The sequence below is a fragment of the Somniosus microcephalus genome, chromosome 4 (genome assembly GCF_052327205.1).
Source record: "Somniosus microcephalus isolate GS21.2 chromosome 4, FLI_Smic_1.0, whole genome shotgun sequence".
NCBI lineage: Eukaryota > Metazoa > Chordata > Chondrichthyes > Squaliformes > Somniosidae > Somniosus > Somniosus microcephalus.
The window spans coordinates 150,812,161-150,884,249 of NC_140990.1; positions in this window are offsets into that span (position 1 = coordinate 150,812,161).

Consider the following 72,089-nt stretch of genomic DNA (forward strand, 5'->3'; position numbering starts at 1 on the left):
GTGTATCGACGCAGTTGTCCGGGCATGCCTGAACGGGTTGGAATGAGCGCCGAACAGCGGGTTCATTGGCTCCGTTGCTTGGTTGCTAACAGCTTGCCACAGATACAGGCCTTAGCCAGGTCCTGGTTTGACCCCCAAGGTCCCGGTGTCACGGAGGAAACGGTGCTCCGCTAGCTCACTGTGGCATACAAGAATTGTAGAGGTCAGGAGGCACCTCCCTCTAAGGGAAAGGTGCATGAGGCAAAACCCGCAGCCCCAAGTAAGAAGGAGTGGCGTCAGGAAGGGAATCGCCCTGCCCAAGCCAAGCTCAACTGCTACGGGTGTGGGAAGGATGGACATTGGCGCAAGGACTGTAAAAATCCGTGGAAGGTGTTAGATCCGTGATTCTTTAAATAGGATGTTTCCCCAAGAACTACACGGAGGCTGTAACTTAACAATCAACAGGTGTTTACTAGAGTGGAGTAGTCTCACGACTGAAGTACAGAAGCCTGCTCTGGCTTTATATACAGGTGTGGTCACTGCCGGTACTACAGTATACAGGAGCTGTAAAACAGTTCTCTCTTAAAGGTATATACACAACAATTCCTCCCCTTTTAGATTAACAGTACCATAACATTCAGTTAACAATTAGCATTTTTAACATGCAACATTAACTGAAAATAGTCCATTTATAAATTCAGTCTTTGGGGTGGCTTCCTGATCCTTTTGGGATAGCGCCTTCCCTGAGGTTCTTGTTCTTGGTGCGGAGGCGATTCTGGCCCCCTTTCGTCGGTTAGTTCATCAGTTTCCACTGCTACTGTTTCTGAGGTATGTCGGGTTCATCCCCAGGTACGCGAGACATGGGGTTGACTCGTTCCTGTGACGCTAAGATCTGGTCGACGTGGCGTCTCACAATGTTCTCCCCGACATCCACTGTGTACATTAATGGCCCTTACCGTGTGCATATCGTTCCGGGTTGCCATTTCTCTGTTCGGTAGTCACGGGCCAAGACTGGTTGTCCTACATTGAAGATCCTTGTCGGCTTCTCATTGATGTGCTGGAATTGTTTATCCTCAACATTTCTTCGCACATTTGGTCTGAGCAAATCCAGACGAGATCTCAACCTTCGGTTAAAGAACATCATGACCGGGGTCTGGTTGGTAACTGAATGTGTCGGATTTTTGTAGGCTAACAGGAAATTGTCCACCTTATGCTGTAGTGGAATTTCATCATCGCACATGGCCTTTATCGCCTTTTTATAAGGTTTGTACGAACCTCTCAGCCAATCCATTTGTGGCTGGATGATACGGGGTGGATGTGTAATCACAGAATCACAGAATCACAGAAACCCACAGTGCAGATAGAGGCCATTTCGGCCCATCGAGCCTGCACCGACACATATCCCACCCCATCCCCGTAACCCCACGTATTTAATCCCCCTAACACTAAGGGTCAATTTATCATAGCCAATCAATCTAACCTGCACATCTTTGGACTGTGGGAGGAAACCGGAGCACCCGGAGTAAACCCACGCAAACACAGGGAGAATGTGCAAACTCCACACAGACAGTCGCCCGAGGCCGGATTCGAACCCGGGTCCCTGGCGTGCTTTACCCCATTCCTTCTCCTAAATTTCCGAAACTCTTCGGACACAAACTGTGGTCCATTATCAGAGCAAATCTGCTCTGGCAAGCCGTTCCTGGCAAATATGGTCCGTAGGACTGCAATCGTTTTCTCTGTAGTGGTTGAGGACATTTTTATCACCTCAGGCCATTTCGAGTGCGCATCCACTGCTATTAAGAACATTGAGTCCATGAATGGACCAGCAAAATCAAAATGCACCCGTTGCCATGGAGAGGAGGGCCACTCCCATGGGTGTAGAGGGGCATGTGGTGGTGCATTTTGGACCTTCTGGCATCCTGAGCAGCTCTTGGTTAGGTCCTCGATTTGTTGATCAATCCCCGGCCACCACACATAAGCCCTAGCAAGGCTTTTCATTTTTACCCCTCCCAGATGACCTTCGCGAAGCTCATTGAGCACTCTCTCCCGTAACTTGGGTAGAATTACCACTCGGGATCCACACATCACTGTCCCTGGCATACTGACAGCTGTTCTCTTCTGGATGAGAATGCTGGCAACAGTGAGTCGCCATGTGTTGGCCATCCCCTCACCGTCAAATCATATACCCGAGACAGTGTCGGATCATTGCGGGTCTCCTTCTCTATATCCGCGTTAGTTACTGGCAATCGTTCAATTATTGACGAATAAAATATCTCGATAGGGTCCACTGCTGGTGCTTCCTCCACAGTAGGCAGTGGCAAGCGTGATAGCCCATCAGCGTTTCCATGCTGTTTCGTGCCTTTATATTCTATTTCATATTGGTTCACCCCTAGAAAAAGGGACCATCTTTGTAACCATTGTGCAGTCATCACCGGAACGCCCTTCTTTGGATTAAAGATGGAGACAAGTGGTTGGTGGTCAGTCAGTAAGGTGAACTTCTGCCCATGCAGATAGTGGTTGAATTTTTTATACTCCCCATACTGGGCTGAGGGCCTCCCTGTCGATCTGGGCGTAGTTGCGCTCGGCTGAGGTTAGTGACCGAGACACAAAGGCTACTGGCCTCTCCAACCCGTCTGGGAATTTGTGCGACAGCACCGCTCCAATAACATATGGTGATGCATCACATGCCAACCGAATTGGTAGTGCTGGGTTGAAATGGGCCAACACCTCTTTTGATGTGATCAATTCTTTGCACTTCAGGAAAGCTCATTTACATTCGTCATTCCACTTCCATGGTACCCCCGTTTGCAGTAGGTTATTCAGTGGGTGTACTACTGTAGACAAATTTGGTAAGAACTTATGGTAGTAGTTTACCAGCCCGAGGAACGTCCTCAGTTGTGACACATTTTCCAGTGCTGGAGCCTTGACTACTGCCTCAATATTTTCAGGAGACTTGTGTAACCCTTCTTCATCAATAATGTGGCCACAATACGAGATCTGCTTCTGGAAAAACTCGCACTTGTGGCGATTAGCTCGTAGCCCATATTCCTTTAATCTAGTGAGCACCTTCTCCAGGTTGGCAAGGTGATCACTGTCATTTTCGCCCGTGACCAGGATGTCGTCCAAATAACACTGGGTCCCTGGAATCCCTTGCAGGACTTGATCCATTGCCCTTTGCCAAATAGCCGGAGCCGATGCTACCCCGAACACCAGTCGGTTGTATTGATAGAGACCTTTATGAGTGTTGATCATGAGGTATTGTTTCGAGGCTTCTTCTACCTCCATTTGCAAGTACGCCTGGGCCAGATCAATTTTGGTGAAGCGTTTACCTCCAGATAGCGAGGCGAAAATATCCTCAATCCGTGGATGCGGATATTGTACCGTGTGAAGGACTGGGTTCACTGTCACCTTAAAATCCCCACAGATGCGGACCTTCTTTGGTTCCCCAGGCGTATTACTCAACGACCTCTTCATTACAGGGATGATGGGTGTAGCCCACTCGCTCCAGTCTACTTTGGACAGTACTCCTGAATGTTCCAACCCTTCCAGCTCTGCTTCAACGGCTGGTCGGATCGCATAAGGCACCGGTCAACCTTAAAAAACTCTGGACTTGCATTTTCCTCTATTTTAATCGTTGCTGTTATGCCTTTTATTGTTCCGAGTCCCTCCTGGAACACTTCTTGTGCATCAGTTAGCAGTTTTGACAGTCATCCAGGTGTGGCGTCGTCATCCGTTTTGGCCTCAACCTTCAGTGCCTGTATGGCATGCCAATCTAATTGTATCTTCCGGATCCGTTCACGTCCTAGTAGTGGTGGTCCTCCATCTGGCAATACATATAGGTCCATTTTAGGTATTTCCTGGCCTTTGTATATCACTTTCACCCTTATTTTTCCTTTGAGGTAGACTTTTTGCCCCGTGTACGTCTTCAAGACAATCTCTGTAGCTTTCAAGGGTATATGTGGCAATAGCCGCTTGTAGTCCCTTTGGTTTATGACTGTGAGGGCTGATCCAGTGTCCAATTCCATTTTCACTTGGACTCCGTCTATCTTGAGTGTGACCCAGATAGTCTGGTAATCCTCCATTTTGGTTACCTTATGTAGTTTCAGACAACCCAGCTCCTTGCTTCCGGAGTCTGTATCATTTCCCTGTTCATCTGAACTACTGTCCATCACCTTATGTACCTTTTTGTACTTCTCCTGTGGAGATTTCTTGCTGTTGGTTTTCTTCCCTGACCTGCAGACTCTTGCTATGTGTCCTGTTTTTCCACACTGTCTGCACACTTGGTCCTTGAACCAACAATCCTTCTGATCGTGTGTTGTTCTGCCGCAGCGATAACACTTCCCTGCTCCATATGACATTTCATTGGTGCCGTATTCTTGTGGTCTCCGTTGTATCTCTGCAGCGCCCCATGCGGCTGCTTCGTGTGATACTGCCATGCTGAAAGCCTTGTCCAGCGTAAGATCCTTTTCTGATAAAAGCCGTTTCTGGGTTCCTTCACTTTGAAGCTCACACACAAACTTGTCCCTTAACGTATCTGATAGTCCCACTCCAAACTGGCAGTGTTTCGATAACTTGCGCAGTTCCGTTAAGTACTCAGCATTGCTTTCGTCTTTATGCTGGTTCCTTTTGTGGAACTTAAATCTTTCTGCTATCAGCAGCGGTGTGGAGCTTAAGTGGTCCTGTAGGATTTCTACTATACTTTCGAAATTCTTCTCCACAGGCTTCTCTGGGGTTATCAGGTTTCGCAGTAAGCCTTTGCACCCATGGAATTTAACAAAACCAGTGCTTTCCTAGCACCTGGCATTTCATTCGCCCTGCAGTACACCTCAATGCGTTCCACATATGTCGCCCAATCTTCGACTTCATTGTCAAACGCCATGATACTGCCATTCTTCGCCATCCCTGGGTGTAATTTAACTGTCTAAATGGCGTCTCCCGCGCTCTCCCTTCTCCGCTGGAAAAAAATGGCGTCTCCCGCGCTTTCCTTCCTTCCCGCGCTCGACCTTCTTCTCCGCTGCGGCTTCAAAAAAAAATGGCGTCTCCCTCGCTCTCCATTCTTCTCCGCGGCTCAATGGCGTCTCCCGCGCTCTCCCTTCTTCTCCCCGCGGATGCGGTTCAGCCCTTGAGCCCTGGCTGTGCTCTGCGCGTTCTCCTGTGTGCCTTTCCCGTTGCCGTCGCTCGGTCCTGAACCCGGCTGCTGCTTTACCCTCTCTCTCTGTTTTGTTTTTCCTCGACACCGCTCGGTTTTCAACCTCCGGCTGCGCCCTGTGCGCTTCACCCTCTCTCTTACCCCGTCAACTCTGCTCGGCTTTTCTACACCGTCAGTTGGCTCCCGCTGCCGCTGTCCGGGAAGGCTGTGCGCTGCACCTGTTGCCAGTCTGTTGCTGGATCGTCGTGGCTCTCAACAGCCACTCCTGCGATGTTCACTTGCTGCCTGATGAATGGGTGGTTGCTTGTGGTCGACGCCCGTGCTCTGGCATCGACTTTCTTCCACCGTCCTCCCGGAGCGACTCCTTGACGGGAAATGCAGAGTTGCAGGCAGATTCGAATCACCCTCGTCGCCACTGTTAGATCCGTGATTCTTTAAATTGGATGTTTCCCCAAGAAATACATGGAGGCTGTAACTTAACGATCAACAGGTGTTTACTAGAGTAGAGTAGTCTCACGACTGAAGTACAGAAGCCTGCTCCGGCTTTATACATAGATACATAGAAGATAGGAGCAGGAGTAGGCCATTCGGCCCTTCGTGCCTGCTCCGCCATTTAATGAGATCATGGATGATCCTTTAATTCAGTATCCCGTCCCCGCCTTCTCTCCGTAACCCTTAACCCCTTTTGCCCGTAGAAATATATCTAATTCCCTCTTAAATATATTTAATGAGCTGGCGTACACTGCCCTCTGTGGCAATGAGTTCCACAGGTTCACCACTCTCTGAGTGAAGAAATTCCCCCTCATCTCTGTCCTAAATGGTTTAGCCCTTATCCTTAAATTATGTCCTCTAGTTCTGTTCTCACCCGCCAAGGGAAACATTCCTTCTGCATCCAGTCTGTCTAGACCTGTCAGAATTTTATACACTTCTATGAGGTCCCCTCTCAATCTTCTAAACTCCAGTGTGTACATCCCTAAACTACATAGTCTCTCCTCATAGGTCATTCCCGCCATTCCTGGTATCAGCCTGGTGAATCGCCGCTGCACCCCCTCCATGGCAAGAACATCCTTCCTCAGATGAGGCGACCAAAACTGTACACAGTACTCGAGGTGTGGTCTCACCAGTGCCCTGTACAGCTGCAGCAAGGTATCCCTGTTCCTGTATTCTAACCCTTTTGCTATGAAGGCCAGCATACCGTTTGCCTTCTTGACCGCCTGTTGCACCTGCATGCTCGCCTTCAGTGACTGGTGTACAAGAACACCCAGGTCTCTCTGTACTTCCCCCTCTCCCAATCTATTGCCATTTAAATAATAATTTGCCCTCCCGTTCCTGCACCCAAGGTGGATAACTTCGCACTTGTCCACATTATAGTGCATCTGCCATTTATCCGCCCAATCGCCCAGTCTGTCCAAATCGCTCTGGAGCTTCCTGGTCTCTTCCTCTGAGCCCACCCCACCTCCTAGTTTAGTGTCGTCTGCAAATTTGGAAATGCTGCATCCGACTCCCTGATCCAGGTCATTAATGTAAATTGTGAACAGCTGGGGGCCCAGGACAGATCCCTGTGGTACCCCACTTGTTACTGCCTGCCATTCAGAAAATGAGCCGTTTATTCCAACTCTCTGTTTTCTATCTGACAGCCAGTTCCCTATCCACGCCAAAACTTTCCCCTTTATCCCATGAGCCTCAATTTTCCATGCTAATCTTTTATGTGGGACCTTATCGAAGGCCTTTTGGAAGTCCAGGTACACCACATCTACTGGCTCTCCCCCATCTATTCTACCAGTTACTCCCTCAAAAAATTCCAATAGATTAGTCAAGCACGATTTACCCTTTGTAAATCCATGTTGACTCTGTCCTATCCTGTCCCCATTTGCTAAGTGCTCCGCTATTTCATCCTTAATGATGGACTCCAGCATTTTGCCCACAACTGATGTAAGGCTTACAGGTCTGTAATTACCTGCTTTTTCCCTACCCCCCTTTTTGAATAGTGGGGTAACGTTAGCTACCCTCCAATCCATCGGCACTGTTCCCGAGTCTAATGAATTCTGAAAAATCATCCTTAGTGCATCCGCTATCTCTAGGGCCACCTCCTTCAGTACCCTAGGATGCATGTTATCAGGCCCTGGGGATTTGTCCACCTTCAATCCCTTTAGCTTCCTTAACACCATATCCTTAGAGATATTGATTTGCGTCAGTTCCTCCTTTGCCAATGTCCCTATTTTTCCCGATATCCCAGGGAGGTTTTTTGTGTCTTCCTTCGTAAAGACTGACCCAAAGTATGCATTTAGTTGATCTGCCATTTCCTTATTTCCCATTATATATTCCCCCGTATCTGACTGCAATGGACCAACTTTGGTTTTCACCAGTCTTTTCCTTTTGATATATTTATAAAAGCTTTTGGAGTTAGTTTTTATATTTTCCGCCAGCTTGTTTTCGTAAGCTATTTTGCCCCTCTTGATCATGCCCTTTGCCCTCCTTTGCTCTATCTTAAACTGTTCCCAATCTTCCGCTCTGGCGCTTTTTTTGGCTATTTTATACGCCCTATCTTTGGATTTTATGCTGTCTCTAATTTCCCCTGTTATCCACGGTTGAGTCACCTTTTTAGATTTCCTTTTATGCCAGATTGGTATAAACAATTTTTGCAATTTTGTCATTCTATCTTTAAATGTTTGCCATTGTTTATCTACCTCCAGTCCTCTCAGGAACGTTGTCCAATCAGACCTACTCAGTTCCCGTCTCATGGCATCATAATTCCCCTTGTTTAAATTCAGGACCTTAGTCTCTGAGTCAATTTCTTCGCTCTCCATTTCGAGTGAGAAATCGATCATGTTATGATCGCTCTGACCCAAGGGTCCCCGTACAACAAGATTACTGATTAGTCCCTTCTCATTGCACAGTACCCAGTCCAATATAGCCTGTTCCCGAGTTGGTTCCTCGAAATATTGATCCAGATAACCATCCCTTAAACACTCAAGGAATTCCTCCTCCTCATTATTTTTACTGATTAGGCTAGTCCAATCTATATGTAAGTTAAAGTCACCTATGATGACAGCTGTGCTCTTATTGCACGCTTCTCTAATTTCCCTCGTGATGCCCTCCCTAACCTCTATTTTACTATTTGGAGGCCTATATACCACTCCTATTAATGTTTTTCGCCCCTCGCTATTTCTTAGCTCCACCCATATAGATTCTGTATTAACTGAGTTAATATCCTTCCTTTCAATTGCATTTATCCCCTCTTTTACTAGCAATGCTACCCCTCCTCCCTTTCTTTTTTGTCGATCCTTCCTAAATACTGAATACCCCTGTATGTTAAGCTCCCAGCCCTGCTCACCCTGCAACCATGTTTCCGTAATCCCAATTAGATCATAATTATTAACCTCTATTTCCACAGCTAATTCATCTACCTTGTTCCTGATGCTTCTCGCATTAAGGTATAAAACCCTCAGGCTTTTTTTATGCTCACATTTTTTATGAATTAGTTTGGCCCTTTGTTTTTTGTTCCTCACCCTTTTACCATTTATTTCTGTCTGCCTTTCACTTTCCTCTATTTCACTACATAGGTTTCTAGCCCCCTGCCATACTAGTTTAAATGCTCCCGAACTGCTTTATCAAAAATTACCCCGAGAACATCAGTTCCATCTCTGCACAGGTGTGGTCACTGCCGGTACTACAGTATACAGGAGCTGTAAAACAGTTCTCTCTTAAAGGTACATACACAACAGAAGGATAATAAGGGAAAATCTCCCGCAGCCCAAGCCCAAGCCCAGACCACCGCCCCAGCACCAGCCCAAACGCAAGCCTCAGCTCCTGTCCCAGCTAAGGGAGCCGGTGCGGCTATGGATCCCGCTGCGATAGAATCAATTTTAGAGACAATGCGGTCCCTTATGATTGTGCAGGGGAAGATAGCCGTCACCACTGGTCTTGTCGTTCCCGAAACCCCGACCCCTGTGCCCAAATGACTAGAGCCGGCGCAGCCCGTTTACTTGTGTGCGCTGCAATATGATGTATGGAGGCGACCCCTCGTGGAGATGGAGGTGGAAGAGGTTAAAGGGATCTATTTGCTGGATACGGGGGCATCATGCACCGTGATCCACACAGATGACCCTGCCACCTCACCTCTGTCCACCGGGGTTCCAAATATTTTGTCGGGCTTCACAGGCAAGGAACAGGCTGGCGCATTTTCCATTCCCCTCTCCGTTCATTTAGGACCACTCCGCACCAAGTGGACGTGTATACTGATGAAGTGGGAGGTGGAGGGTGGAAAGGGGATCCTCGGGTCTGAATTCTTGGCAGGACAAGGGATTCTCGTGGACCTAAGATATCATTGTCTTTGGGGAGCGGGTAAGGGTAAACAGGGCGACGTAGTCGTCATCCCAGGGAAAGGAGAAAGAGGGACCCTGTGCACCGTGAAGCCAAAAGAGGGCTACGACCTCGAGCTCATGGTCGCAGGCGTCCCACAAGATCTGCAGGCATTCGTGTCAGACCACCTGACTACGTTTGCCACTCACAAACACGATTGCGGGAGGGTCACCGGGTTTGAGGCCAGAGTAGACGGAGAACTCATAGCCCGACCCCAAAAACAGTACAACTTCCCCCGGGAAGCGGAGCCCGACATGGAGACAGTAATGTCTTCATTGGTGCAGCAGGGCGTGTTGAGACCGATAGTCACCCATGTAAACACAGGAACAGGAGGAGTCCGTTCTGCTCTCAAGCCTGTTACGCAGGAACAGGAGGAGGCCACTCTGCTCTTGAGCCTGTTACACAGGAACAGGAGGAGGCCGTTCAGCCCCTTGAGCCTGTTACACAGGAACAGGTGGAGGTCATTCAGCCCCCCGAGCCAGTTACACAGGAACAGGAAGAGGCCATTCAGCCCCCCGAGCCTGTTACATAAGGAACAGGTGGAGGCCTTTAGCCCGTCAAGTCTGTTACATAGGAACAGGAGGAGGCTGTTCTGCAGTTGAACCTGTTACATAAGGAACAGGTGGAGTCCGTTCAGCCCCTCGATCCTGTTACACAGGAACAGAAGGAGGCCATTAAGCCCCGCGAGCCTGTTACACAGGAACTGGAGTTGGCCCATTCAGCCCCTCGAGCCTGTTACACAGGAAAAGGAGGAGGCTGTTCAGCCCCTTGAGCCTGTGCACAGGACCAGGAGGAGGCCATTCTGTACTCGAGCCTGTTACACAGGAACAGGTGGAGGCCATTCAGCCCCCCGAGCCTGTTACATAGGAACAGTAGGAGGCCATTCTGCACTTGAGCCTGTTACATTAGGAACAGGATGAGGCCATTCAGCCCCTCGAGCCTGTTACTCAGGAACAAGAGGAGGTCATTCAGCCCCTCGAGTCTGTTACATTAGGAACAGGAGGAGGCCATTCAGCCCCCCGAGCCTGTTACATTAGGAACAGGAGAAGAACATTCTGCTCTTGAGCCTGTTACACAGGTCCAGGAGGAGGCCATTCCGCCCCTCGAGCCTGCTACACAGGAACAGGAGGAGGCAGATCTGCTCTCGAGCCTGTTACACAGGAACAGGAGGAGGTCATTCAGCCCCTCGAGCCTGTTACTCAGGAACAGGAGGCCATTCAACCCCTCGAGACTGTTACACAGGAACAGGAGGAGGCTATTCATCCCCTCGAGCCTGTTACAGTAGGAACAGGAGGAGGCCATTCAGACACTTGAGCCTGTTACACAGGAACAGGAGAAGGCTGCAATGCTCTCGAGCCTGTTACATAGGAACAGGACAAAGCCATTCAGCCCCTCCAGCCTGTTGCACAGGAAAAGGAGGAGGCCATTCAGACCCTCGTGCCTGTTACATAGGAACTTGTGGAGGCCATTCAGCCCCTTGGGCTTGTTATATTAGAAACAGAAGGAGGCGATTGAGCCCCCTCGAGCCTGTTACATTAGGAATAGGAAGAGGCCATTCTGCTCTTGAACCTGTTACACAGGAACAGGTTGAGGCTATTTGTAAAGTCTGTGGGTTGTGCAGTTAATAAATACACAGACTTCAGAAATAACAACAAACAGGTCTTTACTATTCGAAGGTCCGGGCGAATCTGCCCCAGTTATCCTGTCACAACACTTATATACTGGTGTGGTCACTGTCGGTATTACAGTATACAGAAGCCAAACAAGTAGTGCCACACTTAAAGTAGTTCCCTTAAAGGTGAACGGTTACATACAATAATTTCCTTAAGGGTAGACGGGTACATACACTACAATCCTCCCTTTTTAACTTTCAACATACTGAGTCCATAGTGGACATACATTATCACATATATATATACAGATTTATTTAAGACAGTTCATAGATTCAGTCTTTCGGGAGGTTTCCGGATTCTGTCCGGGTAATGCCGCAGTGGTGTCGTCATTCCAAGCGGGCTAGTAGGTGTTTCTGGTAAAGTTGAATCGGCTCGAAGCACAGTGTCAGGTTCCTCTGACTCCAGAACTACCAGATCGGACGTAGGTGTTCTGGGTAACTCAGTCTCAACCTTATCCGGGTAAGGTGGTGAAGTCTGGAGCCCATTTGTGGCGGACCCTATGATCTGGTCAACATGGCGCCTTATTATATTGTCTCCAATGTCCACAGTGTACATCAACGGGCCTAGCCTTTTTCCAATCGTTCCAGGCTGCCATTTCTCAGTACGATAGTCCCGGGCCAAAACTCGTTGACCGGTCTGGAAGGATCTAGTGGCCCTTTCGTTCATGCCCTGGAATTGCCGGTTCTCTACGTCCCTTCTGATGTTTGGTTTGAGTAAATCCAGCCGACATCGTAGGCGTCTATTACAAAACATCATCGCGGGAGTTTGATTTGTGACCGCATGGGTTGCATTTCGGTATGCCAACAAAAAACTATCCACCTTATGCTGCAAACTTATGTCTTCATTACTCATGGCCTTTACGGCCTTCTTGAAGGTCTGGACAAACCTTTCAGCCAATCCATTGGAGGCGGAAGTATGGGGCTGACGTGTAATGTTTAACCCCATTGCTCTTTAAGAATTTCTTAAATTCCTCAGATACAAATTGCGGTCCATTGTCAGAACAGATCTGTTCTGGCAGGCCATTCCGAGCAAACATAGTCCTTAACACCGTGATGGTTTTTTCCGTCGTGGTGGTGGTCATCTTAATTACTTCTGGCCACTTGGAGTGGGCATCTACCGCTATTAGGAACATCGAGTCCATAAATGGACCAGCAAAGTCGATGTGTACTCTTTGCCAGGGAGATGAGGGCCACTCCCATGGGTGCAGAGGAGCCTGTGGTGGCGCATTCTGAACCCTCTGACATCCTAGGCAGTTCTTCGTGATCTCCTCTATGTCTCTATCAATGCCTGGCCACCACACAAACGCTCTTGCTAGATTTTTCATCTTTACTCCCCCCAGATGTCCTTCGTGCAGCTCCTTTAGCACCTTCTTTTGGAGTTTGGGTGGAATCACCACTCTAGATCCACACATCAGGGTTCCTCGACACACTGACAGTTGTTCTTTCCTCTGTGCAAATGCTTGCAGTGTTGGTTCGCTCTGTGCTGGCCATCCCTCCACCGTTACATCATAGACTCGTGAAAGAGTCGGGTCATTCCTTGTCTCATTCTCAATCATTGAGTTTGTTATCGGTAGACACTCCACTATGGATGAGTGGAACAACTCTACTGGGTCCACTATACTCGCTTCTTCTACCATCGGCAATGGCAAGCGTGACAACCCATCAGCATTTCCATGCTGTTTAGACCTTTTGTACTCAATTTCGTATTGGTGTGCCCCAAGTAACACGGACCACCTTTGTAACCTTTGTGCTGTCATGGTGGAAACGGCCTTATTTGGGTTGAATATGGACACCAACGGCTGGTGGTCTGTCAGCAATGTGAACTTTTTACATTGTAGGTAATGGTTGAATTTCTTCACGCCCCACACAAGACTGAGGGCCTCCCTATCTATTTGGGCGTAATTTCGCTCCGCGGGTGTCAATGATCGGGACGCGAAAGCCACTGGCCTTTCCGAGCCATTTGGTAGCCTATGCGAGAGTACTGCCCCAATTCCGTACGGGGAAGCATCGCAAGCTAGACGAAGGGGTAATGCTGGGTTGAAATGAGCCAACACTTCTTCAGAGGTAATCAACTCCTTGCTTCTGCGAAAAGCCTTTTTGCATTCCTCACTCCACTTCCATGGTGTTTCTTTCCGCAACAGGTCATTCAGCGGATGCAGTACCATGGATAAATTTGGCAGAAACTTGTGATAGTAATTAATCAACCCCAAGAATGATCTTAACTGTGATACGTTTCCTGGGGCGGGGGCCTTCACAACCGCTTCTATCTTTTCGGGTGACTTATGCAGTCCCTCTCAGTCAATGACATGACCACAGTATGAGATCCGTTTTTGGAAGAACTCACACTTCTTGCGATTAACCCGAAGGCCATACTCCTTCAACCTGGTGAGTACCAGTTTCAAATTCGTGAGGTGTTCTTCCTCATCTTTTCCCGTGATTAAAATGTCATCTAAGTAGCACTGCGTGCTTGGAATTCCTTGTAACACCTGTTCCATGGCCCTCTGCCAAATTGCTGGTGCCGAAACTACCCCAAAGACCAGTCTATTGTAGTGATACAAGCCTCTGTGAGTGTTGATGGTGAGGTACTGGCGTGACTCTTCCTCGACCTCCATCTGTAGATATGCTTGAGCCAGATCTATTTTCGTGAAATGTTTCCCTCCAGCCAACGAAGCAAAGATATCTTCAATCCGCGGAAGCGGGTATTGTACCGTGTGAAGCACCGGATTCACAGTAATCTTGAAATCTCCGCAGATACGGACCTTCCCCGGTCCCCCAGGCTTATTACTCGGTGAGGACTTCATGACGGGAACAATGGGCGTGGCCCACTCACTCCAGTCCACTTTTGACAGAACCCCTGATCGTTCAAGTTCGTCCAGTTCTGCCTCCACAGCTGGTCGTATTGCATAAGGAACTGATCTGGCCTTAAAAAACTTTGGGCTTGCATTTTCTGCAATCTTAACCTTTGCTTTAATACCTCGCAGCGTTCCCAGTCCTTGCTGGAATACCTCCTTAGCTTCGTCCAATATTCTGGACAACCGTTCAGGTTTGACATCCTCTTTTTCGGAATCTACCGTCATGGTGTTTAGGGACTGCCAGTCCAATTTTATTTTTCGGATCCACTCCCGTCCCAGGAGTGGTGGTCCTCCCTCAGGCAATACATACAGGTCCAACCGGTGATGATCTTTATCCTTGTATCTCACCTTGACTTCTATCATTCCGATGGGGAATACTTTGTGCCCCGTGTATGTCTGTAGTACTAGTTCCGTATCCCGTAGTGGAATATGCTTGAAAAATTTCTTATAGTCATGCTTATTCATGACCGTCAACGCCGATCCGGTGTCCACTTCCATTTTTACTTGGACCTTTGCAATCTGTAGCGTTATCCAGATAGTTTGTCGGTCAGCTTCATTGCTCACGTTGTGGATTCTCAGACTGTCCAGTCCTTTGCATTTGGAGTGTGAGTCCGACTTCTGTTCCTTCAGACTCTTCCTAGTCGCTGTTAAGTATGTGTATTGTATTGAACAATTAACACAAAGACTTAAACGTATAACTCAAACAGGCCTTTACTGGTTGGAGGTAGGGACTGCACATAGGTCTTTACTTCATGCCCACAGGCGGGAACTGAGGGGAATCAGTACCCACGGTACTATTTATACCCCTATGGCCAGGAGTGGTACTGCGTATCACTACGCCCAACAAGTAGTGCAGTCCTGTCCATAGGTTTAAAGTAGCACACATATTACATACACAACATTCCTCCCTTCCTAGCTTTACAGTCATCTCCCCATTTAACATAACGTAATAACATATATACATATATAACTTCAGGTTTACATAACAGAATAACATAGATACATAGATAACTTCATGTCAAAAACAGATCACAGATTCAGTCTCTGCGGAAAACAGTTCACAGATTCAATCTCTGTGGTGTAGTCGGTTCACGTTGCTAGAGTGACTCATTCAATAGTCCTTCCATGGATTTAACAGTTTGAACTTCCGAACTGAATTGGCTCCGTTCGGAGGGACCACGTGTGTGATCTGGTAGAGGTGATAATGGTTCAGATGGGTCATCTTCTGTTTTTCCTTTTCCTTTTCTGCTTCTTGGAGACTCTCTGGGCTCCATTGTCAGCTGCCACAGCTGCCAGCTGCATGCGCAGTTCCTCCTTCTCTTCCTCCTGTTTCCGTCGTAGAGCCAGCTTCTCCCGATGTTCCGTAGATTTTTGGTGCTCCTCCATGATTTCTGCACTTTGGGAGTCGAAGTTACAAGCTGGGCAGGACAGGACATCGTAATATTCGGTGTCGTCCTGAGCTAGACCAGTGAGAGGGTCGTCTATTTCCTCCATACCTAGCTGGACGTTAGCCAGCTCTTGTTCCAAATCCAGACATCTTTCCTGAAGAGACTTCTTCATGTGTACCTCTGCATCCAGCTTTTTCTGGGCTTTCAGCAAGTCGTTTACTAGTGACCTCATTTGTGATTTTAATACTTCAACTTCCTTTGGAGATTGATTGATCGGACTATGCAATCCCTCTACCGGAGCAGCTGTTTCAGCGGTCTGTTGTTCTACGTTGACGTGAGTCAGCGTACTTTTGGCATCCAAGGGCTGCTCTGTTGCAGTCATCTCAGTCTGTGTTGCCACCTCAGCTCTTCCAATAACCTTTGAGAGCTCCGAACCCCTTTCGTTTGAATATTGAAGTTCATGTTCAAGTTTTTCCCATTTCAGAGTCCTGTCCTTCAGCATATGCAGGAGTTGGCTGACCGTTAACTCCTCTGACATCAGACGTTTTGTGTGCTCCTGCTCCATTTTCTCCATCAGCTGCTTCTGTTGTCTTTCCAGATTCTCCAACTCTATATCAAAGAACTCTTTCGTTGCATTCAACTCTTGCTCAAAACGGCGAAGCATTTGTTCTAATTGCTGTTGTAGTTTGAAATGGAGTTGAGTTCGAGCCCGGTGTCCCTCAGAAATGGGCACATCAGTAGATTTGCCAGACTCAGAATCCACAGTTAAACTATGTTGTTGTTGCTCAGTGGAATTCTGTGCTGAAACTTTGTCTTTTGCACCTGAGTTGGGCTTACCATCATCCGTTCCAGAGTCTGGGCCGACTATCTTCACCGAGTTCTCACTCGTTATTGTTTGTAGGAAATGCCAGTCCATATTCATTTTCCTAATCCACTCCCGTCCTAGTAGTGGAGGACCTCCTTCAGATATCACATATAAGTCCATTATTTGACTGTCTTCGCCCTTGTGGGCCACTGCAACCTCTATTTTCCCGATGGGGTACACTCTTTGCCCCGTGTATGTTTTCAATATAATCCCCGTATCCTGTAGGGGAATATGTTGGAATAACTTTCCGTAATCTTTCTTATTTATGACCGTCAATGCCGATCCAGTGTCCAATTCCAGTTTTACTTGGACTCCTTCTATCTGAAGAGTGACCCAAATTGTCTGGAGGTCTGCACCCTTACCAGCGTTGAGTACTCTTAAGCTAGCCAGTTCATTACAGCTTAAGCTAGCCAGTTCATTACTGCTAGCGTCTGAATCGGACTCCTGTTCGGTCACCTTGTGTACCTTTGCGTATTTTCCTTGCGGTGACTTCTTGTTGCTGGTCTTCTTCCCTGACCTGCATACTCTAGCTATATGTCCAAGCCTACCACAAGTTCTACATTCTTGGTTTTTAAACCAACACTGGTTCTGATCATGCGTTGTCTTTCCACAATGATAACATTTGCCAGAACTCACACCCAATTTGTGTGCACTGAGCTCCGGTGACCGTAGCTGCATTACTGCCGTGCCTCTCGCTGCGGCTTCGTGTGCTGCTGCCATAGTGACCGCCTTCTCAAGCGTCAGCTCATTCTCCTCGAGCAGTCGCTTTTGTGTATCCTGTTTAAATAAACCACACACAAATTTGTCTCGTAGTGCATCTGTCAATCCCGTTCCAAACTGGCAATATTTCGCTAATTTACGCAATTCCAGCAAATATTCAGCATTGCTTTCATGCTGTAGCTGCCTTCTGTCGTAAAATTTAAATCGTTCCGCTAGCATCAGCGGCGTGGGGTTTAGATGATCTTTCAGGACAGTAACAATCTCATCGAACGTCTTATCCGCCGGTTCATCTGGTGATAACAGGTGTTTCAATTGCCCGTACGTCTTCGCACCCATTAAATTTAATAATGTTAGAGCTTTATCTTGGTCACGAATTTTATTGGCCTTACAATAATTTTTTACTCTTTCAACATATATGGCCCAATCTTCGAGGTCACTATCAAAGGTGCTAATATTCCCGTGTTTAGGCATTGTAGATTTGCAATTTCTCAGATTTTATTTTCTTTACTTGTTATCAAAGATGGCGGCTTCCCGCTCTTGCCGTCGTCCTCCGCCCACAAAATGGCGGTTTTCCCGCGCTTGGCGGTCTTCACCCGTCCCCCGACGCCGTCTCCCTTCAGCCCTCGAGTGCGGCCCTTATCTTCGCCGCGATCGATAGCCCGCGCTGTGCACCGCGACTCTCGCACCTTGAGCTTCTGCAGCCGCCGCGCCTTTCAGTCCAAGTGCGGCTCTTATCTTTGGTCCCGATCGCTGGCCCGGCTGCGCCCCTCACTTCAAAGCGGCCCGGCCCTTATCTGCCGATCGCTATCGCCCTACCTCTCTCTCTTCCCCAGTCCTGTCTTTACTCCGGTTCACAAGCTGATGGAGGCTTCAGGGTCCTAATGCCTGTCTATTCCAGTCGCTGGAAGCTGTCAGGATTTCTGCTGCCCTTCAGTTTTGAGTGGGGTGTTGAGGATTGAAACCTCTCTTCAACGTCCTGTCTTTGGACGAAGCCGCCTGGAATAACTGCCGCAGGGTAAGAGCCTGACTCGTCGCCAGTGTTAAGTATGTGTATTGTATTGAACAATTAACACAAAGACTTAAACGTATAACTCAAACAGGCCTTTACTGGTTGGAGGTAGGGACTGCACATAGGTCTTTACTTCATGCCCACAGGCGGGAACTGAGGGGAATCAGTACCCACAGTACTATTTATACCCCTATGGCCAGGAGTGGTACTGCGTATCACTACGCCCAACAAGTAGTGCAGTCCTGTCCATAGGTTTAAAGAAGCACACATATTACATACACAACAGTCGCCTCTTGTACCTTTCTGTACCATTTTTGTGAGGACTCGTTATTGTTGTACGTCGTTCCTGACCGGCACACTTTAGCTATGTGCCCGATCTTGCCACATTTCCGGCATTCTTGGTTTTTACCCCAGCAACGCTTCTGGTCGTGTGTTGTCTTCCCACAACGATAGCATTTCGTAGTCCTCGAGGTGATGTGGTCCACCCCTAGTGCCACCGCCTTCCGCTGCATTACCGCCGTTCCTTTTGCTGCGGCTTCGTATGATGCGGCTATAAGGACAGCCCTGTCAAGTGTGAGGTTGTTCTCTTCCAGTAGTCGCTTTTGCGTCCCTTCTTTGGACAATCCACATACGAACTTGTCTCGCAGTGCCTCTGTCAGATTCCCTCCAAACTGGCAGTGTTTTGCTAGCCTCCGCAGTTCGACCAAGTATTCCGCGTTGCTTTCGTCTTTCTTCTGCGTTCTCGCATAGAATCTGAATCGTTCAGCCAGCTTCAACGGTGTGGGGTTCAAGTGATCCTTCAGCACCGCTACTATATCCTCGAAAGTCTGATCCGTCGGTTTAGCTGGAGAGAGAAGATGTTTCAACAACCCGAATGTTTTCGCACCCATCATGTTAAGTAAGGTTACAGCTTTTTCCTCCTTAGCTATTTTGTTAGCCTTACAATGTATCTCAATACGTTCCACGTACGTGGGCCAGTCTTCTATTTCGGAGTTAAAATCGTTGCTGTCCCCATGCTTAGGCATCTTCCTTTCTTTGGGTACAACACAAATATTTCTTTAAATTCTTATGTATTTTTTTTTCTAAGATGGCGGCTTTTCCCGCAAATTTGGCGGTTTCCCGCTCTTCCTTTCTCTCCCCGCCCACTTCAATGGCGGTTTCCCGCTTCTGTCGGCTCCTCCGCCTAATGGCGGCTTCCCGCGTTTCTTCCTGGTGGAAGGGGTACGCTTTCCCCGCAGCGGACAGGTTCAGCCGCTGGGCTGGCTCTCGCACAGCTCCCCCTACTCGGCTCTGTCTTCTCCTCCCGCCCGCATGGCTCTACCGGCGCTGGGTACACCCCGTTAACGGAGGACAGTTCAGCCGCTGGACTGGCTCTCGCGCAGTCTCTCACCCCGTTTTCGGCTGTGTCTCTCTCCCACTCCCGCACGTTCGGTTTTGCCGGCTCTGAGTACCCCGTTGGTGGAGAACAGCTCAGCCGCTGGACTGGCTCCTCGCAGTCTCTCTCTCCGCACCCGGCTCTCACCCGCACAGTTCCCGTTTGCCTCCCCAGCCCTCTCGCTGACCGGTGTTTCCCTCCCCGGCTGCGGCTGGGTTTCTCTTCCCGCGCCTACTCACAGGCTCAGCGCTTCGTGGCTGCGGTCGCTGCCCGGATTTTTCCCGCCGATCGCGGTCCGGCTGTCACCCGACGCCGTTGGACCCGACTTTTGACCGGCTCAGCTCCCCCTCGACCGAGGTCGAGTGCTCTGCCCTTATCCTCCGGATATTCTCTACACCTTCCCCTACTCAGTCTCTTCGGCCGCCTTGTTCCCTGCTGATCGGCTCACTCTGTACCGTGGTAGAAGGGTAGTCAGTGCCTGTTGCAGACGGAAGCTTTTGTTGCTAAAGTCTTCCACCTTTCTCCTGCTGCAGCCTCGTGTTTTCTTCCAGCAGCACGACGAGGGCGGTTGCCTCTCTTCGACGCTCTTCTTGCTTTGGTAATCTTGCCGCAGGGTACGATCGGACTCGTCGCCACTGTAAAGTCTGTGGGTTGTGCAGTTAATAAATACACAGACTTCAGAAATAACAACAAACAGGTCTTTACTATTCGAAGGTCCGGGCGAATCTGCCCCAGTTATCCTGTCACAACACTTATATACTGGTGTGGTCACTGTCGGTATTACAGTATACAGAAGCCAAACAAGTAGTGCCACACTTAAAGTAGTTCCCTTAAAGGTGAACGGTTACATACAATAATTTCCTTAAGGGTAGACGGGTACATATACTACACTATTCAGCCTCTCGAGCCTGTTACAAAGGAAGAGAAGGAGGCCATTCAGCCCCCTGAGCCTGTTACACAGGAACTGTAGTAGGCCCATTCAGTCCCTCGAGCCTGTCACACAGGAACAGGAGGAGGCTGTTCAGCACCTCGAGCCTGTTACACAGGAACAGGTGAAAGTCGTTCAGCCCCTCGAGCCTCTTACACAGGAACAGTAGGACAATATTCAGACTCTTGAGCCTGTTACACAGGAACAGGAGGAGATCATTCTGCTCTTGAGCCTGTTACACAGGTCCAGGAGGAGGCCATTCAGCCCCTCGAGCCTGTTACACAGGAACAGGAGGAGTCCATTATGCTCTCGGGCCTGTTACACAGGAACAGGAGGAGGCCATTCAGCCCCTCGATCCTGTTACACAGGAACAGGAGGAGGCCATTCAGCCCCTCGAGCCTGTTGCACAGGAACAGGAGGAGGCCATTCTGCTCTCGAGCCTGTTACACAGGATCAGGAGGAGGCTGTTCAGCCCCTCGAGCCTATTACTCAGGAACAGAAGGAGGTCATTCAGCCTACTGAGCCTGTTACATTAGGAACAGGAGGAGGCTGTTCAGCCCCTCGAGCCTGTTACATAGGAACAGGAGGAGGCCATTCAGCCCCTCGATCCTGTTACATAGAAACAGGACGAAGCCATTCAAACCCTCGAGCCTGTTACACAGAATAGGAGGAGGTCTTTCAGCCCCTCGAGCCTGTTACACAGGAACAGGAGGCGGCCATTCAGCCCCTCGAGCCTGTTACACAGGAACAGGTGGAGGCCATTCAGCCCCCCGAGCCTGTTACATAAGGAACAGGAGGAGGCCTTTAGCCCGTCGAGCCTGTTACATAGGAACAGGAGGAGGCCGTTCTGCACTTGAGCCTGTTACATTAGGAACTGGAGTAGGCCCATTCAGCCCCTCGAGCCTGTTACACAGGAAAAGGAGGAGGCTGTTCAGCCCCTCGAGCCTGTTGCACAGGAACAGGAGGAGGCCATTCTGCTCTCGAGCCTGTTACACGGGAACAGGAGGAGGCCGTTCAGCCCCTCAAGCCTGTTACACAGGAACAGGTGGAGGCCATTCAACCCCCCGAGCCTGTTACACAGGAACAGGAAGAGGCCATTCAGCCCCCCGAGCCTGTTACATAAGGAACAGGAGGAGGCCTTTAGCCCTTCGAGCCTGTTACATAGGAACAGGAGGTGTGTGTTAAATCTGTGAGTTGTTCAAGTAATTAATACTCAGACTTAATCAGTAACAATAAAACAGGTCTTTACTGGTTGGAGGTAGGGACTATACGTAGGTCTTTACTTCATGCCCACAGGCGGGAACTGAGGGGAGATCAGTACCCACAGTACTATTTATACCCCTATGGCCAGGAGTGGTACTGCGTATCACTACGCCCAACAAGTAGTGCAGTCCTGTCCATAGGTTCAAAGTAGCACACATATTACATACACAACAGTGTAACATTTGCATATTGATTTATCATTGGCCCGCAGGTATCTTTAAGGAATACCTATTATATTCATGTCGTGTATTGATTGCGAGTTTGACATCAGTCATATGGTAATGTAATGTGCGAGTTTAACACCAGTTAATACGGTAATGTAATGTGTATTGCATTATGGGAATTACCCGGGAAAGCTGCAGTCAGCCATTTCACAAATAAAGTAAAGGTCACAGTTAGAAGCCTGTCTGCCTAACTCTGAGTTAATTCGACGTATCTACATGCTTGATTGAACGCATTAAAGCATAGATACAACATTGGCGATGAGGATAATGAATGGAATCATTTTAAATAGTTGGTTGCCCAAGTTTTAGTTAGCTGGGATGGAGAAGACCGGCATTCAAAATTTTCAATGTTTCGCCGAGCCAGCCACGTTGGGTCCAAGATGGATGAGGTGGTTAACGTCTTTTGAGCTTTGTGCCGACGGCAAAGGACTCATTATTGATGATACCTCTACAGGTGGCACAAAGCAGAGGAGAAGAGCTCTACTTCTACACCTAGCAGGACCAGATGTCCAGGATATCTTTTTGACTCTACCGGACACAGGAGAGCCAGCAGACTACATGGCGGCGGTTAGTGCTTTGAATCACTACTTCATGCCCCAGGTCAACGCAGTACTTGCTAGACAGACTTTTCATAAGTTGTCCCAGAAGACAGGTGAGACTGTGCAACAATTTGCTACTCGCTTGCGGCAGGCTGCTAAAGACTGTGCTTTTGGGGGGGATGCAGATAATCAAATAAGAGACGCTATCCTGAGTAGGTGCACGTCAGCCTATGTGCGGAGGAAATTGCTAGAGGAAGGGCATGGTCTAACGCTCGCCCGCAAGTTACAATTGGCCTCACAATGTGAAAACGTCGAGGAGCAGATGTCAGCCATGTCATGTACAGAGAAGGCGGAGACAGATACTGTTCGTCGTGTTACACAGAAAAGAGGGTATTATGCGAAAAGCTCGACAGAGAAACCAAAGGGAAATGGCGATAGGAACGAAAGGAAATGTTACAGATGTGGACACACAGACCACATGGGCAGAGATCCGAAATGCCCAGCACGCAGACAAACGTGTCATAAGTGCAAGGGAAAGGATCATTTCTCCAAAGTATGCTGCACAAAGGGTACAAAGAAACACAGTGTGAACAATGTAGAGGAACAAAATGTCTTTTCATTTGCTGTTACTGGAAATAACGTGACAGAGAGACTTAACTTTTGTGTGGGGGGAGTAAACCTGAGAATGTTAATTGATTCAGGTGCAACTAGTAATGCGATAGATGAGAATACATGGGAAGGATTAAAGTCAGAACACATTAAGTGTCAGTCACATGTCCCTAAGACAGAGATAAAGTTATTCTCTTATGCTTCTAGCCGACCACTGCCAGTTAAAGGTATGTTCACATGTGGGATTACAATAGGTAAGAGAACTGAGCAGGCGGAGTCCATTGTGGGTAAAGGCCATGGAGAACCATTGCTAGGAAGGGAGACAGCCATGAAACTGGGAGTTTTAAAAATAGGCACAGATGTCTCAGCTGTGGTAGATGTAAGACAGCTACTAGAACAGCGGTATCCAAAGGTGTTCTAGGGAGTAGGAAGGCTGAACACAAAACAGATCAGTTTGTATATCGACCCACAAGTGAAGCCTGTGGCCCAGCCACTCAGGCGTATACCATTTATCTTAAGGGGGGCAGTAGAGGCCAAAATAAAACAATTGAGGGACATGGACATTATTGAACCTGTAACTGGTCCCACCCCATGGGTAAATCCTGTGGTTATTGTACCAAAAGCGGATAAGGATGTAAGGTTATGCCTAGACATGAGACGAGCAAACCAGGTAATTGTGAGGGAACGACATCCAATCCCCACCGTTGATGAGATACTCCAAGGTATGAACGGCTTGATGGTGTTTAGTAAGCTAGACCTGAAATGGGGTTATCACCAGCTAGAACTGACCCCTGAGTCACGAGAAATCACAACGTTTGCAGTACATAACGGAGTATACGGGTACAAGAGGCTGATATTCGGTGTATCTTCAGCTAGTGAGCAATATCAGCACGAGATAGCTAATGCCTTTGCTGGAATAGAGGGTGTTGAAAACATCTCAGATGACATAATCGTACATGCATACGACCAGGAAACGCACGACAGACGCCTGCATGCTGTCATGACCAGACTAATGGAAAGTGGACTGACACTAAACTCAGAGAAGTGCCAATTCAACATGGACCGATTGATTTTCATGGGAATCCTGTTGTCTGAAAAGGGCATCGGACCAACAGCAGAGAGAGTGCAAGCGATGGCAGAAGCTCGGGAACCAGAGAATGCTACAGAGGTGAGGAGTTTCTTGGGACTCGTTGGGTACAGTAGCAGATTCATCCCGCAGTTTGCAATGCTATCAGAGCCACTGCGACGCCTGACGAGAAAAGACACACCATTTAAATTTGGATCACAACAGAGGCAGTCATTCAGTGCACTCAAGGAAGAGTTGGCCAGAGCCGGCACTTTAGCATATTTTGATAAGGACGCACCAACCAAGGTGATAGCAGATGCCAGTCCTGTAGGTTTAGGCGCAGTACTAGTTCAGAATCAACAGGGACAAGAGGTGCTAATATGCTATGTAAGTCATAGTTTAACAGACTGTGAGAGGAAATACTCTCAAACAGGGAGAGAGGCCTTAGCTCTTGTATGGGCTTGTGAGAGGCTGCATCCATATGTGTATGGCCGAAAATTTAACTTGGTAACTGACCATAAGCCATTACAAGTGATATACAGCCCACACTCTAAACCCTGTGCCCGTATAAAGAGATGGGTACTTAGATTACAGCCGTACGATTTTAAGGTGATACACATTCCAGGCAAGCAAAACATTGCAGACCCACTGTCACGATTGCTGGGGTAGACAGCTAAACAGGAGAGACATTCTCATGGCTCAGATGAATATGTGAGACTTGTAGCTATGAGTGCGACACCAAAAGCACTTCCTCCACACTAGAGAGGTGGAGGAAGCCTCTGCTACCGACCCAGAGTTGATTGAGGTACGGAAGGCAATCACAAACGGACATTTTGAGAACTGTAAAGCTTATGCAGCAATTGCAAATGAGCTGTGCGTAGTGGGGTACCTAGTTCTTCGGGGAACACGCATCGTGCTACCCACAGTGTTACACGCACGAGCCCTGGTGTTAGCACATGAAGGACACTTGGGAATAGTTGGAACAAAGCAACATCTCAGAACCAAGGTTTGGTGGCCTGGCATGGGCAAGGCAGCTGAAAAACACTGTAAAGCGTGCCACGGCTGTCAGATAGTAGCCAGACCCGACCCACCTGAACCGTTGAGACCAACACCATTACCGGAGGGCCCCTGGCAGGATGTAGCTATAGACTTACTGGGACCCTTGCCATCCAACCACTCCATTCTTGTGGTAGTTGATTATTATAGTCGCTACTATGAATATGACATCATGACCTCCACAACAACAGAGAAGGTTATTGATAGTTTAGAGTCAATCTTCAGCCGTCATGGTTTGCCAATCACCTGCAAATCTGATAATGGTCCCCAATTCATATCTGAATTATTCAAAGAATACTGTGCAAACAACGGGATCAAACACCTGAAAACGACAACAAAATGGGCTCAGGCTAACGGAGAAGTCGAGCGCCAGAATGCATCGCTGATGAAGAGAATCAGAATTGCTCAGTCAGAAGGACTAGATTGGAAACGTGAACTCAGAAAATATGTGACTGTGTACAGGAGCATTGACCATGCCATGACAGGAAAGAGCCCAGCAGAGCTGCTCTTTAAACGGAAAATGAGAGGAAAGCTGCCAGACATCACAGAGTCGTGCGCAGACATGGAAGTACGTGACCGGGACGCAGAACAAAAAGGCAAGTCCAAACTGTATGCAGAGGTGGAAGTTGGCGAAACGGTGCTGGTACGGCAGGACAAAGTGGACAGGTTCACCACTCCTTTTAATGCCACACCCCACAAAGTTTTGAGTAAAACAGGGAGTCAAGTAGTAGTAGAATCGCCAGACGGAGCACGCTACTCGAGAAACACTACGTTTGTGAAGAAATACAGAACCAATGGACCAAAGGAGACACTGCATGAGCAGGAGGAAACACAAGGGACTGAGGGATGTATAGTAGACCCTGACACACATACCACTGTGACACAGGCAATACCCACTGACACCAACATGTCAGACATACCCAATACAGCCAGACCTCAAAGGGTTAAAAGAAAACCCCAAAGACTGTCTGATTATGTCACAACATAAACTGTGCGAGAACTGCATGGGTGATGTTAAATGTTTAAACCTGGGAATCATTTAGTTGTGTGGTAAGACACAAGTTTGTAAAAAGTTTATAAACCAAATAAGTTATGCAGTGTTATTGTAAGCAACTGTTTGTAAACTGCAAGTTTGTTTCCAAGGAAAAGGGGGATGTCGTGTATTGATTGCGAGTTTGACACCAGTCAATACGGTAATGTAATGTGCATTGCATTATAGGAATAACCCGGGAAAACGGCAGTCGGCCATTTTACGCAATAAAGTGAACGTCGCAGTTATAAGCCTGTCTGCCTGACTCTGATTTAATTCGACGTATCTACATGCTTGATTGAACGCATTAAAGCATAGATACAACACATAGGGACAGGACGAAGCCATTCAGTCCCTCGAGCCTGTTACACAGGAACAGGAAGAGGCCATTCAGAAGCTTGAGCATGTTACATAGGAACATGAGGAGGCCATTCAGCCCCTCGAGCTTGTTACATTAGGAACGAGAGTCGCGGAGCGAGAGTCAGCGGGAATCGCGGGCTGAGCGGTGAGCGGTGAGTATAAAAGGCTCCAAGAGACCAGGTAGGCCTCAATGCGGAGCGAGAGTCGGCGGGAATCGCGGGCTGAGCGGTGAGTATAAAAGGCTCCAAGAGACCAGGTAGGCGTACTAATCTCCAATCTCGGAACTCAGAGGGAAGGAGAGAAGTAAAAAGAAATCGAAGTGCGACGTCACCAGAAAGCAAAAGGTAAGTGATTGGGTGGCAAGTATTTCTCTCTTTTTAAAATTAAACTCCGTGGTTTATAGTTTGTTTGTAAACCAGAGCCCTTAAATTATATCATTTAGCTGTAAGATAACTTCAATTCTGCGGTTTATATTTTCTGGGGTCTCTCTGATGTAGCGGGAACTTCTGCCATACAAGCGCCCTAGAGTATATCTTTAATTGGTGGTATTGAATTAATTTAAATTAATTAAAGGGTAAGTCATGTCGGGCTGGTGGCAGGTAGTACACTGATCCTTCCTGGGCTGCGGCGGTCTAGAGCTCGAGCGGGTGGCTTTGCAACGGGGCCGAGCAGCGTTGTCGGGAAGAGGAGAGAGAGAGAGGGTGGAGCACACAGGGCGCGGCCGGTGCTACGAAGCTGGGCAGTGTACAGACCCGAGAAGAGGGAGGCAAGAGTCCCACAGGGTTGTTCCGACGACGGGGAAATAATAAAAATTAAACGCGCAGAAAGCCGCGAGGAGCTGCAGTTTGCCACGGGAACCGCGGAGAGCGGCGTTAGCAGCAGCGCAGGAGGAAGTGCGCGAAGACCATAGGGCATTGCCATCAAGGCATAAAACGCCAGCAACAGCGCTAGCAACAGCGGAGAAGACAGAAAGCGTGGGAGGCGCCATCTTAATCCAGCGGGGAAGAAGGCAAAGCGCGGGAGGCGCCATTTTGTCAAATCGGGGAAGAAGGCAAAGCGCGGGAGGCGCCATCTTAGATTTCCAATATGCCGAAGACTGGCAATATCACTGCCTTCGATAATGCAATAGAAGACTGGACCACGTATGTGGAAAGAGTCGAGGTATATTGCGAGGCAAACGAAGTAGCCGATGAGAAAAAGCCATCGGTACTGCTAAACTTAATGGGCGCAAGAACGTACGGCCTATTGTGGGACCTGATTACTCCAGCCAAACCGAAGGCGAAGAGTTTTAACAAAATTGTTGCTATCCTAAAGGAACACCTAAATCCTACACCGCTGCTGATAGCAGAAAGATTTAAATTCCACAGGAGAAATCAGCATAAAGATGAGAGCAATGCTGATTACCTTACGGAACTACGCAAGCTATCAAAGCACTGCCAGTTTGGAGCAGGTCTGACAGATACCTTACGGGACAAATTTGTCTGTGGACTCCTGAGTGAAGGAACCCAGAAGAGGTTACTCTCAGAGAAAGAGCTGACGCTAGATAAGGCTTTCAGCGTGGCAGTATCGTATGAAGCAGCAGCAAGGGGAGCTGCGGAAATACAGCAAAAGCCACAGGAATACGGCACCCACGAAATGACAGGGGGATTTGCAAAATGTTATCGCTGCGGCAGAACAACCCATGACCAGAAGGACTGCTGGTCCAAGGACAAAATATGCAGGCAATGTGGAAAGATGGGACACATTGCACGAGTTTGCAGGTATGGGAAGAAGACCAACGACAACAAAAAGGCTACTAAGGAACCGTACAGGAAAGTACAAAAGATGACGGACAGTAGTTCCAAAGACCAGATGAGCGATAGTGAATCCGGGAACAAGAGACTAAACTGTATCAAACTTCACAACGTAATGGCAAAAGAGGATCACCGAACCATTTGGGTCACCCTCACGATAGCAGGGTCCCAAGTCAAAATGGAATTGGATAGAGGATCAGCTCTAACCGTCATGAATCGACGAGACTACGAGTGGCTATTCTCACACATACCCTTGAAAGAGACATCCATTGTCTTGAAGATGTAGACGGGGCAAAAAGTATACCCCAGAGGAAAAATAAGGGTGCCTGTCGATACAACGGCAAGAAAAGACAGAAATTGTATCTGTACATACTGCAAGATGGTGGACCACCGTTATTGGGACGTGAATGGATCAGAAAGATAAGTTTAGACTGGCACTCCATTCAGGCACTGACGGTGGCTGGTAAAAAGGATGACGACGTCACTCCTGGAGGATTGTCAACAATCTTAGCTAACGCCAAAGAGGTATTTCAACAAGAACTGGGAACTCTTAAAGGCGTAACCGCCTCGATAAAAATAGAAGAGAATGCAATTCCCAAGTTTTTCAAAGCAAGACCGGTACCATATGCAATTCGCCCAGCCGTCGAGGCAGAGCTGGAGAATCTGGAGAATGCAGGCATGTTATCTAAGGTAGACTGGAGCGAGTGGGCGACACCCATCGTTCCTGTCATGAAGAAAACGTTAAACAATAAGTCTGAGGAGCCAAGGAAGGTTTGCATCTGTGGGGACTTCAAGGTGACGGTGAACCCAGCCCTTCACACAGTACAATATCCTCTTCCAAGGATAGAAGATATCTTTGCCTCACTATCTGGAGGGAAGCGTTTAACAAAAATTGACCTAGCACAAGCATATTTGCAGATGGAGGTTGAAGAATCCACTAGGAAGTATCTCACGATAAACACTCACAAAGGTCTTTACCAGTATAATCGACTGGTATTCGGAGTAGCATCAGCTCCGGCGATATGGCAAAGAGCGATGGAACAAGTCCTGCAAGGAATTCTGGGGACTCAGTGTTACTTGGACGACATCCTAGTGACAGGTGACGATGACAGTGAACACCTTGCCAACCTAGAGCAGGTGCTCACTAGACTACGTGAACATGGGCTACGGGCCAATCGCCCCAAGTGCGAGTTTTTTAAGAAACAGATATCGTATTGTGGCCACGTGATTGATGAAGAGTGGTTACATAAGTCCCCTGACAAAATTGAAGCGGTAGTTAAGGCTCCAGCGCCTGAAAATGTGTCGCAACTGAGGTCATTCCTCGGATTGGTGAATTACTACCATAAGTTTTTGCCGAATTTGTCCACAATTCTGCACCCACTGAACGCCCTACTATGAATGGGAGTAGCATGGAAATGGAGCGATGAATGTAAGCGGGCCTTTCAGAAGATTAAGGACCTAATCACTTCAAGAGAAGTATTGGCTCACTACAACCCATCACTACCGATAAGACTGGCGTGTGATGCGTCTCCCTACGGCATTGGGGCGGTACTGTCACATAAATTCCTTTGTGGCGACACGCCACCACTGGACATAATCCGCTCACGGCGGCACGGACAGTCTAAGCAGAAGCCCCCAGCTGGGGGCCCTTTCCTCCAGCAACTTGTTTCCCGCAGGGACAGGCTGCCGGGAGCACTTCCTGTCTGGGAAGTATTTAAGTGGATGCGTGGGCTTTTCTAGTTCCTGTTTGCCATGTGGTCAGAATAAAGCAGTTGTGTTTTCAATAGCTCTGGTCTCGACTCCCACGTTTGCCGCGGTATCTCAACACTGGTGACCCCGACGCTCAGGACGAATCCTAAGCTAGCATGGCGGATACAAACGCAGTCACGGTTAAATTACCAGACTTTTGGGAGAACCTCGCCGAAGCCTGGTTCGTTCAAGCTGAGTCCAGATTCCGGCTGAAAGGCATTACAGTCGACGCCACGAAGTACGACTACCTCGTCGCCTCGCTCACCTACGCTACAGTCCCCAAGGTTTGGGCAGCGCTGCAGGATCCACCAACGGATGGCAAGTACGAACATCTGAAGGCTGCGCTACTTAAAAAATTTCAAACGTCCTCTTACCAGCGCCACTGCCAACTCCTGGACCTCCCCGGCCTTGGTGACGCTTCACCATCAGACCTGCTCTCCCACATGCTGTCCCTCTCAGACGACAAAAATCCCGGCGCCCTTTTTCGCACGCTTTTCATTCGGCAGCTCCCCGCCAGCATCCGCCCGCTCATTGTGGAGTCTGGCTCCACGGACCTGAATGATATAGTCAAAAAGGCCGACCGGCTGCTCTCTGTACAGGCTGCTCGCGACAATGTCCAAAAAATAACTGTCTCTCACCCCCTGGAGACAATGTCCAAAACATAACTGTCTCTCACACCCTGGAGACAATGTCCAAAATATAACAGTCTCTCACACCCTGGAGACAATGTCAAAAACATAACTGTCTCTCACACCCTGCAGACAATGTCCAAAACATAACTGTCTCTCAGACCCTGGAGACAATGTCCAAAACATAACTGTCTCTCACACCCTGGATACAATGTCCAAAACAACTGTCTCTCACACCCTGGAGACAATGTCCAAAACAACTGTCTCTCACACCCTGGAGACAATGTCCAAAACAACTGTCTCTCACACCCTGGAGAAAATGTCCAGAACAACTGTCTCTCACACCCTGGAGGCAATGTCCAAAACATAACTGTCTCTCACATCCTGTCGACAATGTCCAAAACATAACTGTCTCTAACACCCTGGAGACAATGTCCAAAACATAACTGTCTCTCACACCCTGGAGACAATGTCCAAAACATAACTGTCTCTCACACCCTGGAGACAATGCCCAAAACATAACTCTCTCTCACACCCTGGAGTCAATGTCCAAAGCAAATGTCTCTCACACCCTGGAGACAATGACCAAAACAACTGTCTCCCACACCCTGGAGATAATGTCCAAAACATAACTGTCTCTCACTCCCTGGAGACAATGTCCAAAACAACTGTCTCTCACACCCTGGAGACAATGTCCAAAACATAACTGGCTCTCACACTTTGGAGACCATGTCCAAAACATAGCTGTCTCTCACACCCTGGAGACAATGTCCAAAACACAAATGTCTCTCACACCCTGGAGACAATGTCCAAAACATAACTGTCTCTCACACCCTGGAGAAAATGTCCAAAACAACTGTCTCTCACACCCTGGAGACAATGTCCAAAACATAACTGTCTCTCACACCCTGGAGACAATGTCCAAAACATAACTGTCTCTCACACCCTGGAGACAATGTCCAAAACATAACTGTCTCTCACACCCTGGAGACAATGTCCAAAATATAACAGTCTCTCACACCCTGGAAACAATGTCAAAAACATAACTGTCTCTCACACCCTGGAGACAATGTCCAAAACATAACTGTCTCTAAGACCCTGGAGACAATGTCCAAAACATAACTGTCTCTCACACCCTGGATACAATGTCCAAAACATAACGGTCTCTCACACCCTGTCGACAAATTCCAAAACATAACTGTCTCTAACACCCTGGAGACAATGTCCAAAACATAACTGTCTCTCACACCCTGGAGACAATGTCCAAAACATAACTGTCTCTCAGACCCTGGAGACAATGTCCAAAACATAACTTTCTCTCACACCCTGGAGTCAATGTCCAAAGCAAATGTCTCTCACACCCTGGAGACAATGTCCAAAACAACTGTCTCTCACACCCTGGAGACAATCTCCAAAACATAACTGTCTCTCACACCCTGGAGACAATGTCCAAAACATAACTGTCTCTCACACCCTGGAGACAATGTCCAAAACATAACTGTCTCTCACACCCTGGAGACAATGTCGAAAACATAACTGTCTCTCACACCCTGGAGACAATGTCCAAAACATAACTGTCTCTAACACCCTGGAGACAATGTCCAAACCATAACTGTCTCTCACCCCCTGGAGACAATGTCCAAAACATAACTGTCTCTCACACCCTGGAGACAATGTCCAAAACATAACTGTCTCTCACACCCTGGAGACAATGTCCAAAACAACTGTCTCTCACACTCTGGAGACAATGTCCAAAACATAACTGTCTCTCACACCCTGGAGACAATGTCCAAAACATAACTGTCTCTCACACCCTGGAGACAATGTCCAAAATATAACTGTCTCTCACACCCTGGAGACAATGTCCAAAATATAACAGTCTCTCACACCCTGGAAACAATGTCCAAAACAACTGTCTCTCACACCCTGGAGACAATGTCCAAAACATAACTGTCTCTCACACCCTGGAGACAATGTCCAAAACATAACTGTCTCTCACACCCTGGAGACAATTTCCAAAACATAACTGTCTCTCACACCCTGGAGACAATGTCCAAAATATAACTGTCTCTCACACACTGGAGACAATGTCCAAAACATAGCTGTCTCTCACACCCTGGAGACAATGTCCAAAACATAACTGTATCTCAGACCGTGGGGACAATGTCCAAAACATAACTGTCTCTCACACCCTGGAGACAATGTCCAAAACAACTGTCTCTCACACCCTGGAGACAATGTCCAGAACAACTGTCTCTCACACCCTGGAGACAATGTCCAGAACAACTGTCTCTCACACCCTGGAGACAATGTCCAAAACATAACTGTCTCTCACACCCTGTCGACAATGTCCAAAACATAACTGTGTCTAACACCCTGGAGACAATGTCCAAAACATAACTGTCTCTCACACCCTGGAGTCAATGTCCAAAACATTACTGTCTCTCACACCCTGGATACAATATCCAAAGCAAATGTCTCTCACACCCTGGAGACAATGTCCAAAATATAATTGTCTCTCACACCCTGGAGACAATGTCCAAAACAACTGTCTCTCACACCCTGGAGACAATGTCCAAAACATAACTGTCTCTCAGACCCTGGAAACAATGTCCAAAACATAACTGTCTCTCACACCCTGGATAAAATGTCCAAAACAACTGTCTCTCACACCCTGGAGACAATATCCAAAACAACTGTCTCTCACCCCCTGGAGACAATGTCCAAAACATAACTGTCTCTCACACCCTGGAGACAATGTCCAAAACAACTGTCTCTCACACCCTGGAGACAATGTCCAAAACATAACTGGCTCTCACACCCTGGAGGCAATGTCCAAAACATAGCTGTCTCTCACACCCTGGAGACAATGTCCAAAACACAAATGTCTCTCACACCCTGGAGACAATGTCAAAACATAACTGTCTCTCACACCCTGGAGACAATGTCCAAAACAACTGTCTCTCACACCCTGGAGACAATGTCCAAAACATAACTGTCTCTCACACCCTGGAGACAATGTCCAAAACATAACTGTCTCTCACAACCTGGAGACAATGTCCAAAACGTAACTGTCTCTAACACCCTGGAGACAATGTCCGAACCATAACTGTCTCTCACCCCCTGGAGACAATGTCCAAAACATAACTGTCTCTCACACCCTGGAGACAATGTACAAAACATAACTGTCTCTCACACCCTGGAGACAATGTCCAAAACAACTGTCTCTCACACCCTGGAGACAATGTCCAAAACATAACTGGCTCTCACACCCTGGAGACAATGTCCAAAACATAGCTGTCTCTCACACCCTGGAGACAATGTCCAAAACACAAATGTCTCTCACACCCTGGAGACAATGTCAAAACATAACTGTCTCTCACACCCTGGAGACAATGTTCAAAACAATTGTCTCTCACACCCTGGAGACAATGTCCGAAACATAACTGTCTCTCACACCCTGGAGACAATGTCCAAAACATAACTGTCTCTCACACCCTGGAGACAATGTCCAAAATATAACAGTCTCTCACACCCTGGAGACAATGACAAAAACATAACTGTCTCTCACACCCTGGAGACAATGTCCAAAACATAACTGTCTCTCAGACCCTGGAAACAATGTCCAAAACATAACTGTCTCTCACACCCTGGATAAAATGTCCAAAACAACTGTCTCTCACACCCTGGAGACAATATCCAAAACAACTGTCTCTCACACCCTGGAGACAATGTCCAAAACAACTGTCTCTCACACCCTGGAGACAATGTCCAGAACAACTGTCTCTCACACCCTGGAGGCAATGTCGAAAACATAACTCTCTCTCACACCCTGTCGACAATGTCCAAAACATAACTGTCTCTAACACCCTGGAGACTATGTCCAAAACATAACTGTCTCTCACACCCTGGAGACAATGACCAAAACATGACTGTCTCTCACACCCTGGAGACAATGTCCAAAACATAACTGTCTCTCACACCCTGGAGACAATGTCCAAAACATAACTGTCTCTCACACCCTGGAGACAATGTCCAAAACATAACTGTCACTCACACCCTGGAGACAATGTCCAAAACATAACTGTCTCTAACACCCTGGAGACAATGTCCAAACCATAACTGTCTCTCACCCCCTGGAGACAATGTCCAAAACATAACTGTCTCTCACACCCTGGAGACAATGTCCAAAACACAACTGTCTCTCACACCCTGGAGACAATGTCCAAAACAACTGTCTCTCACACCCTGGAGACAATTTCCAAAACATAACTGGCTCTCACACCCTGGAGACAATGTCCAAAACAAATCTGTCTCTCACACCCTGGAGACAATGTCCAAAACACAAATGTCTCTCACACCCTGGATACAATGTCAAAACATAACTGTCTCTCACACCCTGGAGACAATGTCCAAAACAACTGTCTCTCACACCCTGGAGACAATGTCCGAAACATAACTGTCTCTCACACCCTGGAGACAATGTCCAAAAAATAACTGTCTCTCACCCCCTGGAGACAATGTCCAAAACATAACTGTCTCTCACACCCTGGAGACAATGTCCAAAATATAACAGTCTCTCACACCCTGGAGACAATGTCAAAAACATAACTGTCTCTCACACCCTGCAGACAATGCCCAAAACATAACTGTCTCTCAGACCCCGGAGACAATGTCCAAAACATAACTGTCTCTCACACCCTGGATACAATGTCCAAAACAACTGTCTCTCACACCCTGGAGACAATGTCCAAAACAACTGTCTCTCACACCCTGGAGACAATGTCCAAAACAACTGTCTCTCACACCCTGGAGACAATGTCCAGAACAACTGTCTCTCACAACCTGGAGGCAATGTCCAAAACATAACTGTCTCTCACATCCTGTCGACAATGTCTTAAACATAACTGTCTCTAACACCCTGGAGACAATGTCCAAAACATAACTGTCTCTCACACCCTGGAGACAATGTCCAAAACATAACTGTCTCTCACTCCCTGGAGACAATGCCCAAAACATAACTCTCTCTCACACCCTGGAGTCAATGTCCAAAGCAAATGTCTCTCACACCCTGGAGACAATGACCAAAACAAGTGTCTCCCACACCCTGGAGATAATGTCCAAAATATAACTGTCTCTCACTCCCTGGAGACAATGTCCAAAACAACTGTCTCTCACACCCTGGAGACAATGTCCAAAACATAACTGGCTCTCACACTTTGGAGACAATGTCCAAAACATAACTGTCTCTAACACCCTGGAGACAATGTCCAAAACATAACTGTCTCTCACACCCTGGAGACAATGTCCAAAACACAAATGTCTCTCACACCCTGGAGACAATGTCCAAAACATAACTGTCTCTCACACCTTGGAGACAATGTCCAAAACAACTGTCTCTCACACCCTGGAGACAATGTCCAAAACATAACTGTCTCTCACACCCTGGAGACAATGTCCAAAACATAACTGTCCCTCACACCCTGGAGACAATGTCCAAAACATAACTGTCTCTCACACCCTGGAGAGAATGTCCAAAATATAACAGTCTCTCACACCCTGGAAACAATGTCAAAAACATAACTGTCTCTCACACCCTGGAGACAATGTCCAAAACATAACTGTCTCTCAGACCCTGGAGACAATGTCCAAAACATAACTGTCTCTCACACCCTGGATACAATGTCCAAAACATAACGGTCTCTCACACCCTGTCGACAAAGTCCAAAACATAACTGTCTCTAACACCCTGGAGACAATGTCCAAAACATAACTGTCTCTCACACCCTGGAGACAATGTCCAAAACATAACTGTCTCTCACACCTTGGAGACAATGTCCAAAACATAACTTTCTCTCACACCCTGGAGTCAATGTCCAAAGCAAATGTCTCTCACACCCTGGAGACAATGTCCAAAACAACTGTCTCTCACACCCTGGAGACAATCACCAAAACATAACTGTCTCTCACACCCTGGAGACAATGTCCAAAACATAACTGTCTCTCACACCCTGGAGACAATGTCCAAAACATAACTGTCTCTCACACCCTGGAGACAATGTCGAAAACATAACTGTCTCTCACACCCTGGAGACAATGTCCAAAACATAACTGTCTCTAACATCCTGGAGACAATGTCCAAACCATAACTGTCTCTCACCCCCTGGAGACAATGTCCAAAACATAACTGTCTCTCACACCCTGGAGACAATGTCCAAAACATAACTGTCTCTCACACCCTGGAGACAATGTCCAAAACAACTGTCTCTCACACCCTGGAGACAATGTCCAAAACATAACTGTCTCTCACACCCTGGAGACAATGTCCAAAACATAACTGTCTCTCACACCCTGGAGACAATGTCCAAAACATAACTGTCTCTCACACCCTGGAGACAATGTCCAAAATATAACAGTCTCTCACACCCTGGAAACAATGTCAAAAACATAACTGTCTCTCACACCCTGGAGACAATGTCCAAAACATAACTGTCTCTCAGACCCTGGAGACAATATCCAAAACATAACAGTCTCTCACACCCTGGATACAATGTCCAAATCATAACGGTCTCTCACACCCTGTCGACAATGTCCAAAACATAACTGTCTCTAACACCCTGGAGACAATGTCCAAAGCATAACTGTCTCTCACACCCTGGAGACAATGTCCAAAACATAACTGTCTCTCACACCCTGGAGACAATGTCCAAAACATAACTTTCTCTCACACCCTGGAGTCAATGTCCAAAGCAAATGTCTCTCACACCCTGGAGACAATGTCCAAAACAACTGTCTCTCACACCCTGGAGACAATCACCAAAACATAACAGTCTCTCACACCCTGGAGACAATGTCCAAAACATAACTGTCTCTCACACCCTGGAGACAATGTCCAAAACATCACTGTCTCTCACACCCTGGAGACAATGTCCAAAACATAACTGGCTCTCACACCCTGGAGACAATGTCCAAAACATAGCTGTCTCTCACACCCTGGAGACAATGTCCAAAACACAAATGTCTCTCAAACCCTGGAGACAATTTCAAAACATAACTGTCTCTAACACCCTGGAGACAATGTCCAAAACAACTGTCTCTCACACCCTGGAGACAATGTCCAAAACATAACTGTCTCTCACACCCTGGAGACAATGTCCAAACATAACTGTCTCTCACAACCTGGAGACAATGTCCAAAACATAACTGTCTCTAACACCCTGGAGACAATGTCCAAACCATAACTGTCTCTCACCCCCTGGAGACAATGTCCAAAACATAACTGTCTCTTACACCCTGGAGACAATGTCCAAAACATAACTGTCTCTCAAACCCTGGAGACAATGTCGAAAACAACTGTCCCTCACATCCTGGAGACAATGTCCAAAACATAACTGGCTCTCACACCCTGGAGACAATGTCCAAAACTTAGCTGTCTCTCACACCCTGGAGACAATGTCCAAAACACAAATGTCTCTCACACCCTGGAGACAATGTCAAAACATAACTGTCTCTCACACCCTGGAGACAATGTCCAAAACAACTGTCTCTCACACCCTGGAGACAATGTCCGAAACATAACTGTCTCTCACACCCTGGAGACAATGTCCAAAAAATAACTGTCTCTCACACCCTGGAGACAATGTCCAAAACATAACTGTCTCTCACACCCTGGAGACAATGTCCAAAACATAACTGTCTCTCAGACCCTGGAAACAATGTCCAAAACATAACTGTCTCTCACACCCTGGATAAAATGTCCAAAACAAGTGTCTCTCACACCCTGGAGACAATATCCAAAACAACTGTCTCTCACACCCTGGAGACAATGTCCAAAACAACTGTCTCTCACACCCTGGAGACAAAGTCCAGGACAACTGTCTCTCACACCCTGGAGGCAATGTCCAAAACATAACTCTCTCTCACACCCTGTCGACAATGTCCAAAACATAACTGTCTCTAACACCCTGGAGACAATGTCCAAAACATAACTGTCTCTCACACCCTGGAGACAATGTCCAAAACATAACTGTCTCTCACACCCTGGAGACTATGCCCAAAACATGACTCTCTCTCACACCCTGGAGTCAATGTCCAAAGCAAATGTCTCTCACACCCTGGAGACAATGTCCAAAACCACTGTCTCCCACACCCTGGAGATAATGTCCCAAATATAACTGTCTCTCACTCCCTGGAGACAATGTCCAAAACAACTGTCTCTCACATACTGGAGACAATGTCCAAAACATAACTGTCTCTCACAACCTGGAGACAATGTCCAAAACAACTGTCTCTCACACCCTGGAGACAATGTCCAAAACAGAACTGTCTCTCACACCGTGCAGACAATGTCCAAAACAACTGTCTCTCACACCCTGGAGACAATGTCCAAAACATAACTGTCTCTCACACCCTGGAGACAATGTCCAAAACATAACTGTCTCTCACACCCTGGAGACAATTTCCAAAACATAACTGTCTCTCACACCCTGGAGACAATGTCCAAAATATAACTGTCTCTCACACCCTGGAGACAATGTCCAAAACATAGCTGTCTCTCACACCCTGGAGACAATGTCCAAAACATAACTGTATCTCAGACCGTGGGGACAATGTCCAAAACATAACTGTCTCTCACACCCTGGAGACAATGTCCAAAACAACTGTCTCTCACACCCTGGAGACAATGTCCAAAACAACTGTCCCTCACACCATGGAGACAATGTCCAGAACAACTGTCTCTCACACCCTGGAGACAATGTCCAGAACAACTGTCTCTCACACCCTGGAGGCAATGTCCAAAACATAACTGTCTCTCACACCCTGTCGACAATGTCCAAAACATAACTGTCTCTAACACCCTGGAGACAATGTCCAAGACATAACTGTCTCTCACACCCTGGAGTCAATGTCCAAAACATTACTGTCTCTCACACCCTGGAGACAATATCCAAAGCAAATGTCTTTCACACCCTGGAGACAATGTCCAAAATATAATTTTCTCTCACACCCTGGAGACAATGTCCAAAACAACTGTCTCTCACACCCTGGAGACAATGTCCAAAACAGAACTGCCTCTCAGACCCTGGAAACAATGTCCAAAACATAACTGTCTCTCACACCCTGGATAAAATGTCCAAAACAACTGTCTCTCACACCCTGGAGACCATATCCAAAACAACTGTCTCTCACACCCGGTAGACAATGTCCACAAGAACTGTCTCTCACACCCTGGAGGCAATGTCCAGAACAACTGTCTCTCACACCCTGGAGGCAATGTCCAAAACATAACTGTCTCTCACACCTTGGAGACAATGTCCAAAACATAACTGTCTCTCACACCCTGGAGACAATGCCCAAAACATAACTCTCTCTCACACCCTGGAGTCAATGTCCAAAGCAAATGTCTCTCACACCCTGGAGACAATGTCCAAAACAACTGTCTCCCACACCCTGGAGATAATGTCCAAAACATAACTGTCTCTCACTCCCTGGAGACAATGTCCAAAACAACTGTCTCTCACACACTGGAGACAATGTCCAAAACATAACTGTCTCTCACAACCTGGAGACAATGTCCAAAACAACTGTCTCTCACACCCTGGAGACTATGTCCAAAATAGAACTGTCTCTCACACCGTGCAGACAATGTCCAAAACAACTGTCTCTCACACCCTGGAGACAATGTCCAAAACATAACTGTCTCTCACACCCTGGAGACAATGTCCAAAACAACTGTCTCTCACACTCTGGAGACAATGTCAAAAACATAACTGTCTCTCACACCCTGGAGACAATGTCCAAAACATAACTGTCTCTCAGACCCTGGAAACAATGTCCAAAACATAACTGTCTCTCACACCCTGGATAAAATGTCCAAAACAACTGTCTCTCAAACCCTGGAGACAATATCCAAAACAGCTGTCTCTCACACCCTGGAGACAATGTCCAAAACAACTGTCTCTCACACCCTGGAGACAATGTCCAGGACAACTGTCTCTCACACCCTGGAGGCAATGTCCAAAACATAACTCTCTCTCACACCCTGTCGACAATGTCCAAAACATAACTGTCTCTAACACCCTGGAGACAATGTCCAAAACATAACTGTCTCTCACACCCTGGAGACAATGTCCAAAACATAACTGTCTCTCACACCCTGGAGACTATGCCCAAAACATAACTCTCTCTCACACCCTGGAGTCAATATCCAAAGCAAATGTCTCTCACACCCTGGAGACAATGTCCAAAACAACTGTCTCCCACACCCTGGAGATAATGTCCTAAAACATAACTGTCTCTCACTCCCTGGAGACAATGTCCAAAACAAATGTCTCTCACACACTGGAGACAATGTCCAAAACATAACTGTCTCTCACAACCTGGAGACAATGTCCAAAACAACTGTCTCTGACACCCTGGAGACAATGTCCAAAACAGAACTGTCTCTCACACCGTGCAGACAATGTCCAAAACAACTGTCTCTCACACCCTGGAGACAATGTCCAAAACATAACTGTCTCTCACACCCTGGAGACAATGTCCAAAACATAAATGTCTCTCACACCCGGGAGACAATTTCCAAAACATAACTGTCTCTCACACCCTGGAGACAATGTCCAAAATATAACTGTCTCTCACACCCTCGAGACAATGTCCAAAACATAGCTGTCTCTCACACCCTGGAGACAATGTCCAAAACATTACTGTATCTCAGACCGTGGGGACAATGTCCAAAACATAACTGTCTCTCACACCCTGGAGACAATGTCCAAATCAACTGTCTCTCACACCCTGGAGACAATGTCCAGAACAACTGTCTCTCACACCCTGGAGGCAATGTCCAAAACATAACTGTCTCTCACACCCTGTCGACAATGTCCAAAACATAACTGTCTCTAACACCCTGGAGACAATGTCCAAAACATAACTGTCTCTCACACCCTGGAGTCAATGTCCAAAACATTACTGTCTCTCACACCCTGGAGACAATATCCAAAGCAAATGTCTCTCACACCCTGGAGACAATGTCCAAAATATAATTGTCTCTCACACCCTGGAGACAATGTCCAAAACATCTGTCTCTCACACCCTGGAGACAATGTCCAAAACATAACTGTCTCTCAGACCCTGGAAACAATGTCCAAAACATAACTGTCTCTCACACCCTCGATAAAATGTCCAAAACAACTGTCTCTCACACCCTGGAGACAATATCCAAAACAACTGTCTCTCACACCCTGGAGACAATGTCCAAACGAACTGTCTCTCACACCCTGGAGGCAATGTCCAGAACAATTGTCTCTCACACCCTGGAGGCAATGTCCAAAACATAACTCTCTCTCACACCCTGTCGACAATGTCCAAAACATAACTGTCTCTAACCCCCTGGAGACAATGTCCAAAACATAACTGTCTCTCACACCTTGGAGACAATGTCCAAAACATAACTGTCTCTCACACCCTGGAGACAATGCCCAAAACATAACTCTCTCTCACACCCTGGAGTCAATGTCCAAAGCAAATGTCTCTCACACCCTGGAGACAATGTCCAAAACAACTGTCTCCCACACCCTGGAGATAATGTCCAAAACATAACTGTCTCTCACTCCCTGGAGTCAATGTCCAAAACAACTGTCTCTCACACACTGGAGACAATGTCCAAAACATAACTGTCTCTCACAACCTGGAGACAATGTCCAAAACAACTGTCTCTCACACCCTGGAGACAATGTCCAAAACAGAACTGTCTCTCACACCGTGCAGACAATGTCCAAAACATAACTGTCTCTCACACCCTGGAGACAATGTCCAAAACATAACTGTCTCTCACACCCTGGAGACAATTTCCAAAACATAACTGTCTCTCACACCCTGGAGACAATGTCCAAAATATAACTGTCTCTCACACCCTGGAGACAATGTCCAAAACATAGCTGTCTCTCACACCCTGGAGACAATGTCCAAAACATAACTGTATCTCAGACCGTGGGGACAATGTCCAAAACATAGCTGTCTCTCACACCCTGGAGACAATGTCCAAAACAACTGTCTCTCACACACTGGAGACAATGTTATAAACAACTGTCCCTCACACCCTGGAGACAATGTCCAGAACAACTGTCTCTCACACCCTGGAAACAATGTCCAGAACAACTGTCTCTCACACCCTGGAGGCAATGTCCAAAACATAATTGTCTCTCACACCCTGTCGACAATGTCCAAAACACAACTGTCTCTAACACCCTGGAGACAATGTCCAAAACATAACTGTCTCTCACACCCTGGAGTCAATGTCCAAATCATTACTGTCTCTCACACCGTGGAGACAATATCCAAAGCAAATATCTCTCACACCCTGGAGACAATGTCCAAAATATAATTGTCTCTCACACCCTGGAGACAATGTCCAAAACAACTGTCTCTCACACCCTGGAGACAATGTCCAAAACAACTGTCTCTCACACCCTGGAGACAATGTCCAAAACAACTGTCTCTCAGAACCTGGAGACAATGTCCAAAACATAACTGTCTCTCACACCCTAGAGACAATGTCCAAAACATAACTGTCACTCACACCCTGGAGACAATGTCCAAAACATAACTGGCTCTCACACCCTGGAGACAATGTCCAAAACATAACTGTCTCTCACACCCTGGAGACAATGTCCAAAACATAACTGTCTCTCACACCCTGGAGACAATGTCCAAAACATAACAGTCTCTCACACCCTGGAGACAATGTCCAAAATATAATTGTCTCTCACACCCTGGAGACAATGTCCAAAACAACTGTCTCTCACACCCTGTAGACAATGTCCAAAACAACTGTCTCTCACACCCTGGAGACAATGTCCAAAACAACTGTCTCTCACACCCTGGAGACAATGTCCAAAACAACTGGCTCTCACACCCTGGAAACAATGTCCAAAACAACTGTCTCTCACACCCTGGAGACAATGACCAAAACATAACTGTCTCTCACACCCTGGGGACAATGTCCAAAACATAACTGTCTCTCACACCCTGGAGACAATGTCCAAAACATAACTGTCTCTCACACCCTGGAGACAATGTCCAAAACATAACTGTCTCTCACACCCTGGAGACAATGTCCAAAACATAACTGTCTCGAACACCCTGGAGACAATGTCCAAACCATAACTGTCTCTCACCAGCTGGAGACAATGTCCAAAACATAACTGACTCTCACACCCTGGAGACAATGTCCAAAACATAACTGTCTCTCACACCCTGGAGACAATGTCCAAAACATAACTGGCTCTCACACTTTGGAGACAATGTCCAAAACATAGCTGTCTCTCACACCCTGGAGACAATGTCCAAATCACAAATGTCTATCACACCCTGGAGGCAATGTCCAAAACAACTGTCTCTCACACCCTGGAGACAATGTCCAGAACAACTGTCTCTCACACCCTGGAGACAATGTCCAGAACAACTGTCTCTCACACCCTGGAGACAATGTCCAAAACATAACTGACTCTCACACCCTGGAGACAATGTCCAAAACATAACTGTCTCTCACACCCTGGAGACAATGTCCAAAACATAACTGGCTCTCACACTTTGGAGACAATGTCCAAAACATAGCTGTCTCTCACACCCTGGAGACAATGTCCAAAACAACTGTCTCTCACACCCTGGAGACAATGTCCAAAACAACTGTCCCTCACACCCTGGAGACAATGTCCAGAACAACTGTCTCTCACACCCTGGAGACAATGTCCAGAACAACTGTCTCTCACACCCTGGAGGCAATGTCCAAAACATAACTGTCTCTCACACCCTGTCGACAATGTCCAAAACATAACTGTCTCTAACACCCTGGAGACAATGTCCAAAACATAACTGTCTCTCACACCCTGGAGTCAATGTCCAAAACATTACTGTCTCTCACACCCTGGAGACAATATCCAAAGCAAATGTCTCTCACACCCTGGAGACAATGTCCAAAATATAATTGTCTCTCACACCCTGGAGACAATGTCCAAAACAACTGTCTCTCACACCCTGGAGACAATGTCCAAAACAGAACTGCCTCTCAGACCCTGGAAACAATGTCCAAAACATAACTGTCTCTCACACCCTGGATAAAATGTCCAAAACAACTGTCTCTCACACCCTGGAGACCATATCCAAAACAACTGTCTCTCACACCCTGGAGACAATGTCCACAAGAACTGTCTCTCACACCCTGGAGGCAATGTCCAGAACAACTGTCTCTCACACCCTGGAGGCAATGTCCAAAACATAACTCTCTCTCACACCCTGTCGACAATGTCCAAAACATAACTGTCTCTCACACCTTGGAGACAATGTCCAAAACATAACTGTCTCTCACACCCTGGAGACAATGCCCAAAACATAACTCTCTCTCACACCCTGGAGTCAATGTCCAAAGCAAATTTCTCTCACACCCTGGAGACAATGTCCAAAACAACTGTCTCCCACACCCTGGAGATAATGTCCAAAACATAACTGTCTCTCACTCCCTGGAGACAATGTCCAAAACAACTGTCTCTCACACACTGGAGACAATGTCCAAAACATAACTGTCTCTCACAACCTGGAGACAATGTCCAAAACAACTGTCTCTCACACCCTGGAGACTATGTCCAAAACAGAACTGTCTCTCACACCGTGCAGACAATGTCCAAAACAACTGTCTCTCACACCCTGGAGACAATGTCCAAAACATAACTGTCTCTCACACCCTGGAGACAATGTCCAAAACAACTGTCTCTCACACTCTGGAGACAATGTCAAAAACATAACTGTCTCTCACACCCTGGAGACAATGTCCAAAACATAACTGTCTCTCAGACCCTGGAAACAATGTCCAAAACATAACTGTCTCTCACACCCTGGATAAAATGTCCAAAACAACTGTCTCTCAAACCCTGGAGACAATATCCAAAACAGCTGTCTCTCACACCCTGGAGACAATGTCCAAAACAACTGTCTCTCACACCCTGGAGACAATGTCCAGGACAACTGTCTCTCACACCCTGGAGGCAATGTCCAAAACATAACTCTCTCTCACACCCTGTCGACAATGTCCAAAACATAACTGTCTCTAACACCCTGGAGACAATGTCCAAAACATAACTGTCTCTCACACACTGGAGACAATGTCCAAAACATAACTGTCTCTCACACCCTGGAGACTATGCCCAAAACATAACTCTCTCTCACACCCTGGAGTCAATGTCCAAAGCAAATGTCTCTCACACCCTGGAGACAATGTCCAAAACAACTGTCTCCCACACCCTGGAGATAATGTCCTAAAACATAACTGTCTCTCACTCCCTGGAGACAATGTCCAAAACAACTGTCTCTCACACACTGGAGACAATGTCCAAAACATAACTGTCTCTCACAACCTGGAGACAATGTCCAAAACAACTGTCTCTGACACCCTGGAGACAATGTCCAAAACAGAACTGTCTCTCACACCGTGCAGACAATGTCCAAAACAACTGTCTCTCACACCCTGGAGACAATGTCCAAAACTTAACTGTCTCTCACACCCTGGAGACAATGTCCAAAACATAAATGTCTCTCACACCCTGGAGACAATTTCCAAAACATAACTGTCTCTCACACCCTGGAGACAATGTCCAAAATATAACTGTCTCTCACACCCTGGAGACAATGTCCAAAACATAGCTGTCTCTCACACCCTGGAGACAATGTCCAAAACATTACTGTATCTCAGACCGTGGGGACAATGTCCAAAACATAACTGTCTCTCACACCCTGGAGACAATGTCCAAATCAACTGCCTCTCACACCCTGGAGACAATGTCCAGAACAACTGTCTCTCACACCCTGGAGACAATGTCCAGAACAACTGTCTCTCACACCCTGGAGGCAATGTCCAAAACATAACTGTCTCTCACACCCTGTCGACAATGTCCAAAACATAACTGTCTCTAACACCCTGGAGACAATGTCCAAAACATAACTGTCTCTCACACCCTGGAGTCAATGTCCAAAACATTACTGTCTCTCACACCCTGGAGACAATATCCAAAGCAAATGTCTCTCACACCCTGGAGACAATGTCCAAAATATAATTGTCTCTCACACCCTGGAGACAATGTCCAAAACAACTGTCTCTCACACCCTGGAGACAATGTCCAAAACATAACTGTCTCTCAGACCCTGGAAACAATGTCCAAAACATAACTGTCTCTCACACCCTGGATAAAATGTCCAAAACAACTGTCTCTCACACCCTGGAGACAATATCCAAAACAACTGTCTCTCACACCCTGGAGACAATGTCCAAACGAACTGTCTCTCACACCCTGGAGGCAATGTCCAGAACAACTGTCTCTCACACCCTGGAGGCAATGTCCAAAACATAACTCTCTCTCACACCCTGTCGACAATGTCCAAAACATAACTGTCTCTAACCCCCTGGAGACAATGTGCAAAACATAACTGTCTCTCACACCTTGGAGACAATGTCCAAAACATAACTGTCTCTCACACCCTGGAGACAATGCCCAAAACATAACTCTCTCTCACACCCTGGAGTCAATGTCCAAAGCAAATGTCTCTCACACCCTGGAGACAATGTCCAAAACAACTGTCTCCCACACCCTGGAGATAATGTCCAAAACATAACTGTCTCTCACTCCCTGGAGTCAATATCCAAAACAACTGTCTCTCACACACTGGAGACAATGTCCAAAACATAACTGTCTCTCACAACCTGGAGACAATGTCCAAAACAACTGTCTCTCACACCCTGGAGACAATGTCCAAAACAGAACTGTCTCTCACACCGTGCAGACAATGTCCAAAACAACTGTCTCTCACACCCTGGAGACAATGTCCAAAACATAACTGTCTCTCACACCCTGGAGACAATGTCCAAAACATAACTGTCTCTCACACCCTGGAGACAATTTCCAAAACATAACTGTCTCTCACACCCTGGAGACAATGTCCAAAATATAACTGTCTCTCACACCCTGGAGACAATGTCCAAAACATAGCTGTCTCTCACACCCTGGAGACAATGTCCAAAACATAACTGTATCTCAGACCGTCGGGACAATGTCCAAAACATAGCTGTCTCTCACACCCTGGAGACAATGTCCAAAACAACTGTCTCTCACACACTGGAGACAATGTTATAAACAACTGTCCCTCACACCCTGGAGACAATGTCCAGAACAACTGTCTCTCACACCCTGGAGACAATGTCCAGAACAACTGTCTCTCACACCCTGGAGGCAATGTCCAAAACATAACTGTCTCTCACACCCTGTCGACAATGTCCAAAACATAACTGTCTCTAACACCCTGGAGACAATGTCCAAAACATAACTGTCTCTCACACCCTGGAGTCAATGTCCAAATCATTACTGTCTCTCACACCGTGGAGACAATATCCAAAGCAAATATCTCTCACACCCTGGAGACAATGTCCAAAATATAATTGTCTCTCACACCCTGGAGACAATGTCCAAAACAACTGTCTCTCACACCCTGGAGACAATGTCCAAAACAACTGTCTCTCACACCCTGGAGACAATGTCCAAAACGACTGTCTCTCAGAACCTGGAGACAATGTCCAAAACATAACTGTCTCTCACACCCTAGAGACAATGTCCAAAACATAACTGTCACTCACACCCTGGAGACAATGTCCAAAACATAACTGGCTCTCACACCCTGGAGACAATGTCCAAAACATAACTGTCTCTCACACCCTGGAGACAATGTCCAAAACATAACTGTCTCTCACACCCTGGAGACAATGTCCAAAACATAACAGTCTCTCACACCCTGGAGACAATGTCCAAAATATAATTGTCTCTCACACCCTGGAGACAATGTCCAAAACAACTGTCTCTCACACCCTGTAGACAATGTCCAAAACAACTGTCTCTCACACCCTGGAGACAATGTCCAAAACAACTGTCTCTCACACCCTGGAGACAATGTCCAAAACAACTGGCTCTCACACCCTGGAAACAATGTCCAAAACAACTGTCTCTCACACCCTGGAGACAATGACCAAAACATAACTGTCTCTCACACCCTGGGGACAATGTCCAAAACATAACTGTCTCTCACACCCTGGAGACAATGTCCAAAACATAACTGTCTCTCACACCCTGGAGACAATGTCCAAAACATAACTGTCTCTCACACCCTGGAGACAATGTCCAAAACATAACTGTCTCGAACACCCTGGAGACAATGTCCAAACCATAACTGTCTCTCACCAGCTGGAGACAATGTCCAAAACATAACTGACTCTCACACCCTGGAGACAATGTCCAAAACATAACTGTCTCTCACACCCTGGAGACAATGTCCAAAACATAACTGGCTCTCACACTTTGGAGACAATGTCCAAAACATAGCTGTCTCTCACACCCTGGAGACAATGTCCAAATCACAAATGTCTATCACACCCTGCAGGCAATGTCCAAAACAACTGTCTCTCAGAACCTGGAGACAATGTCCAAAACATAACTGTCTCTCACACCCTAGAGACAATGTCCAAAACATAACTGTCACTCACACCCTGGAGACAATGTCCAAAACATAGCTGTCTCTCACACCCTGGAGACAATGTCCAAAAATAACTGTATCTCAGATCGTGGGGACAATGTCCAAAACATAGCTGTCTCTCACACCCTGGAGACAATGTCCAAAACAACTGTCTCTCACACCCTGGAGACAATGTTATAAACAACTGTCCCTCACACCCTGGAGACAATGTCCAGAACAACTGTCTCTCACACCCTGGAGACAATGTCCAGAACAACTGTCTCTCACACCCTGGAGGCAATGTCCAAAACATAACTGTCTCTCACACCCTGTCGACAATGTCCAAAACATAACTGTCTCTAACACCCTGGAGACAATGTCCAAAACATAACTGTCTCTCACACCCTGGAGTCAATGTCCAAATCATTACTGTCTCTCACACCCTGGAGACAATATCCAAAGCAAATGTCTCTCACACCCTGGAGACAATGTCCAAAATATAATTGTCTCTCACACCCTGGAGACAATGTCCAAAACAACTGTCTCTCACACCCTGGAGACAATGTCCAAAACAACTGTCTCTCACACCCTGGAGACAATGTCCAAAACAACTGTCTCCCACACCCTGGAGATAATGTCCTAAAACATAACTGTCTCTCACTCCCTGGAGACAATGTCCAAAACAACTGTCTCTCACACACTGGAGACAATGTCCAAAACATAACTGTCTCTCACAACCTGGAGACAATGTCCAAAACAACTGTCTCTGACACCCTGGAGACAATGTCCAAAACAGAACTGTCTCTCACACCGTGCAGACAATGTCCAAAACAACTGTCTCTCACACCCTGGAGACAATGTCCAAAACTTAACTGTCTCTCACACCCTGGAGACAATGTCCAAAACATAAATGTCTCTCACACCCTGGAGACAATTTCCAAAACATAACCGTCTCTCACACCCTGGAGACAATGTCCAAAATATAACTGTCTCTCACACCCTGGAGACAATGTCCAAAACATAGCTGTCTCTCACACCCTGGAGACAATGTCCAAAACATTACTGTATCTCAGACCGTGGGGACAATGTCCAAAACATAACTGTCTCTCACACCCTGGAGACAATGTCCAAATCAACTGTCACTCACACCCTGGAGACAATGTCCAGAACAACTGTCTCTCACACCCTGGAGACAATGTCCAGAACAACTGTCTCTCACACCCTGGAGGCAATGTCCAAAACATAACTGTCTCTCACACCCTGTCGACAATGTCCAAAACATAACTGTCTCTAACACCCTGGAGACAATGTCCAAAACATAACTGTCTCTCACACCCTGGAGTCAATGTCCAAAACATTACTGTCTCTCACACCCTGGAGACAATGTCCAAAGCAAATGTCTCTCACACCCTGGAGACAATGTCCAAAATATAATTGTCTCTCACACCCTGGAAACAATGTCCAAAACATAACTGTCTCTCACACCCTGGATAAAATGTCCAAAACAACTGTCTCTCACACCCTGGAGACAATATCCAAAACAACTGTCTCTCACACCCTGGAGACAATGTCCAAACGAACTGTCTCTCACACCCTGGAGGCAATGTCCAGAACAACTGTCTCTCACACCCTGGAGGCAATGTCCAAAACATAACTCTCTCTCACACCCTGTCGACAATGTCCAAAACATAACTGTCTCTAACCCCCTGGAGACAATGTGCAAAACATAACTGTCTCTCACACCTTGGAGACAATGTCCAAAACATAACTGTCTCTCACACCCTGGAGACAATGCCCAAAACATAACTCTCTCTCACACCCTGGAGTCAATGTCCAAAGCAAATGTCTCTCACACCCTGGAGACAATGTCCAAAACAACTGTCTCCCACACCCTGGAGATAATGTCCAAAACATAACTGTCTCTCACTCCCTGGAGTCAATATCCAAAACAACTGTCTCTCACATACTGGAGACAATGTCCAAAACATAACTGTCTCTCACAACCTGGAGACAATGTCCAAAACAACTGTCTCTCACACCCTGGAGACAATGTCCAAAACAGAACTGTCTCTCACACCGTGCAGACAATGTCCAAAACAACTGTCTCTCACACCCTGGAGACAATGTCCAAAACATAACTGTCTCTCACACCCTGGAGACAATGTCCAAAACATAACTGTCTCTCACACCCTGGAGACAATTTCCAAAACATAACTGTCTCTCACACCCTGGAGACAATGTCCAAAATATAACTGTCTCTCACACCCTGGAGACAATGTCCAAAACATAGCTGTCTCTCACACCCTGGAGACAATGTCCAAAACATAACTGTATCTCAGACCGTCGGGACAATGTCCAAAACATAGCTGTCTCTCACACCCTGGAGACAATGTCCAAAACAACTGTCTCTCACACACTGGAGACAATGTTATAAACAACTGTCCCTCACACCCTGGAGACAATGTCCAGAACAACTGTCTCTCACACCCTGGAGACAATGTCCAGAACAACTGTCTCTCACACCCTGGAGGCAATGTCCAAAACATAACTGTCTCTCACACCCTGTCGACAATGTCCAAAACATAACTGTCTCTAACACCCTGGAGACTATGTCCAAAACATAACTGTCTCTCACACCCTGGAGTCAATGTCCAAATCATTACTGTCTCTCACACCGTGGAGACAATATCCAAAGCAAATATCTCTCACACCCTGGAGACAATGTCCAAAATATAATTGTCTCTCACACCCTGGAGACAATGTCCAAAACAACTGTCTCTCACACCCTGGAGACAATGTCCAAAACAACTGTCTCTCACACCCTGGAGACAATGTCCAAAACGACTGTCTCTCAGAACCTGGAGACAATGTCCAAAACATAACTGTCTCTCACACCCTAGAGACAATGTCCAAAACATAACTGTCACTCACACCCTGGAGACAATGTCCAAAACATAACTGGCTCTCACACCCTGGAGACAATGTCCAAAACATAACTGTCTCTCACACCCTGGAGACAATGTCCAAAACATAACTGTCTCTCACACCCTGGAGACAATGTCCAAAACATAACAGTCTCTCACACCCTGGAGACAATGTCCAAAATATAATTGTCTCTCACACCCTGGAGACAATGTCCAAAACAACTGTCTCTCACACCCTGTAGACAATGTCCAAAACAACTGTCTCTCACACCCTGGAGACAATGTCCAAAACAACTGTCTCTCACACCCTGGAGACAATGTCCAAAACAACTGGCTCTCACACCCTGGAAACAATGTCCAAAACAACTGTCTCTCACACCCTGGAGACAATGACCAAAACATAACTGTCTCTCACACCCTGGGGACAATGTCCAAAACATAACTGTCTCTCACACCCTGGAGACAATGTCCAAAACATAACTGTCTCTCACACCCTGGAGACAATGTCCAAAACATAACTGTCTCTCACACCCTGGAGACAATGTCCAAAACATAACTGTCTCGAACACCCTGGAGACAATGTCCAAACCATAACTGTCTCTCACCAGCTGGAGACAATGTCCAAAACATAACTGACTCTCACACCCTGGAGACAATGTCCAAAACATAACTGTCTCTCACACCCTGGAGACAATGTCCAAAACATAACTGGCTCTCACACTTTGGAGACAATGTCCAAAACATAGCTGTCTCTCACACCCTGGAGACAATGTCCAAATCACAAATGTCTATCACACCCTGGAGGCAATGTCCAAAACAACTGTCTCTCAGAACCTGGAGACAATGTCCAAAACATAACTGTCTCTCACACCCTAGAGACAATGTCCAAAACATAACTGTCACTCACACCCTGGAGACAATGTCCAAAACATAGCTGTCTCTCACACCCTGGAGACAATGTCCAAAAATAACTGTATCTCAGATCGTGGGGACAATGTCCAAAACATAGCTGTCTCTCACACCCTGGAGACAATGTCCAAAACAACTGTCTCTCACACCCTGGAGACAATGTTATAAACAACTGTCCCTCACACCCTGGAGACAATGTCCAGAACAACTGTCTCTCACACCCTGGAGACAATGTCCAGAACAACTGTCTCTCACACCCTGGAGGCAATGTCCAAAACATAACTGTCTCTCACACCCTGTCGACAATGTCCAAAACATAACTGTCTCTAACACCCTGGAGACAATGTCCAAAACATAACTGTCTCTCACACCCTGGAGTCAATGTCCAAATCATTACTGTCTCTCACACCCTGGAGACAATATCCAAAGCAAATGTCTCTCACACCCTGGAGACAATGTCCAAAATATAATTGTCTCTCACACCCTGGAGACAATGTCCAAAACAACTGTCTCTCACACCCTGGAGACAATGTCCAAAACAACTGTCTCTCACACCCTGGAGACAATGTCCAAAACAACTGTCTCTCACACCCTGGAGACAATGTCCAAAACAACTGTCTCTCACACCCTGGAGACAATGTCCAAAACAACTGTCTCTCAGAACCTGGAGAAAATGTCCAAAACATAACTGTCTCTCACACACTAGAGACAATGTCCAAAACATAACTGTCACTCACACCCTGGAGACAATGTCCAAAACATAACTGGCTCTCACACCCTGGAGACAATGTCCAAAACATAACTGTCTCTCACACCCTGGAGACAATGTCCAAAACTTAACTGTCTCTCACACCCTGGAGACAATGTCCAAAACATAACAGTCTCTCACACCCTGGAGACAATGTCCAAAATATAATTGTCTCTCACACCCTGGAGACAATGTCCAAAACAACTGTCTCTCACACCCTGTAGACAATGTCCAAAACAACTGTCTCTCACACCCTGGAGACAATGTCCAAAACAACTGGCTCTCACACCCTGGAAACAATGTCCAAAACAACTGTCTTTCACACCCTGGAGACAATGACCAAAACATAACTGTCTCTCACACCCTGGGGACAATGTCCAAAACATAACTGTCTCTCACACCCTGGAGACAATGTCCAAAACATAACTGTCTCTCACACCCTGGAGACAATGTCCAAAACATAACTGTCTCTCACACCCTGGAGACAATGTCCAAAACATAACTGTCTCTAACACCCTGGAGACAATGTCCAAACCATAACTGTCTCTCACCAGCTGGAGACAATGTCCAAAACATAACTGACTCTCACACCCTGGAGACAATGTCCAAAACATAACTGTCTCTCACACCCTGGAGACAATGTCCAAAACATAACTGGCTCTCACACTTTGGAGACAATGTCCAAAACATAGCTGTCTCTCACACCCTGGAGACAATGTCCAAATCACAAATGTCTATCACACCCTGGAGACAATGTCCAAAACATAACTGTCTCTCACACCCTGGAGACAATGTCCAAAACATAACTGTATCTCAGACCGTGGGGACAATGTCCAAAACATAACTGTCTCTCACACCCTGGAGACAATGTCCAAAACAACTGTCTCTCACACCCTGGAGACAATGTTATAAACAACTGTCCCTCACACCCTGGAGACAATGTCCAAAACATAACTGTCTCTCACACCCTGGAGACAATGTCTAGAACAACTGTCTCTCACACCCTGGAGACAATGTCCAGAACAACTGTCTCTCACAACCTGGAGGCAATGTCCAAAACATAACTGTCTCTCACACCCTGTCGACAATGTCCAAAACATAACTGTCTCTCACACCCTGGAGACAATGTCCAAAACAACTGTCTCTCACACCCTGGAGACAATGTTATAAACAACTGTCCCTCACACCCTGGAGACAATGTCCAGAACAACTGTCTCTCACACCCTGGAGACAATGTCCAGAACAACTGTCTCTCACACCCTGGAGGCAATGTCCAAAACATAACTGTCTCTCACACCCTGTCGACAATGTCCAAAACATAACTGTCTCTAACACCCTGGAGACAATGTCCAAAACATAACTGTCTCTCACACCCTGGAGTCAATGTCCAAAACATTACTGTCTCTCACACCCTGGAGACAATACCAAAGCAAATGTCTCTCACACCCTGGAGACAATGTCCAAAATATAATTGTCTCTCACACCCTGGAGACAATGTCCAAAACAACTGTCTCTCACACCCTGGAGACAATGTCCAAAACAACTGTCTCTCACACCTTGGAGACAATGTCCAAAACAACTGTCTCTCAGAACCTGGAGACAATGTCCAAAACATAACTGTCTCTCACACCCTAGAGACAATGTCCAAAACTTAACTGTCACTCACACCCTGGAGACAATGTCCAAAACATAGCTGTCTCTCACACCCTGGAGACAATGTCCAAAACATAACTGTATCTCAGACCGTGGGGACAATGTCCAAAACATAGCTGTCTCTCACACCCTGGAGACAATGTCCAAAACAACTGTCTCTCACACCCTGGAGACAATGTTATAAACAACTGTCCCTCACACCCTGGAGACAATGTCCAGAACAACTGTCTCTCACACCCTGGAGACAATGTCCAGAACAACTGTCTCTCACACCCTGGAGGCAATGTCCAAAACATAACTGTCTCTCACACCCTGTCAACAATGTCCAAAACATAACTGTCTCTAACACTCTGGAGACAATGTCCAAAACATAACTGTCTCTCACACCCTGGAGTCAATGTCCAAATCATTACTGTCTCTCACACCCTGGGGACAATATCCAAAGCAAATGTCTCTCACACCCTGGAGACAATGTCCAAAATATAATTGTCTCTCACACCCTGGAGACAATGTCCAAAACAACTGTCTCTCATACCCTGGAGACAAAGTCCAAAACAACTGTCTCTCACACCCTGGAGACAATGTCCAAAACAACTGTCTCTCAGAACCTGGAGACAATGTCCAAAACATAACTGTCTCTCACACCCTAGAGACAATGTCCAAAACATAACTGTCACTCACACCCTGGAGACAATGTCCAAAACATAACTGGCTCTCACACCCTGGAGACAATGTCCAAAACATAACTGTCTCTCACACCCTGGAGACAATGTCCAAAACATAACTGGCTCTCACACTTTGGAGACAATGTCCAAAACATAGCTGTCTCTCACACCCTGGAGACAATGTCCAAATCACAAATGTCTATCACACCCTGGAGACAATGTCCAAAACATAACTGTCTCTCACACCCTGGAGGCAATGTCCAAAACATAACTGTATCTCAGACCGTGGGGACAATGTCCAAAACATAACTGTCTCTCACACCCTGGAGACAATGTCCAAAACAACTGTCTCTCACACCCTGGAGACAATGTTATAAACAACTGTCCCTCACACCCTGGAGACAATGTCCAGAACAACTGTCTCTCACACCCTGGAGACAATGTCCAGAACAACTGTTTCTCACAACCTGGAGGCAATGTCCAAAACATAACTGTCTCTCACACCCTGTCGACAATGTCCAAAACATAACTGTCTCTCACACCCTGGAGACAATGTCCAAAACAACTGTCTCTCACACCCTGGAGACAATGTCCAAAACATAACTGTCTCTCACACCCTGGAGACAATGTCCAAAACATAACTGTCTCTCACACCCTGGAGACAATGTCCAAAACAACTGTCCCTCACACCCTGGAGACAATGTCCAGAACAACTGTCTCTCACACCCTGGAGACAATGTCCAGAACAACTGTCTCTCACACCCTGGAGGCAATGTCCAAAACATAACTGTCTCTCACACCCTGTCGACAATGTCCAAAACATAACTGTCTCTAACACCCTGGAGACAATGACCAAAACAAAACTGTCTCTCACACCCTGGAGTCAATGTCCAAAACATTACTGTCTCTCACACCCTGGAGACAATATCCAAAGCAAATGTCTCTCACACCCTGGACACAATGTCCAAAATATAATTGTCTCTCACACCCTGGAGACAATGTCCAAAACAACTGTCTCTCACACCCTGGAGACAATGTCCAAAACAACAGTCTCTCACACCCTGGAGACAATGTCCAAAACAACTGTCTCTCAGAACCTGGAGACAATGTCCAAAACATAACTGTCTCTCATACCCTAGAGACAATGTCCAAAACATAACTGTCACTCACACCCTGGAGACAATGTCCAGAACATAACTGGCTCTCACACCCTGGAGACAATGTCCAAAACATAAATGTCTCTCACACCCTGGAGACAATGTCCAAAACATAACTGTCTCTCACACCCTGGAGACAATGTCCAAAACATAACAGTCTCTCACACCCTGGAGACAATGTCCAAAATATAATTGTCCCTCACACCCTGGAGACAATGTCCAAAACAACTGTCTCTCACACCCTGTAGACAATGTCCAAAAGAACTGTCTCTCACACCCTGGAGACAATGTCCAAAACAACTGTCTCTCACACCCTGGAGACAATGTCCAAAACAACTGGCTCTCACACCCTGGAAACCATGTCCAAAACAACTGTCTCTCACACCCTGGAGACAATGACCAAAACATAACTGTCTCTCACACCCTGGGGACAATGTCCAAAACATAACTGTCTCTCACACCCTGGAGACAATGTCCAAAACATAACTGTCTCTCACACCCTGGAGACAATGTCCAAAACATAACTGTCTCTCACACCCTGGAGACAATGTCCAAAACATAACTGTCTCTCACACCCTGTCGACAATGTCCAAAACATAACTGTCTCTAACACCCTGGAGACAATGTCCAAAACATAACTGTCTCTCACACCCTGGAGTCGATGTCCAAATCATTACTGTCTCTCACACCCTGGAGACAATATCCAAAGCAAATGTCTCTCACACCCTGGAGACAATGTCCAAAATATAATTGTCTCTCACACCCTGGAGACAATGTCCAAAACAACTGTCTCTCACACCCTGGAGACAATGTCCAAAACAACTGTCTCTCACACCCTGGAGACAATGTCCAAAACAACTGTCTCTCAGAACCTGGAGACAATGTCCAAAACATAACTGTCTCTCACACCCTAGAGACAATGTCCAAAACATAACTGTCACTCACACCCTGGAGACAATGTCCAAAACATAACTGGCTCTCACACCCTGGAGACAATGTCCAAAACATAACTGGCTCTCACACCCTGGAGACAATGTCCAAAACATAACTGTCTCTCACACCCTGGAGACAATGTCCAAAACATAACTGTCTCTCACACCCTGGAGACAATGTCCAAAACATAACAGTCTCTCACACCCTGGAGACAATGTCCAAAATATAATTGTCTCTCACACCCTGGAGACAATGTCCAAAACAACTGTCTCTCACACCCTGTAGACAATGTCCAAAACAACTGTCTCTCACACCCTGGAGACAATGTCCAAAACAACTGTCTCTCACACCCTGGAGACAATGTCCAAAACAACTGGCTCTCACACCCTGGAAACAATGTCCAAAACAACTGTCTCTCACACCCTGGAGACAATGACCAAAACATAACTGTCTCTCACACCCTGGGGAAAATGTCCAAAACATAACTGTCTCTCACACCCTGGAGACCATGTCCAAAACATAACTGTCTCTCACACCCTGGAGACAATGTCCAAAACATAACTGTCTCTCACACCCTGGAGACAATGTCCAAAACATAACTGTCTCTAACACCCTGGAGGCAATGTCCAAACCATAACTGTCTCTCACCAGCTGGAGACAATGTCCAAAACATAACTGACGCTCAAACCCTGGAGACAATGTCCAAAACATAACTGTCTCTCACACCCTGGAGACAATGTCCAAAACATAACTGGCTCTCACACTTTGGAGACAATGTCCAAAACATAGCTGTCTCTCACACCCTGGAGACAATGTCCAAATCACAAATGTCTATCACACCCTGGAGACAATGTCCAAAACATAACTGTCTCTCATACCCTGGAGGCAATGTCCAAAACATAACTGTATCTCAGACCGTGGGGACAATGTCCAAAACATAACTGTCTCTCACACCCTGGAGACAATGTCCAAAACATAACTGGCTCTCACACCCTGGAGACAATGTCCAAAACATAACTGTCTCTCACACCCTGGAGACAATGTCCAAAACTTAACTGTCTCTCACACCCTGGAGACAATGTCCAAAACATAACAGTCTCTCACACCCTGGAGACAATGTCCAAAATATAATTGTCTCTCACACCCTGGAGACAATGTCCAAAACAACTGTCTCTCACACCCTGTAGACAATGTCCAAAACAACTGTCTCTCACACCCTGGAGACAATGTCCAAAACAACTGGCTCTCACACCCTGGAAACAATGTCCAAAACAACTGTCTTTCACACCCTGGAGACAATGACCAAAACATAACTGTCTCTCACACCCTGGGGACAATGTCCAAAACATAACTGTCTCTCACACCCTGGAGACAATGTCCAAAACATAACTGTCTCTCACACCCTGGAGACAATGTCCAAAACATAACTGTCTCTCACACCCTGGAGACAATGTCCAAAACATAACTGTCTCTAACACCCTGGAGACAATGTCCAAACCATAACTGTCTCTCACCAGCTGGAGACAATGTCCAAAACATAACTGACTCTCACACCCTGGAGACAATGTCCAAAACATAACTGTCTCTCACACCCTGGAGACAATGTCCAAAACATAACTGGCTCTCACACTTTGGAGACAATGTCCAAAACATAGCTGTCTCTCACACCCTGGAGACAATGTCCAAATCACAAATGTCTATCACACCCTGGAGACAATGTCCAAAACATAACTGTCTCTCACACCCTGGAGACAATGTCCAAAACATAACTGTATCTCAGACCGTGGGGACAATGTCCAAAACATAACTGTCTCTCACACCCTGGAGACAATGTCCAAAACAACTGTCTCTCACACCCTGGAGACAATGTTATAAACAACTGTCCCTCACACCCTGGAGACAATGTCCAAAACATAACTGTCTCTCACACCCTGGAGACAATGTCTAGAACAACTGTCTCTCACACCCTGGAGACAATGTCCAGAACAACTGTCTCTCACAACCTGGAGGCAATGTCCAAAACATAACTGTCTCTCACACCCTGTCGACAATGTCCAAAACATAACTGTCTCTCACACCCTGGAGACAATGTCCAAAACAACTGTCTCTCACACCCTGGAGACAATGTTATAAACAACTGTCCCTCACACCCTGGAGACAATGTCCAGAACAACTGTCTCTCACACCCTGGAGACAATGTCCAGAACAACTGTCTCTCACACCCTGGAGGCAATGTCCAAAACATAACTGTCTCTCACACCCTGTCGACAATGTCCAAAACATAACTGTCTCTAACACCCTGGAGACAATGTCCAAAACATAACTGTCTCTCACACCCTGGAGTCAATGTCCAAAACATTACTGTCTCTCACACCCTGGAGACAATACCAAAGCAAATGTCTCTCACACCCTGGAGACAATGTCCAAAATATAATTGTCTCTCACACCCTGGAGACAATGTCCAAAACAACTGTCTCTCACACCCTGGAGACAATGTCCAAAACAACTGTCTCTCACACCTTGGAGACAATGTCCAAAACAACTGTCTCTCAGAACCTGGAGACAATGTCCAAAACATAACTGTCTCTCACACCCTAGAGACAATGTCCAAAACTTAACTGTCACTCACACCCTGGAGACAATGTCCAAAACATAGCTGTCTCTCACACCCTGGAGACAATGTCCAAAACATAACTGTATCTCAGACCGTGGGGACAATGTCCAAAACATAGCTGTCTCTCACACCCTGGAGACAATGTCCAAAACAACTGTCTCTCACACCCTGGAGACAATGTTATAAACAACTGTCCCTCACACCCTGGAGACAATGTCCAGAACAACTGTCTCTCACACCCTGGAGACAATGTCCAGAACAACTGTCTCTCACACCCTGGAGGCAATGTCCAAAACATAACTGTCTCTCACACCCTGTCAACAATGTCCAAAACATAACTGTCTCTAACACTCTGGAGACAATGTCCAAAACATAACTGTCTCTCACACCCTGGAGTCAATGTCCAAATCATTACTGTCTCTCACACCCTGGGGACAATATCCAAAGCAAATGTCTCTCACACCCTGGAGACAATGTCCAAAATATAATTGTCTCTCACACCCTGGAGACAATGTCCAAAACAACTGTCTCTCATACCCTGGAGACAAAGTCCAAAACAACTGTCTCTCACACCCTGGAGACAATGTCCAAAACAACTGTCTCTCAGAACCTGGAGACAATGTCCAAAACATAACTGTCTCTCACACCCTAGAGACAATGTCCAAAACATAACTGTCACTCACACCCTGGAGACAATGTCCAAAACATAACTGGCTCTCACACCCTGGAGACAATGTCCAAAACATAACTGTCTCTCACACCCTGGAGACAATGTCCAAAACATAACTGGCTCTCACACTTTGGAGACAATGTCCAAAACATAGCTGTCTCTCACACCCTGGAGACAATGTCCAAATCACAAATGTCTATCACACCCTGGAGACAATGTCCAAAACATAACTGTCTCTCACACCCTGGAGGCAATGTCCAAAACATAACTGTATCTCAGACCGTGGGGACAATGTCCAAAACATAACTGTCTCTCACACCCTGGAGACAATGTCCAAAACAACTGTCTCTCACACCCTGGAGACAATGTTATAAACAACTGTCCCTCACACCCTGGAGACAATGTCCAGAACAACTGTCTCTCACACCCTGGAGACAATGTCCAGAACAACTGTTTCTCACAACCTGGAGGCAATGTCCAAAACATAACTGTCTCTCACACCCTGTCGACAATGTCCAAAACATAACTGTCTCTCACACCCTGGAGACAATGTCCAAAACAACTGTCTCTCACACCCTGGAGACAATGTCCAAAACATAACTGTCTCTCACACCCTGGAGACAATGTCCAAAACATAACTGTCTCTCACACCCTGGAGACAATGTCCAAAACAACTGTCCCTCACACCCTGGAGACAATGTCCAGAACAACTGTCTCTCACACCCTGGAGACAATGTCCAGAACAACTGTCTCTCACACCCTGGAGGCAATGTCCAAAACATAACTGTCTCTCACACCCTGTCGACAATGTCCAAAACATAACTGTCTCTAACACCCTGGAGACAATGACCAAAACAAAACTGTCTCTCACACCCTGGAGTCAATGTCCAAAACATTACTGTCTCTCACACCCTGGAGACAATATCCAAAGCAAATGTCTCTCACACCCTGGACACAATGTCCAAAATATAATTGTCTCTCACACCCTGGAGACAATGTCCAAAACAACTGTCTCTCACACCCTGGAGACAATGTCCAAAACAACAGTCTCTCACACCCTGGAGACAATGTCCAAAACAACTGTCTCTCAGAACCTGGAGACAATGTCCAAAACATAACTGTCTCTCATACCCTAGAGACAATGTCCAAAACATAACTGTCACTCACACCCTGGAGACAATGTCCAGAACATAACTGGCTCTCACACCCTGGAGACAATGTCCAAAACATAAATGTCTCTCACACCCTGGAGACAATGTCCAAAACATAACTGTCTCTCACACCCTGGAGACAATGTCCAAAACATAACAGTCTCTCACACCCTGGAGACAATGTCCAAAATATAATTGTCCCTCACACCCTGGAGACAATGTCCAAAACAACTGTCTCTCACACCCTGTAGACAATGTCCAAAAGAACTGTCTCTCACACCCTGGAGACAATGTCCAAAACAACTGTCTCTCACACCCTGGAGACAATGTCCAAAACAACTGGCTCTCACACCCTGGAAACCATGTCCAAAACAACTGTCTCTCACACCCTGGAGACAATGACCAAAACATAACTGTCTCTCACACCCTGGGGACAATGTCCAAAACATAACTGTCTCTCACACCCTGGAGACAATGTCCAAAACATAACTGTCTCTCACACCCTGGAGACAATGTCCAAAACATAACTGTCTCTCACACCCTGGAGACAATGTCCAAAACATAACTGTCTCTCACACCCTGTCGACAATGTCCAAAACATAACTGTCTCTAACACCCTGGAGACAATGTCCAAAACATAACTGTCTCTCACACCCTGGAGTCGATGTCCAAATCATTACTGTCTCTCACACCCTGGAGACAATATCCAAAGCAAATGTCTCTCACACCCTGGAGACAATGTCCAAAATATAATTGTCTCTCACACCCTGGAGACAATGTCCAAAACAACTGTCTCTCACACCCTGGAGACAATGTCCAAAACAACTGTCTCTCACACCCTGGAGACAATGTCCAAAACAACTGTCTCTCAGAACCTGGAGACAATGTCCAAAACATAACTGTCTCTCACACCCTAGAGACAATGTCCAAAACATAACTGTCACTCACACCCTGGAGACAATGTCCAAAACATAACTGGCTCTCACACCCTGGAGACAATGTCCAAAACATAACTGGCTCTCACACCCTGGAGACAATGTCCAAAACATAACTGTCTCTCACACCCTGGAGACAATGTCCAAAACATAACTGTCTCTCACACCCTGGAGACAATGTCCAAAACATAACAGTCTCTCACACCCTGGAGACAATGTCCAAAATATAATTGTCTCTCACACCCTGGAGACAATGTCCAAAACAACTGTCTCTCACACCCTGTAGACAATGTCCAAAACAACTGTCTCTCACACCCTGGAGACAATGTCCAAAACAACTGTCTCTCACACCCTGGAGACAATGTCCAAAACAACTGGCTCTCACACCCTGGAAACAATGTCCAAAACAACTGTCTCTCACACCCTGGAGACAATGACCAAAACATAACTGTCTCTCACACCCTGGGGAAAATGTCCAAAACATAACTGTCTCTCACACCCTGGAGACCATGTCCAAAACATAACTGTCTCTCACACCCTGGAGACAATGTCCAAAACATAACTGTCTCTCACACCCTGGAGACAATGTCCAAAACATAACTGTCTCTAACACCCTGGAGGCAATGTCCAAACCATAACTGTCTCTCACCAGCTGGAGACAATGTCCAAAACATAACTGACGCTCAAACCCTGGAGACAATGTCCAAAACATAACTGTCTCTCACACCCTGGAGACAATGTCCAAAACATAACTGGCTCTCACACTTTGGAGACAATGTCCAAAACATAGCTGTCTCTCACACCCTGGAGACAATGTCCAAATCACAAATGTCTATCACACCCTGGAGACAATGTCCAAAACATAACTGTCTCTCATACCCTGGAGGCAATGTCCAAAACATAACTGTATCTCAGACCGTGGGGACAATGTCCAAAACATAACTGTCTCTCACACCCTGGAGACAATGTCCAAAACAACTGTCTCTCACACCCTGGAGACAATGTTATAAACAACTGTCCCTCACACCCTGGAGACAATGTCCAGAACAACTGTCTCTCACACCCTGGAGACAATGTCCAGAACAACTGTCTCTCACACCCTGGAGTCAATGTCCAAAACATTACTGTCTCTCACACCCTGGAGACAATATCCAAAGCAAATGTCTCTCACACCCTGGAGACAATGTCCAAAATATAATTGTCTCTCACACCCTGGAGACAATGTCCAAAACAACTGTCTCTCACACCCTGGAGACAATGTCCAAAACAACTATCTCTCACACCCTGGAGACAATGTCCAAAACAACTGTCTCTCAGAACCTGGAGACAATGTCCAAAACATAACTGTCTCTCACACCCTAGAGACAATGTCCAAAACATAACTGTCACTCACACCCTGGAGACAATGTCCAAAACATAGCTGTCTCTCACACCCTGGAGACAATGTCCAAAACATAACTGTATCTCAGACCGTGGGGACAATGTCCAAAACATAGCTGTCTCTCACACCCTGGAGACAATGTACAAAACAACTGTCTGTCACACCCTGGAGACAATGTTATAAACAACTGTCCCTCACACCCTGGAGACAATGTCCAGAACAACTGTCTCACACACCCTGGAGACAATGTCCAGAACAACTGTCTCTCACACCCTGGAGGCAATGTCCAAAACATAACTGTCTCTCACACCCTGTCAACAATGTCCAAAACATAACTGTCTCTAACACCCTGGAGACAATGTCCAAAACATAACTGTCTCTCACACCCTGGAGTCAATGTCCAAATCATTACTGTCTCTCACACCCTGGAGACAATATCCAAAGCAAATGTATCTCACACCCTGGAGACAATGTCCAAAATATAATTGTCTCTCACACCCTGGAGACAATGTCCAAAACAACTGTCTCTCACACCCTGGAGACAATGTCCAAAACAACTGTCTCTCACACCCTGGAGACAATGTCCAAAACAACTGTCTCTCAGAACCTGGAGACAATGTCCAAAACATAACTGTCTCTCACACCCTAGAGACAATGTCCAAAACATAACTGTCACTCACACCCTGGAGACAATGTCCAAAACATAACTGGCTCTCACACCCTCGAGACAATGTCCAAAACATAACTGTCTCTCACACCCTGGAGACAATGTCCAAAACATAACTGTCTCTCACACCCTGGAGACAATGTCCAAAACATAACAGTCTCTCACACCCTGGAGACAATTTCCAAAATATAATTGTCTCTCACACCCTGGAGACAATGTCCAAAACAACTGTCTCTCACACCCTGTAGACAATGTCCAAAACAACTGTCTCTCACAACCTGGAGACAATGTCCAAAACAACTGTCTCTCACACCCTGGAGACAATGTCCAAAACAACTGGCTCTCACACCCTGGAGACAATGTCCAAAACAACTGTCTCTCAGAACCTGGAGACAATGTCCAAAACATAACTGTCTCTCACACCCTAGAGACAATGTCCAAAACATAACTGTCACTCACACATTGGAGACAATGTCCAAAACATAACTGGCTCTCACACCCTGGAGACAATGTCCAAAACATAACTGTCTCTCACACCCTGGAGACAATGTCCAAAACATAACTGTCTCTCACACCCTGGAGACAATGTCCAAAACATAACTGTCTCTCACACCCTGGAGACAATGTCCAAAACATAACAGTCTCTCACACCCTGGAGACAATGTCCAAAATATAATTGTCTCTCACACCCTGGAGACAATGTCCAAAACAACTGTCTCTCACACCCTGTAGACAATGTCCAAAACAACTCTCTCTCACACCCTGGAGACAATGTCCAAAACAACTGTCTCTCACACCCTGGAGACAATGTCCAAAACAACTGGCTCTCACACCCTGGAAACAATGTCCAAAGCAACTGTCTCTCACACCCTGGAGACAATGACCAAAACATAACTGTCTCTCACACCCTGGGGACAATGTCCAAAACATAACTGTCTCTCACACCCTGGAGACCATGTCCAAAACATAACTGTCTCTCACACCCTGGAGACAATGTCCAAAACATAACTGTCTCTCACACCCTGGAGACAATGTCCAAAACATAACTGTCTCTAACACCCTGGAGACAATGTCCAAACCATAACTGTCTCTCACCAGCTGGAGACAATGTCCAAAACATAACTGACTCTCAAACCCTGGAGACAATGTCCAAAACATAACTGTCTCTCACACCCTGGAGACAATGTCCAAAACATAACTGGCTCTCACACTTTGGAGACAATGTCCAAATCATAGCTGTCTCTCACACCCTGGAGACAATGTCCAAATCACAAAAGTCTATCACACCCTGGAGACAATGTCCAAAACATAACTGTCTCTCATACCCTGGAGGCAATGTCCAAAACATAACTGTATCTCAGACCGTGGGGACAATGTCCAAAACATAACTGTCTCTCACACCCTGGATACAATGTCGAAAACAACTGTCTCTCACACCCTGGAGACAATGTTATAAACAACTGTCCCTCACACCCTGGAGACAATGTCCAGAACAACTGTCTCTCACACCCTGGAGACAATGTCCAGAACAACTGTCTCTCACACCCTGGAGTCAATGTCCAAAACATTACTGTCTCTCACACCCTGGAGACAATATCCAAAGCAAATGTCTCTCACACCCTGGAGACAATGTCCAAAATATAATTGTCTCTCACACCCTGGAGACAATGTCCAAAACAACTGTCTCTCACACCCTGGAGACAATGTCCAAAACAACTATCTCTCACACGCTGGAGACAATGTCCAAAACAACTGTCTCTCAGAACCTGGAGACAATGTCCAAAACATAACTGTCTCTCACACCCTAGAGACAATGGCCGAAACATAACTGTCACTCACACCCTGGAGACAATGTCCAAAACATAGCTGTCTCTCACACCCTGGAGACAATGTCCAAAACATAACTGTATCTCAGACCGTGGGGACAATGTCCAAAAAATAGCTGTCTCTCACACCCTGGAGACAATGTCCAAAACAACTGTCTGTCACACCCTGGAGACAATGTTATAAACAACTGTCCCTCACACCCTGGAGACAATGTCCAGAACAACTGTCTCACACACCCTGGAGACAATGTCCAGAACAACTGTCTCTCACACCCTGGAGGCAATGTCCAAAACATAACTGTCTCTCACACCCTGGAGACAATGTCCAAAACATAACAGTCTCTCACACCCTGGAGACAATGTCCAAAATATAATTGTCTCTCACACCCTGGAGACAATGTCCAAAACAACTGTCTCTCACACCCTGGAGAAAATGACCAAAACATAACTGTCTCTCACACCCTGGAGTCAATGCCCAAAACATTACTGTCCCTCACACCCTGGAGACAATGTCCAAAACAACTGTCTCTCACACCCTGTAGACAATGTCCAAAAGAACTGTCTCTCACACCCTGGAGACAATGTCCAAAACAACTGGCTCTCACACCCTGGAAACCATGTCCAAAACAACTGTCTCTCACACCCTGGAGACAATGACCAAAACATAACTGTCTCTCACACCCTGGGGACAATGTCCAAAACATAACTGTCTCTCACACCCTGGAGACAATGTCCAAAACATAACTGTCTCTCACACCCTGGGGACAATGTCCAAAACATAACTGTCTCTCACACCCTGGAGACAATGTCCAAAACATAACTGTCTCTCACACCCTGTCGACAATGTCCAAAACATAACTGTCTCTAACACCCTGGAGACAATGTCCAAAACATAACTGTCTCTCACACCCTGGAGTCGATGTCCAAATCATTACTGTCTCTCACACCCTGGAGACAATATCCAAAGCAAATGTCTCTCACACCCTGGAGACAATGTCCAAAATATAATTGTCTCTCACACCCTGGAGACAATGTCCAAAACAACTGTCTCTCACACCCTGGAGACAATGTCCAAAAGAACTGTCTCTCACACCCTGGAGACAATGTCCAAAACAACTGTCTCTCAGAACCTGGAGACAATGTCCAAAACATAACTGTCTCTCACACCCTAGAGACAATGTCCAAAACATAACTGTCACTCACACCCTGGAGACAATGTCCAAAACATAACTGGCTCTCACACCCTGGAGACAATGTCCAAAACATAACTGGCTCTCACACCCTGGAGACAATGTCCAAAACATAACTGTCTCTCACACCCTGGAGACAATGTCCAAAACATAACTGTCTCTCACACCCTGGAGACAATGTCCAAAACATAACAGTCTCTCACACCCTGGAGACAATGTCCAAAATATAATTGTCTCTCACACCCTGGAGACAATGTCCAAAACAACTGTCTCTCACACCCTGTAGACAATCTCCAAAACAACTGTCTCTCACACCCTGGAGACAATGTCCAAAACAACTGTCTCTCACACCCTGGAGACAATGTCCAAAACATCTGGCTCTCACACCCTGGAAACAATGTCCAAAACAACTGTCTCTCACACCCTGGAGACAATGACCAAAACATAACTGTCTCTCACACCCTGGGGACAATGTCCAAAACATAACTGTCTCTCACACCCTGGAGACCATGTCCAAAACATAACTGTCTCTCACACCCTGGAGACAATGTCCAAAACATAACTGTCTCTCACACCCTGGAGACAATGTCCAAAACATAACTGTCTCTAACACCCTGGAGGCAATGTCCAAACCATAACTGTCTCTCACCAGCTGGAGACAATGTCCAAAACATAACTGACTCTCAAACCCTGGAGACAATGTCCAAAACATAACTGTCTCTCACACCCTGGAGACAATGTCCAAAACATAACTGGCTCTCACACTTTGGAGACAATGTCCAAAACATAGCTGTCTCTCACACCCTGGAGACAATGTCCAAATCACAAATGTCTATCACACCCTGGAGACAATGTCCAAAACATAACTGTCTCTCACACCCTGGAGACAATGTCCAAAACAACTGTCTCTCACACCCTGGAGACAATGTTATAAACAACTGTCCCTCACACCCTGGAGACAATGTCCAGAACAACTGTCTCTCACACCCTGGAGACAATGTCCAGAACAACTGTCTCTCACACCCTGGAGTCAATGTCCAAAACATTACTGTCTCTCACACCCTGGAGACAATATCCAAAGCAAATGTCTCTCACACCCTGGAGACAATGTCCAAAATATAATTGTCTCTCACACCCTGGAGACAATGTCCAAAACAACTGTCTCTCACACCCTGGAGACAATGTCCAAAACAACTATCTCTCACACCCTGGAGACAATGTCCAAAACAACTGTCTCTCAGAACCTGGAGACAATGTCCAAAACATAACTGTCTCTCACACCCTAGAGACAATGTCCAAAACATAACTGTCACTCACACCCTGGAGACAATGTCCAAAACATAGCTGTCTCTCACACCCTGGAGACAATGTCCAAAACATAACTGTATCTCAGACCGTGGGGACAATGTCCAAAACATAGCTGTCTCTCACACCCTGGAGACAATGTCCAAAACAACTGTCTGTCACACCCTGGAGACAATGTTATAAACAACTGTCCCTCACACCCTGGAGACAATGTCCAGAACAACTGTCTCACACACCCTGGAGACAATGTCCAGAACAACTGTCTCTCACACCCTGGAGGCAATGTCCAAATCATAACTGTCTCTCACACCCTGTCAACAAAGTCCAAAACATAACTGTCTCTAACACCCTGGAGACAATGTCCAAAACATAACTGTCTCTCACACCCTGGAGTCAATGTCCAAATCATTACTGTCTCTCACACCCTGGAGACAATATCCAAAGCAAATGTATCTCACACCCTGGAGACAATGTCCAAAATATAATTGTCTCTCACACCCTGGAGACAATGTCCAAAACAACTGTCTCTCACACCCTGGAGACAATGTCCAAAACAACTGTCTCTCACACCCTGGAGACAATGTCCAAAACAACTGTCTCTCAGAACCTGGAGACAATGTCCAAAACATAACTGTCTCTCACACCCTAGAGACAATGTCCAAAACATAACTGTCACTCACACCCTGGAGACAATGTCCAAAACATAACTGGCTCTCACACCCTCGAGACAATGTCCAAAACATAACTGTCTCTCACACCCTGGAGACAATGTCCAAAACATAACTGTCTCTCACACCCTGGAGACAATGTCCAAAACATAACAGTCTCTCACACCCTGGAGACAATTTCCAAAATATAATTGTCTCTCACACCCTGGAGACAATGTCCAAAACAACTGTCTCTCACACCCTGTAGACAATGTCCAAAACAACTGTCTCTCACAACCTGGAGACAATGTCCAAAACAACTGTCTCTCACACCCTGGAGACAATGTCCAAAACAACTGGCTCTCACACCCTGGAGACAATGTCCAAAACAACTGTCTCTCACACCCTAGAGACAATGTCCAAAACATAACTGTCACTCACACATTGGAGACAATGTCCAAAACATAACTGGCTCTCACACCCTGGAGACAATGTCCAAAACATAACTGTCTCTCACACCCTGGAGACAATGTCCAAAACATAACTGTCTCTCACACCCTGGAGACAATGTCCAAAACATAACTGTCTCTCACACCCTGGAGACAATGTCCAAAACATAACAGTCTCTCACACCCTGGAGACAATGTCCAAAATATAATTGTCTCTCACACCCTGGAGACAATGTCCAAAACAACTGTCTCTCACACCCTGTAGACAATGTCCAAAACAACTCTCTCTCACACCCTGGAGACAATGTCCAAAACAACTGTCTCTCACACCCTGGAGACAATGTCCAAAACAACTGGCTCTCACACCCTGGAAACAATGTCCAAAGCAACTGTCTCTCACACCCTGGAGACAATGACCAAAACATAACTGTCTCTCACACCCTGGGGACAATGTCCAAAACATAACTGTCTCTCACACCCTGGAGACCATGTCCAAAACATAACTGTCTCTCACACCCTGGAGACAATGTCCAAAACATAACTGTCTCTCACACCCTGGAGACAATGTCCAAAACATAACTGTCTCTCACCAGCTGGAGACAATGTCCAAAACATAACTGACTCTCAAACCCTGGAGACAATGTCCAAAACATAACTGTCTCTCACACCCTGGAGACAATGACCAAAACATAACTGGCTCTCACACTTTGGAGACAATGTCCAAATCATAGCTGTCTCTCACACCCTGGAGACAAAGTCCAAATCACAAAAGTCTATCACACCCTGGAGACAATGTCCAAAACATAACTGTCTCTCATACCCTGGAGGCAATGTCCAAAACATAACTGTATCTCAGACCGTGGGGACAATGTCCAAAACATAACTGTCTCTCACACCCTGGAGACAATGTCCAAAACAACTGTCTCTCACACCCTGGAGACAATGTTATAAACAACTGTCCCTCACACCCTGGAGACAATGTCCAGAACAACTGTCTCTCACACCCTGGAGACAATGTCCAGAACAACTGTCTCTCACACCCTGGAGTCAATGTCCAAAACATTACTGTCTCTCACACCCTGGAGACAATATCCAAAGCAAATGTCTC